This window comes from Ambystoma mexicanum, chromosome 2p (assembly GCF_040938575.1).
Source record: "Ambystoma mexicanum isolate Mex_15411 chromosome 2p, UKY_AmexF1_1, whole genome shotgun sequence".
Lineage (NCBI taxonomy): Eukaryota > Metazoa > Chordata > Amphibia > Caudata > Ambystomatidae > Ambystoma > Ambystoma mexicanum.
Genome location: NC_090923.1, coordinates 1,385,227,268 through 1,385,299,356, shown reverse-complemented (window position 1 = coordinate 1,385,299,356; position 72,089 = coordinate 1,385,227,268).

Genomic DNA, 72,089 nt, shown 5'->3' with positions numbered 1-72,089 from the left:
AATGAATAACGGAATGAATGGTGGTACATGGATGTAGATTTTGTATATAAGAGATACTTTTGTGTATTCAAAAAAGCTGGTATATGAACAAATATCCAAAAGTTGTATATAAATAAATATATTTTTGTGATACTGACATAATTTGTGTTGTCAATATTAAGAAATGTTCTGATCTCACTTGCCAAGGTCCATATTTTTGTGTTTTGATATATTTAGCCTAAAGGAACTGTGGCTTTCTGGGCACCCTTATTTTTGAAACTCTACTTAAATCATACAGGGGCCAGTTCACCCCCCCCTGCTAGTACGCCCAGCATCCCTTGCCAGCACTTGCCCTCGGGCTCCCTTCCCTGGAATAGCCCTAACCTGGTCCACCCTGTCCACCACACTCACCCTCCCTTCCCCCCTCTCTTTCCGCTGGCACTTGCTGTCTTGCCCCCCCAGCACTTGCCCACCCCCTCCCTTTGGGCACCCCACTAGGGCACTTCTCCCTAGAGAAGTGCCCTAGTGCCATGGACAGAGCAACTTACTGACACAGACTATCCTTAGTTTTCTTTAGGTAGGGAAATCCGACCTTAGCATAAGGCAAGTTAGTCATTACTCTTTCATGACATTTAAGTAAACTAAAGCTTTTTACTTAGAAAGTTGAATATGCTGTCTGTGTCTTACTTGATGCCTTCACACCACACATAGCCACTGTCTAAATTATTTTTAAAAAGAGCTTCTCATCACTGGCCCGCCTCACCAAACTGAGCCATGCAAACAAAACGTTCACCACAGACGGACACAACATCCCTGTCGCCACCTCTGTAAAAACTCTGGGCGTGTACCGCAATTCTTCTTTAAGCATGTCCCGACAGGTGACCCACATTGCCTCGCCTTCAACTTACGTTACCAGACTCATTAATGTCAGTAAAGCTTTATTGTCTGCCAAGAACTGACTCGAGGTAGCCCATCCTCTTGTCGACTCAAAACTCGATTACTGTAACTACCTTCTCAGTGGCACGTCTGAAAAGAAATTGAATATGTTAAAGGTAATACAAAACAATGCCCTTCAGGCAGCGCTTTAGTTTGGCAAGCATGGCCACATCTCAGAAGCTAGGAAATCTGCCATTGGATTCCAGTAAAGGAGAGAATCAAGTTCAAGATTCTATCCGTTGCCCACCGTTGCCCGCCCCTGCCTACCTCACTCTGAAAATCAAGAAGCACTCCTCAGCTAGGCCCCTGAGAATGGCCAATAAGCATCGCCTCCTCACATCTAAATTTAATCGCAAAAGGTCTGGGGGTTCCAGCTTTCCAGTCCGGGCAGCCGTCTACTGGAACAGCCGGCTCCCCCCTTGTTGCGCAACAAGCCTTCCTACATTTTCAGAACAAAACTTAAAACACACCTATTCAATTGATGTTCCTCCCTTTTTTTCCTTTCCCCTCCGTTGTCTCTGCGTCTATTGTTGCAATGTAACCAGCGCCTAAATGCCCAGGGGCTTTGCACACTTCAATAAATGTTTAAATAAATAAATAAATATTTGCATTTTAGAATAGTTCATAACAATGAGTACATTGTTGAAAACTTTAAACGGCTACACATGCATTATATCACTACTTATGAAGCTTTCCTCTGTAGTACTTTGGTAAAAGATGATATCTGAATTATAAATAGTTCACTTCTTAGAATGTTCTTGTTTGTGGCAAGTATATGTAAGACATGTTCAGTATAGCATAATCTGCATATACATTTACAATAAAGTTATTAGAAAAAAATAGGAAGAGACACTTGTTGAACCCTAATTATTTACTACGTTTTAAAGTAAACATACGCAAATACTAGTTTTATTGTTAGAAAAATGTGTACACGTAACATTTTCTTTCTTTAAAAATGTTTTTATTTAAGTTTGGCAGGTACAGCAAATTGTAGCATCAGCATAACAGTGAACACAGGTACAGCCATCGTATCAACAACTATGTGGATCATCAACAGTATTATTTATCTCTCTCTGAATCTTTAGCCAAGTATGACCGAAATTCTCCCCATCTTTCTTTTGGTCGCGACAAGAGCGGCTGCATTGTGACATAAGTGTCTTCACAATCACTCATCCATGTTAGCTGCCTTAGACAGTACTTCACAGTGGGTGGCTGTAAGTCTTTCCTCTTGCGTACTATACATCGTTTGGCTATTATGCAAACCGTATTCAAAAGGTTTGCTTCTCTGGAACCCCCTGCCACTTCCCAAACAACATACTCATAGGCAATTTCTCAAGGTGCCTCCCGAGAATAGTAGGCCATACATCATATATCCCTTCCCAAAACCTCTCCAACTCTGGCAGGCCCATAGCATATGCACATATCCTGCGTCCAACCCAACACATCTCAGGCAGCAACCATCATGCTCAGGATATAACTTCCAGAGTTCATTTGTTATCTCCAGCTCCAGTTCCACCGCCCACCTTCCTTGGGCCTTATCTTCTTCCAGTGGGGTCCCATCTAAAATACCCTTGTACAAGGCAGCGAGCAGCCCACGGGCTATGTAGGCAAGCAGCTAATTTTCCGGGGGTTCAACAGAGCAACAGGCCCATGTTTTTTGCACAGCTACCCTCAATCTGTAAAACTGGAGTAACTCTGTGGGCGTACCCCTATGCTCCTCCTGTCAGGTCTGGGACATCAAGAACTGTCTCCCTGGAAACAGATACCTGATACCCCAGCTTGGACCAATGCGACCACAAAGAAGAGTCCCACGTAGGGGAGAGGGGCGGGAATTGCCATAAGAACAACCAGCGGTATGGTCGGCACACCGTCCTGGTAAAGATGGCCCTCCAAGCAAATAACATTGCCTGCACCGGATTAAATGGGCAATCATCCATGTAGCTGGTATCCAGTACCAAGGGTTTCATGTCCCCTTTCCCCACTGCTGGCCTCTCCAGCTTAAAATGTGGTGGGAGTCCATTAGTCACAAACAAGTAGCTCGCAAGTTGCCACCCATTTTTTCCTAAAAACCCCATAGTGCCCCAGAGAGCGAGACATGTCACCATGCAAGTCTTTGAAGTACTGTTTTCCCAGCCACATTGGTACGTTAACACACAAGTGCAAGAACTTGGGTACTAGGATCATCTTAATCAGCGTCATTTGGCCGGACAGGGACATCAGCACTTTTTTACCATTGGTGGCAAAGTTGTCAGCCAGTAGTATATTGCAGTATCTGGAAATGGTAATGCCCGAGTAATTTAATCTGTCTGGTGCCAAATTCAGGGGAAATGCCCCATTAGTTTGTGTTGTCAATCAGTGGAATGCCTCAGATTTACCAGAGTTCACACTGAACCCCGAATAACTGCCTATCCGTGTTATGTTTTCCATAATGGGGTCTAAATTATTTTGTGGATCCCTGATGTACAATAACACATCATCTGCATATAGCAAGATGATCTCTGGCCGTCCCGCAATCCGAATACTGTGCCGTCTATGGCGATGCCGAATCAAGTCAGTCAAAGGATCAGTAGCCAACGCACAGAGTAGGAGCGATTGCAGGCATCCTTGCCAGAAGGCCCCTACCTAGAGCAAATTGTTTAGACTGTATCATATTGACCCTTACAGTGGCAGATGGAGATGAGTAGAGGAGCCGGATGTATTGGATACGTTTTTTTTGTATTTATTTTAGCATTTGTTAGGTGCCTATACAACAGAATTGTGTTTCAAAGTTCCACAAGGCTAAACGGGAAGGGAACAGGGGAAAGAATAACAATGTCAAAACAGTAAATATACAGTTATGGTCCTACAAGGCCTTGCGGCATTCGGCCGTGCAAGTGCAGTGAGGAGAAGTGCAGAAGGGGATGGAAGGGGCTGGGGGCATAGGAGTGGAAAAGTGCTGGTGGAGGACCCGGGAGGGAAGTGTGAAGGGAAGGCAAGTAGGAGACCTCTGGCTAAGTGCTAGTGTAGGCGACTTCCAGGGTGGGATACAGAGCTGTCAAGCAGGCATCCACAGGGGCAGTGGGGAGGGAGGGTGCTGGTATCGACTGAGAAAAAGGGCCTTGTATCCTGTGAGATTCTTGAGGATCAGACCACCAGTCTCAGTGGCAGTGGGGTGATTGACAGGGAAGGGAAAGAGGGAAAGAGGTAGAGAAAAGCCGAGTTTTAGCAGTTTCCGGAACTTAAGGAGGTCCGGCTCAAGTCTGAGAAGAGCAGGGAGGCTGTTCCAAAGGGAGGCACCAGCCGATGAGAGAGACCTCGCCCCCACTCTCTGCTTGGAGAAGCATTTGACAGTCAAAGAGTTGGAGTAAGAGGAGCGTAGGGCTCTAGCAGGGCAGTATTTAGGGAGGGAACGTTGGAGATAGCATGGTCCCAGGCCCCGGGAAGCCTTGTTGATGATGTAGAGGGTCTTGAATTTGATCCCTGCCACCACCAGGAGCCAGTGGAGAGATTTTAGGGCTGAAGAGATACAGCCCCTGGGCTTGAGGCCAAAGATAAGTCTTGCGCCCCTATTCTGGATTAGCTAAAGGGGCAGAGGGAGGAAACAGGGAGATTGTGAAAGAGGCTATTGCAGTAGCCACGCCTAGAGAGGACCAGAGCTCTAGAGACATTGAGCTTTGGGGGGAAGGTGAGGAAAGGGAGAATGCCTCTGAGGAGGTGTTGCTTCTTAGTGGGACTTCTTAGTAAGGTCCATGATGTGAGAAGTGAAGGAGAGAGTGGAGTCTAAGATGACCCCAAAGTTTTTGGCCTCATAGGTTAGTAGAGGGCCCCGAGAGGGTGGTGTGAGAAACCAGAAGGTGTCTCACCTGCTAGTCCCTGGGGATCTCTCAGGTGGCCAGGGCACGGCCATCGCCTTTGGAGCCAGATCCTGGGGGTGGACCAGTGTGAAAGGATCACCTGGGTGAGGGGTCTTCGGGGAGTCGGAGTGGGGCACCTGATAAAAAAATATATTGGGCCTCATTATAAGTTTGCCGGTCCGGGAACTACGGTACCTGTAAGCTTGCCAGTACTATAGTTCCCGGACCAGCAAACTATGAGTTGTGCTTGCGAGTGCCTTTCTGCCCGCCAGTTTGGACCTGGCGTGCTGAGTGGCACCCACGAGCACAGCATGTCTTATGCACCGGCACCATTTATATCGACCTCCCCAGTCCCATTCAGCCCTATGCGGCTGAATGGGAATGGGGAACATCTTTTTTCCGGCGCCCACAAAATGGCCAATTACCGTGTCCGGCAGGGGCATAATGACCCAGTAATTGAGCATTCACGGGCGCCGGGAAAAAAATGACACCGGCGACAGTTACCGCCAATGTCATAATGAGGCCCATTATCCACTTCCCTGTAACACCTTTACCCCATCCTAGCCGATAGGATATTTAGAAACTCAACCCCACCCTCACCTTTCCCTTCACAAACATTTTCTCACGGACAGCCCACTCTAGGAGAAGACAGACTCACACCTGAGCAATGTACATGACATGTCCCATTACTCTGGTCAGGCAAGGTCAGGCAATTACTGGTGATGACTCACACCTGGCTTCCATTAAAATTCCCACAAGGATGAAAGGCGGAGCACGAGAGCACACTCTGAGCAAGGCAAGGCACATGAAGGAACAGCAGTTTCGAGAAGGCAGCTGAACGAGGGGAGAAAGACGGCAAACCAAGAAGGGTTCGCAAGGAAGGAAATACCCTGGACCGTTACTTTCAAGAACCCTGCAGATCAGAAAGCGTAAGGCCCGAAAACCAGGCTAAAGAATCCTGCATTGTGTGTCGGAGATACCGGAGGCCCTCCTGTGTAGCTGACACAGTCTGGGAGGAGTAGCAGCCGCTGTGGTACCGTCCTTGGTTCCAAGAACAAAGTAACGCCAGAGAGATTAACACAGCCGGTGAGTTGCGGAGGCCGATGCAAGACTGGTCTGTGTTGAAGTCAAGGTTGCAAGCAGCAACATTGTATAACAAGCGCGGGAATGAACATTGTTAAACGCGTGTGATAAAAGACACGAGTAAAGCTAAATTGCTGATGAATGTTTTAACTTTGAGAAGGAAAGATACAATACCAGTGACAGAGTGGTCCAAAGGTCTTTGTAAAGGTATCCAGCCAAGAACTGGCAGAAATGAATGTAAGAACATTGTATGAAGTGAATCGAAGTGGTCCTGCAACGGTTAAGCAAAACCCATTGCACATTCAAAAGTCTTCAATTTTTGATATCTAGAGGAAAAAGTGTAAAGTGAGACTGCATGGTCCGAGCCCGAATGAGGGAGACCAAGTGTGAATATTGTGCTAAAGGGAGGAACTGGCCAAAATGACCGAGCTTAAAAGCCTGAATGCGTTATTTGGCCGAATTTCGGCCGTTCGAAAATTCTGAGTGGTTGAAAAGTTTGACCAAATCACACATTCGGTTCTGGGGGCAGCGGGGGTGTTGCCCGCACCCTTGCTCACTATATTGTGAGTGGGGGTTGTGGAAGTGCCCCCAAAGCCATCCCAACATAAAAAAAGAAAAGGACCCTGCGGCGCCGGTTCCCGATCACAGGAGTGAAAGGGAACAGGCGTTGCAGGGACACAAGGTAAGTAAGGATGTGGGGTTGTGGGGAGGGTGTGGGTCTGGTGGGGGTGTGGGTGGGGGCTGGAGCCAAGTTGTAAATGTTCAGGGGAGAAAAGACCAAAGATTATTTCGGAAAAATAATCTTCAGTCTTTTCTCCCTCGAACATTTGGATCACTGGCTTTCAACCCCTATCCCTAAAGGGATCCAAGCCCGAATGAGGGAGATCCATGTTCTGACCCCAAGCGAGGGAGACCAGTTGTGAACGTTGCTGTAAAAAGGGGATCTAAGCCTGCAGGAGGGAGACCCTTGATAAATATTGGAAACAAGAACTTGTACATGTAAAAACCCTGATAAGGAAGGAACCTTGGTGCTTATTTGTTACGAGAGGCCCTCTGCACTAAGAGACTATTATTGAAAAGGAGGCTTTGAACTGTATCCTTGTGACAGAGAAGCCAGCGTGTGCGCGAAGCTCGAACGTGCGCCTTGCCCCATGCTGAAAATGTGGGGAAGAGAAGCCAACTGCTCAACTATCCTGACATATTATTTCTTGAACACTTTTTCTTTTGCATACACCATTGTCCCTCATCATTTTGTATTTAGAAGTAAGGATTGGCAATATGTTTATTAGTATAGGCCATTTTATTTTGGCATGCTCAACTAGGACGGCATTATTATTATTTGATGGTCGTAGCTTGCGCCCATCCTTAGATTCTGGTTTAGATAAGCATTCAACCAACCCATTGAAGTTCTATAAACACCCTTGAACTGTGATCACTTGTGTCTGTCTTCACTGTTTAATGCCATTCCTTCCTTACAGTGTTCTGAGGGTAGGAGGATAAGAGGCTGCAGGTGTACCATTGAGAAGGATCTCCGTCCTACTGGCATTAAGACAGAGATCACTGCACACCATGCTTGAATGGCAAGCAGACATCCAGGGATGAGGGAGGAGGAAGAGAAGGTAGTAGAAGGAAGTTTTAAGGAAAGCTGTGTGTTGTCAGCATAACACTGGAAATGAGGAGAGAAGGAGGAGATCAGGTGAGCAAGAGGGGTGATACAGATGTTAAAGGGCCACTGTGAAAGGCTAGAGCCCTGAGGGATGCCAGAGGTAGAGAGTGTGGTGGTGGAGGAACAAGGGCCCAGTTGCAGCTGAGATGGGCGGTTAGTGAGGAAGGAGGTCAGCCAATCCAGTGCCTGGTCGGTGATGCTGAGGGTGTCACTGAGTCGTTTTATGAGGATAGAATGGTTGACCATGTCAAAGGCAGAGGAGAGATCAAGGAGAATGAGAACAGTGGGAAGGTTAGAGTCAAGATTTGCGAGCATGGTTTCACAGTTGTTGAGGAGAGCAGTTTCCGTGCCTGTGGATGCCCGGAATCCAGATTGTTGGTCATGAAGGCAACCAACAATTTCAGTGTGGAGGGTCAGTTGGAGGAGGACCTTCTCCAAGGGGGTAGTGGAGATAGGTTGATAGTTAGTCGGGCAGGAGGGGTCATCAGACGGCTTTTTTAGAAGAGAGGGTGCACAATGGAGTGCTTGAGGGATAGAGGGAAAGAGCCAGTGGGGAAGGAGTGGTTACAGAAGTCAGCAAGAAAGGAGATGTTGGGCCTCATTCCGAGGTGGGCGGTAAGGGATTCCGGGCACCGGTAAGGAGACCGGTACCGGTAATCGCTTACCGCCCAATTCCAAGGTCCCTTAGCGGAATCATAAAGGACGTGTGGTCTGACCACACGTTCTTTACAGGACCCGTTAAGGGACCCTGGAGCTAATAACGGGCCCACAATTAGCGGGCCCATTATTAGCGCCTTCCTATTGAGCCCTATGGGGGCTCAAATGGGAATGGGGAATGGCATTTGGAATGGGGACTTACCCGTGTCCGCCTAGTGCGGAATGTCCCGATAAGTCCCCTCTCCACCAGACCGGGTCCGGACACGATTTTGGAGCCAGGCATGGCGCTAATAGCGTCATGGCTACCTCCAAAGTCGTAATGAGGCCCATAGTCTTTAATGGTTCTGAAGAGCGGGGGCCACCTGTTTGGAAGAGACCTTCATAGAGCGGATAACTTTAGGGATCTCATTCGGTGCTATGGGCAGGAGAGAGGATAGGGCAGGGGTGGAAGGAGGGTAGTCGAGGGAGGCAGGGGAGCAGTTGTTCACCAAGGGTGCAGTCGCATTGCACCGCGAACAGATATGGCCAGGCCACCATATGAAATGCTTTCTGCACATCTAGGGCAACCGCCACAGCTTGTGCAGTGGGTGAAATGGGTGAACATAACCTTAGAGCCTCCTGATGTTCAAAGCAGGAGACCTACCAGGAATAAACCCAACCTGGTCCTGATGTAACAATGAGGGCATCACGGGCAGCAATCTGTTGGCTAGGACTTTGGTGTATATTTAATTATCTACGTTTAGAGCGGCCTGTAAGACCAACATTCCTCACAGGGCTTACCTGGTTTCAACAACACTATAATGGCAGCTTCCCGAAGTGACCCTGGACGTTGCCCCTCCCGCACAGACTCTTAGCATACTTTCAGCAAATAGGGGCCTAGCATAGCCCCATTCTCAATATAAAACTTTGCATTCAGCCCGGATTTATTCCTAGACAAGTCTCTAATCACCTGTGATATTTCATGTACAGTAAAAAGGGTGTTTACCTACTCCTTGACGCTTTCTGCGAGGATCGACATCGGGATGGTCTCTAAGAGAGCTTGTAGAGACTCTACAAGAGTTTGTACATGGACTCTAAGAGAGCTTACCTCATCTTGCTCTCCTTGTGCCTGATATAGGGGGTCATTACGAGGTTGGAGGTAAGTACCGGTCATTACCGGCATGGAGCAAATACCGTGTCCGTGCTGGTAATACACCTTAAAAGCGAACTATTACGACTTGGCGGGCACAAGTTTTGCGCCATGCCGGTAACGACCTTACTGCCATGCTGGTAAACGGTGAAAAATCGCCCTTACCGGCATTGCACGAAGCGTAGATAGCTCCACCGCCATCCAAGCCATCTGTATTAGCGGTCACCGCTATTAGCGGTGACCGTTAATAAGCAGAACCGGAACTAGCGTCATCGCACAGGAACGGGAAAGAGCACGGCGGCCATCTTTAAAAACACAATCCATTGCCATCCTCTGTAACCAGGAACCCAATCCGACCACACCTCTTCCTCACCTGTACTATAACCTGCAGCATATAAGAATGCCAAAATCTCTCAAAAAAAGCACAGACCGCCTGCGCAAAGAGCGCTTCTCACAGGAGGAGCTAAACATGCTCGCCGAGACGCTGCAGGAACATGCAGAGGTGGTTTTCTTACCAACATGTCCTGACCCGCATTGCTGCACAAGAAGGCCATATGGGCGGAGGTGGCGCAGAAAGTGAGTGCCGTTGGCACCACCCCGCGCACACCAAAAGAGGTCCGGAAGCGCTGGGACGACCTGCGCTTACGCGTGCGCCACATCCTCGCGGTCAACCGGAAACAGGGGATGGCCACAGGTGGTGGTGCGGACTCCCCCATCAAGTTGCAACCGTGGGAGGAGATCTGCGCGAGCACAATAGGGATGGAGGCCATAGAAGGAGTGGGGGACATGGAGCGAGGAGCCCCGTCTTCGGCAGATGCAGGTAGGTGTCACAAAATAAACACTCTAAAGTACTAAACGATGATTTCCTCCTGAACTGACAGTGCAATGATGGAAGGCAGGGTCCACCAGACACATTTTTGCAAGACTGCCTACAGGCAGTGCACAACACCAACTCGTCCACATGCATGATGCACCCCATATATGTCTCTTCCCAGACGCATCCCTTCATTACCCACCCAAAAGCCAAGCAACCCGTATGTCACTACCCCAATGGCAATCTCCTGCCATTCCATAGAGAAACAGCAAACCCAATGCATGCCTGATGCACGTTGACCCATCACTAATGTTCTCCCTCTCTTGCTCCCACACAGGCACGCAATCAGACACTGATGAGCTGGACACCAGGGAGGATGCCGCAACCCCCCACAAGAAGGCCAGGGGCATGGAGGGACCAAACTGCCCCTCTACATCAAGGGGAAGAGGGCAAGCCGCAGTATTGCGCAAGGGCAAGACAACCCCAGTACCTCCACCACCAATTTCCATTACGGCCAACACCACAGCACCCACAAAAGCCACCAACACCCAGGAGCCAGTGGCTGAAGGCACTCTTTCAGGTGCCAGCAGTATTGTTGGGGAGACAGCTGCCACAGCAGCCGTGTCCGACGATGAGGCTAAAAGTCTCACACAAGGTACAACTGCCGCTACAGGACCACTGCATTCGCCACAACTCTCGCCAACCAGCAGTGACAACATCAGCAGGCAAGAGCTGTCTCCTGGGGAGTCATGGGCCGCCAGTTTCAGCCCCCCACAATGCCTGCCTGAGGAACCAACGATGGCAGTGGCACATCACAGCTCCACCAGTGTCCCAATCAGCCAAGAGGGGATGAAGGCTATTTAACAGGGGCAGGATGAGCTGGCAGGGCTGTTAACCCAGCATATCACAGAATGTGGACATGCAAGGGATGAGATGAGGGAATGTGCCTCTTCCATCAGATCTTCTATTGAGACAAGCTCCAAGGAAATCTGTAGCAAATTGGCAGCAATGAGGGAGGTACTCTCACAAATGGTGGCAGCAATGCAAGCCATGGCTCCGGCACAGGTGGCCGAACAACCTGCCAGATCGTTGAATGCCAGCTCCACGAGGTCCAGCCCCCTGTGTAGGTCTGGGCGGAACCTGTGCAGGTCGGCCAAGGGTCCACCTAATGCCAGAAGGGGAGAAGGGGTGTAGGCTCTGGCAGGCATCCCGAACTCATGTTGACTTACGGTGCATGCAAGTGCACACCATGTGTGCGGAAGTTGAGGGGGGAGGGGGGAGAGGGTGTGTGGGGGAGTTGAGTGGGGAGGGGGGAGAGGGTGTGTGGGGGAGTTGAGGGGGGTGGGGGGTGGGGGGAGAGGGTGTGTGGGGGAGTTGAGGGGGAGGGGGGAGAGGGTGTGTGGGGTGGAGGGCTTGTGCACTTTGTTATGTTTCTTTAATACACCTGTTTGAAAATCATAAGCCACATGTGCGGACATTGCTTATTGTGTATGTGTGCTTTATTGGTGAACAGTCTACAGTGTCCGTGTCCCTGACACACCCAGTGCCCTGAGTGCCACCTCCATGTCACACCCCCCATCCATGTGTGCTAGAAACATTGGTTAATCAGAGTCAGGCGCATGTCACGTCCCTCCTGTGCAGCGCTGCCTCCCTGAACTGCAGCCCCATCTCCACCCTCCTCATCCTCATCGTCAGGTGGTTGCAGTTCAGCGTCAGGGGGCAGAGGCACATTCCGTCTGATGCACATATTGTGTAGCATGACACATGCCATGACGATCTTGCCCACCTACTCATGGCCGTACAGGAGTGCCCCACCAGACCTGCTGAGGCAGCGAAACCGTGCCTTCAAGAGGCCAAATGTCTGCTCAATCACCACACGGGTACGTGTATGCGCACGATTGTAGTCCTCCTCGTGCCTGTTCTGCGGGTTCCGGACTGGGGTAAGGAGCCAACTCTTCAAGGGATAGCCTGCATCACCTGCATGTGGGCAACAATGTATATGTGTAAGTCATCACATCATATGGGACCTGTATCAATGACACCATAGCATGCATTTATTTGCTGTTTGCTACCACATATCCATGCATGAATAGAGACACACAGTGTGACTGCTATGTGTGTATTCCTCCTATGGACAGGTGTGCGTCTAGTGGGCGCAGGGGGGTCCTATTCCTTGTGAGTGATCATGCACTGTGTTAGTCCACGCTGGTGCTGGTTGTTCACATGATCTGGCTGATGTGCACACATTTCTATGCTTTCATCCTGTCACCGTTGATGGTAGCCTCATGATGCTCTCACTATGCACGACAAATGGTGACATGCAGTTTTGGTGGACCTCTGTGTTAGTGTAGTGGTGTTTTTATGTATTTGGCCTTCATGTGACTCCTTTGTACGCAGTAATGGAGGACTGTCCTTTCTGTTGATGGTATTTGGTGCTGTGCATTGGCCATACTAATTGCTTGTAGCTGCATTGTGTTGCGGGGGATATGATCTGATTATGTACAGTGCACATGTTGATGGCTATGGGATGGTTGTAACACTGCATCATTTTCATGGTAGGGCATCTTACGTCTTGCATTTTGGGGTCAGGTGTCAGGTCCAGTCTGGCCTGCTTTGGGGTATGAGCATGGTCCATTCTCTCAGGCACTCTCAGCCAGGTGAAGTATGCTTCTCTCCCCCCCCCCCAACTCCTCCCCATCTCAGCCAGGTGAAGTATGCTTCGCCCCCCCCCATCTCAGCCAGGCGAAGTATGCATCTCTCCCCCACCCCATCTTAGCCAGGTGAAGTATGGATCTCTCCCCCATCTCAGCCAGGTGAAGTATGCATCTTCCCCCCCCCCCATCTCAGCCAGGTGAACTATGCATCTCTCCCCCCACATCTCAGCCAGGTGAAGTATGCATCTCTCCCCCCAATCACCTACCCACATCGCATTTCCATGAGCCTGACATGCAACTCACTGAGAAGCCAGGATCTCTGCCCTGCAAGTCGCTCCATGTAGCGTGGTATCGTGGAGTTCCGCATGACCATTGAATCATGGGTTGATCCGGGGAATCGGGCACAACAATGTGTGATGATCTTGTTTGAGTCTCATACCATTTGCACGTTGATGGAGTTGTATAACTTACGTTTGCGGTACACTACCTCCATGGCATGTGGGACCACCAATTCCACATGGGTGCAGTCAATGGCGCCAATGCAACCAAGGATGCCGGCCAGTGAATGGAAACCAACTTTGGTGTTGGAGATCTCCTGGGCTGTCCGTGGTAGGTAAATGTGGTCGCCTGTGTGCTTCAGGAGGGCATCAAGCACTTGGTTCAGCGTACGTGAGAATAATGGTTGTGATATGCCATGCATGTGCCCCACTGTGTGCTGGTAGGTGCCTGTGGCCAGGAAGTGGAGCACAGACACTACCTTCAGTAGGGGTGGGATGGCGGTGCGTATTTCAATCAGGCTGACAATGTCGTCATGTATCATGTCCACAATGGTGGTGATGGTGTCCCGGTCCAGACGGAACAGGGTGTGGATCTGCTCGGGGGTTAGGTTGAATGGACTGGCTCTGATGCGAGGGATTGGGGGCTGCCTGCGTGGTACCACTGGCTGCACTGGTGGGGCATGCTGGGCCTGCCTCACCCTCCTTCTCCTCCTGCGTCTCCTCTGTGCTGCCTGTTGTTGTTGTTGTTGTTGCAGCAGTTCCACTGCAATCATGTCCTCCAGCCCCAGCATTGCTAGTAATATTGGAATCATTTTGGTGTGTGACTGGGTTTTTCGAAGGGGTGGGGTGTGCTCCTTTTGTGCTGGCCCAGTCTATGTTGCCTCCACCTGTGCTGATTGTGTGCACCTGTGGCAGTTGGGAACACTGCACATAGACGTTTACGGGTGGTCCGCGATGCCGGTATTGGCACCATGCCGGTAAGGTACTTTTCGGGCTTTAGTAGGCCGCTATTTGCATGTCCGCCGGACTTGTGATGTTCTCCTGTTTACGCCATGCCGGTATTGCCGGCATGAAGGGTCGCGTGCCCGCGCCCCTGCTGCTATTAGCGGCACCGTTAATTACAGTGCCGCTAATAGCGGGTTGGCGTGTCATAATTGTGCAGAGCGGTAAGCTATGCCGGTAATACATTACCGGCATCATTTTCCCCTTACCTCCAACCTCGTAATGACCCCCATAGTGTTTTACAGAATTCAGCAAAAACCTAATTAACACCCTGGTCAGAGTGTTGCATCACATGGGATTCATCTCACACACCAGTCACATAATTCAAATCACTTTCCAATGTGGCAGCGATAAGAGAGCTACACACCGAGACCGCGATCAGAATTCGTCTGGACCAGTCCGGTACCTTGTCTGCAGAGATCACAACCTTCAAGGGAGTGAAGCAAGGCTGCCCCTTGGCTGCGGCAATATTCAGCCTATTTATATCAGACATTGGAGCCGCTATAGACGATGTGAGATCGTTTCCTCCAAGGTTAAACAGGTCACATATTAGTTGGCTCCTATACGCTGACAACCTGATCCTGTTGGATGTAACACCCATCAGTCTGCAGAGAAAGCTTGACGCTGTCCAAGAGTATGTTAACTCGAATCATTTGAAGATCAACACAATGAAATGTGAGATCCTGCTGCTGAAAAATCTTAGAACAGCAAGAAGTAGATCAGACAAAAATGTACCCTGAAAGTTGGGGCAAGAATCACTGCGTATATCAAGCAATGTAAAATAATTGGGTATGCTGATAAGCGAAAGTATATACGATGGCCCATGGATCTTGGAGACCAAGAGAAAGTGTAGACAACTTGCCAGCCAAGCGTTTGTTTTGAATTAGAAATTCGGAAAGTTCTCCTTAAAGCCGGTGATGAATTTCTATCAACAAAAAGTGACCACGGTCTTAACATACGGTGCTGAAAATGCATTGGGTTGTCCACATGCTCTTTGGCCAACCTTAGAAAACATTTATTGGTCAAAAGTATTGGGCCTACCGAAAGGCGTGTCAACGGCCTGCATAAGATACGAGTTAGCGTTGATACCTTTACATGCCAGAATTTGTTGGAATTTGCTGTCCTTATTTCGTAAAACAAGACCTTCTGAGCAAATTCCGCCATTCGAAATTCTCCATGGTGCAATTTCGGACAGAAACAACAACACTTCGATGTGGGTTAATCGTTGTGAAAGATTGCTAGCGGTGTTCGACATCAAGTTGGAAATGCTACATGAAAACCCAAATGCTGCTAAGTTAAAAATCTGGCGGGCTGATTGGGAAGTGACTTGCTCACAGAGAGCTGCAACCAAGATGATGGTCGACACACCGGTTGAAGCCAGGGGCTTTAACAATCTCCAAAGATAATACACCTGTATCCGGACTCGAATGCAAGGAGACTGTTCATGCTCTTTCGTCTGAACGTCTTCAAGACTAAACAGCGCCTTCGTGCATGGTCAAGTAATGCAAATTTAAATACATTTTGTAGATTTTGCACACAGGAAAAGGAGACCCTTAAACATCTGGTGTTGTTTTGCTGTGAACTGCGGTCCGTGAGATCAATTCATCTGGGACCTTGGATCGAAAAAACATCCCTCTCTGTGTGCAGATGGATGGTGACAGAAAATGTTTAATGGCACGAACATGAAACTGCTAATTCCCTTACCGTTTCTGTTAGCAGAGATTGAAAGTCTGCTGAAACTGGACTCAATACAGAGCAAAGGAATTATTAATCACATGGCCGGGGCGGAGGCGGAATGAGTGAGAAGGGTCGGGATGGATTGCCTTAAGGACTGTTTTGTTATGTGTTCTGTCATATTTTAAAGGTTTGTTTTTAAACCATAAACAAATTAATAATAAAAAAAATCACTTTCCAACCGAACCAGGTGGGCCAAGGTTCTGCCCGGCCTATCCACCTCCCCATATCTCCTGGATTCTGTGGGTTTCGCATAGTACTTCACCTGTCAGTCAGGATGGCGTTTAAATACCTCTAATTGGGCCTTAATTTCCACCAGTATATTGCAGATGGGTGTACTCGCGTATTGGCTTCCCTTGGCTTTGAGCTTGTCCACACTACAAGTTTTATCCCTTCGAATGGCCCTAAGCACCCCAAACTCCTGAGACATGGCAATCCCTCTTATAAATACTTTGAACGGCTGCCATAGCGTTCCTTGTGTTACATAATTATTATCATTGGTTTTAAAGAAGGTATAAATGTCCTCCTCTATGCAAGTTCGGAACACAAGATCTTGCAAAGGTAAGGACTTGAATCGCCCACTGCGCCATCCCTGCATGTCAAACCCCATTGTAGGGAGAGGGATATCGGTCAGTGGTCGAATACATGCAGGGTAGGATGTCTGCCAGCACTGTCTGGCCAATCAGACAGTCCGATATCAAAAAGAGCTCTATCCAGGATGGCATATTGTGTACCAATGAGTAATAGGAAAAACTTCAACCAGACAGATGCAGTGTCCGCCATGCATCACACATTCTAAGATCTTTCATGCAACGCAGGATGCAGCCTCCCACTTTAGACAAATGTTGGGGAGCTCTACCCGTGTGATCGTTGTCCAGGTCCAAGATGGTATTCATGTCCCCCCGCCCCATATAATCAGCGTCAGTGGGTAAGACATGAGACTATTGGCAAGCCCCTCATAAAACATTGGGTCATCAAGGTTGGGCCCATGCAAGTTTACCAACAATACCACTTTCCCCAACATCTTACATTGTATTGTATTATCACATAGCGTCCATCTGTGTCAACATGTGAATGCAACAACTTGAACTTAACCCTCTTGTGGATTAGAGTCAGGACCCCTCTGGATTGCGTAGAGAAGTTGGTATAAAACCTATTGGTCCCCCACCCCATGGCAAAAATAACCTTCCCACAATTCCGAGCATGGGTCTCTTGCAAAAACAAAACATGAACATTATGCCAATTTACATGCAACACTATCCTCCTGGCCTTGGAGTAGTTCCCTAGCCCACACTCATTCCAGCTCATGAAGTTAATAGCGGTCATGGCGAACTAAGGTAAAGAGCCTGTTATTGCATTGCCACATAAGCCGTATCTTCCTATAAACAAAAATGTACACATCAATGATCTGCATTGTGCACCTTCCAAAACATATTTTCAAAAATGTTCCCCCAACATCCAACCTGCCTCCCCCAACACTCATCGCCCTACGAACCAGGGCCATGTAGTCCTCCCCACCTGCCCCCTCCCCAACCCCAACCATCCCCACAACAAACCCAGCAACCTTGCATAGGGGCACACTACTTCTGCTTCCGTCAGCCTCTGATGCTACCCCGGGAGATAGGAACTAATAGTTTAACTCACTCGCTCAATATGACCGAACAACATATCTGACATTTTAAGCACCCCTGCTTAGGAGTAAGCTGCTACTGAAATCGGGGGTCGGACGCAATCACCCTCAGCCTATGACGCAGCCTTGGTTACATGCACTGCATCCCTGCAATTAACCACAAGTAGAAAAATCCTTGTTGGTGCCTGGAGGGGCAGGAATAGGTATGCTGGCCTCAATTTGTACCACTGCCTTCTCAGGAATCATGAACAACAGGACTTTGCCCCTTTGTTGTATATGTAGTCATGCTGGGAAAAGCATGGCATACGGATACCGATGACACTCGCAACAGTTTCTTAGCTCCCAAAAAAGACCTGCATTCCAGTTGCACAGCAGTGGGAAAGTCCAGGAAGATATAATTGTGGTGTCCTCTTATCGCAGGGGGCCTTTTCCCCCAGCCAGTCGCAGTACAGTGTCCTGATCTCTCTAGTTCAGGAGCCTCACAATGATGGGCCAAGGAGGGGACCCGGGATTTGGTCTTGTCAGTGGCATTCTATGTGCTCTTTGGTGTGTAAGCAACTCTTTGAGGAGAGCCTCCATCTCCTCCTCATTGGGGCCACGGCCAAAGCCCTCTGGAAGTCCCACTATGCAGACGTTATTCCTCCTGGCCCTGGATTCCAGGTCATCAAATTTCATATGGGTTCTATTCAGTGCTCTTGTCCATTCCTGTCACTAGAGATTTTAGAGTTGCAATATCATCTTCCGCCACCCCAATGTGTGACTCTGCTTCCGTCACTATGGAGCACACCTTTTCCGTCTTGCCATTTAGGGTGCTGATGTTAGTAGTTATGCCATCTAATTTGTCAGTCATAGTGGCAAACCAGGCTTGCATGCTCTCCATGATCTGCATAAGATTTGTGGGGTGTCTCGGTCTTGCTGCCCTGCTTGCTCATTCACTTAAGGAGACGTTGAGCTCTGTGCCGATTATACTGGTGTGCACATTGGATTGCTTCTTCTGAGGGCCCCCGTCCTTTGTCATAGCAGAAGTCGCATGAGAGCAGACAGTGACAGACAACAGGGGAGTGGGCAGGCCAGCCATTAATCCCTCCACAATCCCCACTACCCTTGGTGGAGGAACAGCCAGAACCACCACTGCACTGCAAATGGGCACAACTGAAAGGATTTCGGCTTCTGTTGTGCTAGGTCTTTAGTGCATCACGCGCTGGATCCGCTGACCTACACCCCCAGGGAATCAAGAACAGCAGCGCACAGTATTCTCTCAAACTGAGCTTGGAGCGCGGCGGGGCTAAGAATAATTAAAAAAGGAAAATATACAGACTTAAAGTGTCAAATAGCACCACCAGCAGCTCGACGTCTGGCCGCGCATTGAGCCCCCCCACTGTGTAGGTATATTGTATCCGGGGTGGGCACATCCACAATCTTTCAAGAGCCCCCTGACTCCCAACAGCCTTCAGACTGGGCGTGCAGCTGCTGGAAGGCACCAACCCTAGGGCCAAAGTAGCAGCAGCGTGGCAGCAGTGTCACTGCACACAATGACACAGGCAGCAACAACTCACAGTCTGTTCTGGCACTGGGTAAGGCTACCCTGCCTCTCAAGCAGCATCAGTCTGAGGATCCTGCACAAGGCCGGCCGCTCAGTTGATACATGTGGCATGAGCCAACGCACCTTTCAGGGAGTCTGCCCCTTGGGCGCTAGGTTGTTCTGCCCTTTCAAGCCTGCCGCTCAGCTCACACATGCAATGGTCAGCGGAAGTACTTGTCTGGGAATCCTCCCGCAACAGCTGACGCTGCGCCGCACACAGAGATGGTCCACTCTCTCACCGTCTCCCAATGCAGGTGCCTCCTGTAGCTATGATGTGGCGCGGCCTCGCTTATGTTTCAGGCTGCCGCTGCACCCTCTTTTTCGGTCCACATGGCAGTGCAGTCTCCGATGGCGATTTCTGCAGTGTGCAGCCACACAGACTTCACACACTCCCCCAGTGGGTGCTGCAAGGTTTCCAGCATTGAAAATGTATTTTAGGCTCGGCGGGTGCTCCTTTTGGATTGCGGGCAAGCCAAATGAGCATAGACGGTCACGGAGGCTCAACGAAATGCGGTCATGTTGTAGGCTGCTCTGCAGTGCACCATACACATATAATTTTCTAAAGGACATGAGATTTGCATACATGGGTATTGAAAAAAAGTAATTATTCCTCTAAATATATATATTTTAGAAAAGAAATTAAGTTTCAAATTTCAACATTTGTTTGAAAACATGCACATAGATGTATATTTCTTTCTGTGTGTCTTTTGTCAGTGATTAATATGTTAAAATAGAAATAAAATACATAATGTACAAAGTAAAAGTAATCTTTAAATAGTATCCAATTGTGTAATACCTTGGCTCTTGTGTATGTAATATATGATGTAATTATTGATGTCACCAGTGATGTCATCAGTGATGCCGTCTGTTATGCCATCAATGTGGTCATAAGCTGTGCAACAGGGGGTGCAAAGTTAAGGTGGCTTTAGCTGAATTTGAGGGGTTTTGTTGCATTAAGTTCTCACCTTAACGTCCCTCCAATTAAAGTTTTTTCCTTGAATTTCAAAGGTTTTGTTACAATGTATTGCTCACCTTCCCTGCAACAGAGGGTTTTTCCTTGAAAATATATATAAGTAGGAAGGCTTTTATGGGGATATAAGGCCCAGCTGCAGCTATTTCTGTGTTTCGATCTTCATGCACAGCCACTCCAAGCAGGCATTGATTTCCCACAGGAGTTTTCAAACCGAGCTTAGAATTCGGCTGTTTAAATAATGACTGGGAAATAGACAACAGATAATGCCTTTCTATTGTCATTGTATGGGCAATGCAGTCACTGTACTCCGTCACCCACAATGTATAATGAGTAGAGACACAATGTTCCTACCGAGGGCCAACCTTAGTGGAGGCAGTGCCCCGGGCAGTGAAACAAAAAGGTGGCACCCCACCCTGCACATTTTTTAACTAACCGCTCCCACACTAGAGCAGGGAGTTGATCACTGGAATAGGGCGCCAATGCTTATCCACCAGCGCCCTATTCTAATGAAAACCACTGCGCTCATGCGCTGGGGCAGGGAGGTTATCAATTCAGTAGGGTGCCAATGCGAAAGCACCAGTGCTGTATTGTTATTAAATGCACCCCACTCCTGTGCTGGAAAGCCTGGTACCAGCACAAGAGCAGGGCGCATTTAATTTCACCTTTTAGTTTTTCCTATATAAATCAAATTAAATGGGCACTTAATTCCTCTCCTCGATTTACTAATCCGGAAATCCGACAGTGGTCAGCTGTCCACCACTCTGTTTCGAAAATCTACAGATAAGAACACTCTACTCCAATTTAACAGCTTCCATCCTTTGGCTCTGTGAGAAATACTCCCAATTGGGCAATTCTTGCGTATTAGGAGAAACTGTTCGGATATGACGGATTATGTAAAAGAAGGCAAAGATCTGAAAGCGAGGTTAAAAACAAGAGGCTACCCTAAAGAAATAGTGCATGCTGCCTTCAAGCGAGCGAAACACTCGAATAGAGATAGATGTCTACATCCAGAACCCAAGGTGCAACAAGAAAAAATGACATCCGTGACAATGTTTAGCCCCATTAGTAACAAACTCAGAAGGAGTATAAAAAAGAACTGGCATATCTTACAAACCCCAGACTTAGAACCCATTACACCACGTTTTGCATTTAAGAGACAAAAGAACGTTAGAGATTTGGTAGTCCACACCTACCCTAAAAAAGAGGTGAGACCTAATCAAACCACCCTGTGGCACTTTCCACCGGTCATTGGCCACTTTAAATGTGGCAGATGTGTAGCTTGTCCATTTACAAGTAATTCAAAATCGATCGACCTTAATGGAAAAGATTGGTGTGTTCCGCACTTTTTTCAACTGCGGATCATAATGGGTAATTTATGGAATTAAGTGCCCATGTAATTTGATTTATATAGGAAAAACTAAAAGGTGCATAAAACAACGCATTTGTGAACACAAATCCTGTTTGAAGAATAAGGTAGCCAATAAACCCTTAGTGGCACATTATGAACTGAAAAAACATAAATACACCGATATTTTTTGGTTCGTGTTACAAACCATCTCTGCAACTGAAAGAGGCGGGAAAAGAGAAATGCTCTTGAGTTTAAGCGAACAACGATGGATCTATTCTCTTAACACAGTCACCACAGGTCTAAATACAGCCATTGATTGGAATTCCCTCATTATCTTCTCATGAGGAGTGGGCACCACCCAACCACATGTTTAATGAAATGAGGTCGGGTAACATCCTGAAGAGATTTAGGAGTTTCTCTCTTTTTCCTCTCGCTCACCAGGGTTTTTTTAGTTACAAAGGTGCCTCACACCAATTTATGACACGGCACTAAGCGAGGGCATTAAAAAACACCAATTACATCATCTGGTGATGGTTTTGTGGCATTCCCATGACATAAAAGAATGATATTTCGGGATGCAAAAGCACAAATTTCTTTGTGCATGGTTCTTTGCATCATTGTTTATATTTGTACACGGTGTACGATATGTAAATCGCTGCCCCTTTAAAAATTGGGAAAACCCTTACCGCTCATGTGATTGATCACATGACCACTGAAATTAGGTTTAAAAAGATCAGCCGGCACTCGAACGCGAGAATGCGACCGATCGGGCGTTTCTTCTATGACGCCACCGAAGGGACTGTAAAATAAGGTAAGCCGCCCTAACATTGCGAGCTCATGTTGTATTATGCTAGTTCATCCTCATTAGTTAAAAATATGTTGTGAAGAGCCACCCCTGCACCGCGAGCTCGAGCTGTGTTGTGCTAGTTTGTTTTTATAAGCGAAATACGCGCAATGGAAAGCCGCCCTTAAATTTCAAGCTCGTGTTGTGTTGTGCAAGCCCGCTCTCAGAAGTTAAATATGTGTAGTGGGGAGTCAACCCACGAGTATGCATACGCACGAACTACAGACACGTTTTCCTTTTGTGAGGGAAAGTGGGAAAAGAAGGAAGTTCCCTGAGCTAGTGATGCTCCCTGATTTAAGAGGATCATTTAGCCAGCGTTTTCATAAACGTTTGTCATAAATGTATTTTCATGAATATGTTCTGTGAAAGAGCTCATGTTTATGATGCAAAACGGAATATACAAAGGCCTTGTTTTCCTACAATTTGGTAGGTTATCTTCTTGAGGCGGACCCTGATACGTGATTACCTGGCGTTTGAAAAGGAAAAAACCTGCGATCGATCGTAGCACCTTTCCCATAAAATACTGCTGGGCAACAGATCTAAAACACCATAGCAGACTCAAGTGAGTGATCTAATGTGGGTGCCAGTGCCAGCAATATGTCTGTTTCTGAATGTTGATTCTAACAATCATGATAGATGGCATAAGATTAAAATGGAGTATAGTTATGAATAAGTATGAGTGCCGTAATTTGATGTGTCGCAGTAACTATTAAATAATTATGAAATAACTGAGACTGAGTGGCCATTCTAAGTGAAATTATTAATTTTGTCTAAAACAAGTGATTTATGGCAAAGTAAATAAGGAGATGTATTTCCCTTGTGTGTGATAAAATTCAGGTTCCCAATACAGGCTGGGATTCGTGAATAAACCAGGGTTGATCTGTGAATACCCGGCGAAAAGAAATAAGAAAAAATGACCTGTCACGGCTACGAGTGAGACGGTTTTTGAGCTCATGTCCATCCAGGATGTAAGTAAAGGCTTGGTGATATATTTTGACTGATGTGCCCCATTTGGGCAGAAGTGTAAGTGTGTGATCATTAGTAGAAGTATAATGTATGCTACATAACATGTATATATATTTTTTTGAATGAATGAACCATTGTCGTTTACAACTTTGTATGTTTATTTTTAGATTGTGCTAAACCTGTTATGGGGTATATGAAAGAGGTTTTCCATCTCACCTAAAAGAAATTTTCTGTCCTGAAGAAGGCCATGAAAAACCATTCGGTGTATAGACAATAGAGATAGTGTTTTTATCTCCAGAAGGGCCGAAACATGTCGACACCTGACAACAGACTCTTGAATTACTAAAGTCTTGTACCTTTATACTGCTTAAGTGAAGTAGTGAGTTAGTTTTTCATTAATTCAACTAACCCCTCACAGATGTTACTGTTTTTAAGAAGAGATTGAGTAGATCATGTAGTGTTGATTTGTCATATACATGTGCTTTTTTGCTCTCTCCCCCCTTTTTAACTTTTCTAAATTGGTCTTAAAAATAAATTAATATGGACTCATTTATGAATGATGATTTCTATTGTATTTTTGAGTATGTAAAAGCAAAATGGTTCAGTTTCGTTCAATAGGTTGTGGCAGTTGTCACACATGGTAGTATTTAATATTTAAACCAACTTTGGATTGTTTCACCGATTTGTAAGGTGAAACTTAACAATTAAGATAACATCATATATCACCACACCTAGCCTGCTTTGACATTGAGCGGGGTAGTCAGTAGTCTCACTTTTGTATAGTGTATCTAGTTTTGTTCTCCCGTTCCGAGATACCGACCCCCCTTCAACAAAAATTGAGGGAGATTACCTTTCTTAGAGGTAACGATGGACATCATGACATAGATGCATTAGACATGAAGTACACAGTCATCTCTGCACAAAGCTACACAAACACTTTAGTTTATTTATCATAGACATTAAGCAAATGCTTATGACTCACATAGTTAGAGGGCTGACACACGTAAACCTTTTCCTACGTGGAACCTGCAAGATGTCTAAGAACACATATGAGCGGCTTGGCCATGCAAATAAAGATTGAAGCTTTAGGTACATTGGAGTGAATGGGAAAAGCAAGACAAACTTCAGAATACAGGGAAAGGCTCACAGGCTGATTCTGCTGAAGCATGCAGACAATACTCACAGTGCAGACGCAGTGCACAGCCTCGTCAAGGACAAGTAGGGAAGGAAAGTTTCCAGTTAACAGAGGAGATAGGACACCTGCGAAGGACACAGTCAAAACTCCTCTTAATTTCAAGCAGGAGAGCTCCATGTTGTGGTGCCTACACACGTGTACTGAATCTATGAGACAGAGCCCATTCATTCAAGGCAGATGGAGAAGACTGTTCCCACAAACCACAGGCAGGAAGATACATAACTAATAAAGGTTCACAGCTGAATGTTCTGCCTCAGGGCCTAGGAGATCGGAGATGTTAATTTATTGGGAAGATGCAGCACCTTCAGGCTCGTTCACACTACGTTGAATTGTTTCAGTTAGCCTGGTAATTGTCCAAAACTCCAAGGCTGAGAAGACCATTTCTGTCCAATCCCTAAGCACCTTCAACGCTAAGTACACACTATGTTGCACCGGCCAATAATTTTTATACTAACCTGTAACTTTGTATTTGTAACACATGGAGGTGGTCTCAAGAGGAGCCACCATATATGGCTTACCCAATGATCATACTAATCCCTTATGGATTACATATATAGTTCACCTAATTAATCAATCCCTTACCCTGTTAGGTTTTGGGATGTAATTTTGTTTTACTGATGTTACTAGTTGACAAAACGGGATGACATGTGCCTAGAGACTGAGAGCTCATGAAGAATTTTGCCTTGTTCATGTTGCAATCCCTGTCAATTAACTGTTAATAAAGACAGTGAACTTCGTTCTATGGCTTAGTCTCCCATTCTTGGGCCAGGGGATTTCCAGGGCCCAGTTCCTCTTGCAAGTAAACGGGGAGGCTGCACATAGTTCAGCTGGCACTATATTATAATATGGTGTTGGTCGACGTAATCAGTGATGAGTGTTAGTTCCTCATCGGTTAAGCGCCTCCTCCTTGGCTGCCCGTTCTACTTCACCTGTGGATCTTCGTGGGGTTCTGCCTGTGCCTGCTTTGCGGGCTGGGCCCCCTTACCCCTAGTGGGCCTTGGTGGTACTGGGGCACCTGCAGGCTCACCACCATGTTTAGCAGGTTGACCTTTCTTCTGCCCTTTTCCCCGTCCTCTTCGTGAAGCCCCCTCAGTCATGGTGAAAGCTGTGTTCACAGCAAGGCACACGAAAATATTGCTACCTGCAAATCTGTGTGGTACCCCCTAAATTACACAGCCTCTGCGCATGGCAGGAAATCTGCGTGGTACCCCTTAAATATTGCTGCCTCCAAGTCCACGTGGATACTCCTATATATCACTGCCTCCGTGCACACCCAGGAAGGTATATGCAGGTTGGATGCTCGCATGAGCATGTTATTTACAGAGTTATGTGCATATGTGCGCTGCCTGCGGTGCGGAATTTACACGCATAGGCCCTTCATCTGATTTTGTCACTGCTGCCTCGTGCATGAAGTGGAGACACCTGTTTGTTGCTGTCTTGTGTCATGACCCACAGAACGCGCCCCTTCTGGACTTCCTGGTCCTTGTCATGGCGGGGCTTGCATTCATTGTTTCTCCCAACATGGCCGTATCACGTGACACGCCTCGCACCAGCCTTCACGGCGGACGTAGTACGTTCCCAAAAATGCCACGCCCTTTCGGGCCCGCGCGTCTCAATGCTATTGTGAAGTAGCGACCAGACGTGTGCTCCGTAGCTCGCGGTATTGTTTCCCTTGCTTCTTCCACTCTAACCCAAATCTAGTCCCTTTCCTTCCTTTCTTGATTCCTGGACTCGTGTGCTAGTTGTGCACCCTGTTATTTCCTGGATTCCTGGACCCCTGCTTCCCGGTACTTGAATGCACGCTGGAGTCGGAAGAGACTTGTGCAGCCTTATTCAAGACTCGAGCAGTACGCAAGAAGGCATCGATCAAGAAATCCAGCAAAGATCGAACTCAGGTGAGAAGGGGGGATCTCCTTGACAGTTTGAGACACCACCCGACCGAACTCGATATGGACATGGAAGCGGCCGTCCAGGACCTGATGCGTGGCATGCAAGAACTATCAACCGAGGTGCAGAATCTAAAGGCAGAAAACGCCGCTCTCAAACAACTAGTTCTATCCCGCGATTCTGCCACAAAAGAAAGTGTATTGCTGGGCGGTATAGTGGACAAATATGATAGCTCACCAAAACCCTTCGAGGATTCCTGGATTCATGTTTGGTTCACTTTACTTTTAAGCCCTACTACTTTTCAACTGCCAGGGCTAAAGTGGGCTTCATAATTTCCCACCTTTCAGGAAACGCCTTAACCTGGGCTACGCCCCTCGTTAATTCTGGCAACGTTCTTCTAGATGACTATGGTGGCTTCATACAGGCCCTTAAGAACATGTTTGACCGCCCAGAACAGGTCTATAGTGCCCAGGAACGCCTGTTAGACTTTCAGCAAGGATCCCAGGATGTGCTCACCTATGGTACCCGATTCAAGCAGTTAGTCAAGGAAGCTGATTGGTCCCCGGAGGCGAGTTTTACCCTTTTCAGTAGAGGACTGAATGAGGAGATTAAGGATGAGTTGGCCAGAGTGGCTCGCCCAAACTCATTCCAGGCACTAATGGACCTTGCCATGCAAATAGATTTTCGTACCCAGGAAAGAAAGGCAGAGAAGAAGAAATCCAAAGCTAATCCTCCGAATCCGTCCTTTGAGAGTACCACCAAGGCGGACACTAACCCAGGCTCAATCTCTGAACCAGAACCCATGCAGATAGGAGCCTTCCGTGGACCTATATCCCCGCAAGAAAGAATGAGAAGGATTCATACGGGGTTGTGCATGTATTGTGCCTCAGACAAACACCTGGTTAGGGAGTGTCCTCTGGCCCCTCCTCGGCGTTCGGGAAACGCCAGCTCCCGATCCTAGATGGAGCAGAGCTTTGGGAGAGAGATGTTTGCTCCACATCAATTCCATCCTTGAACTCTCCTGGACAAAACAATTTGGTGATTCTACAAGCCTTCCTGTCACCCTTCAAGAATAAGACCTATCCCATTCTGGCCTTGGTGGACTGCGGAGCTATGGGAATTTTCATTGATCAAGACTGGGTTGTTAGTCATCATATTCCGTACGAGACACGAAGCACCATGCAGCCGGTGGAAGCAATCGCCGGAAGACCCCTCTCTTCAGGACCCATAAGCCTGCAGACAAAAGAGATCCAACTTTCCATAAACCATCACCAAGAGCGGATTACATTCGACATCATTAAGTCAGCCCATTACCCCATGGTATTGGGTATGCCCTGGTTACAGAAGCACAATCCGTATATCAATTGGAAAGCAGGATCACTATTCCCAGGCTCAGAGTTTTGTATGTCCCATTGTCTAATCCTGGATCCCTCCTCGACACCCCTTAAAGAACCACCAAGAGACCTGCAAACACCACTCATGGTTTCAAATATCATACAAGTCCCAGAGGCCTATCAGGGATATGCTGATGTATTTTCAACTGCCATAGTCCAGGCCTTACCCCCTCACAGACCTGAAGACTGGGCCATAGATACAGATCACTCAGCAGTGATTCCTTTTGGCAGAATGTTCATTCTTTCCGAACCTGAGAAAAAGGTCCTCAGAGAATACCTGGATACCAACCTTGAAAACGGCACCATAAGACCTTCAAAATCTCCAACGGGTGCTTCATTGTTCTTTGTTCCCAAGCAGGACACTAAGGAACTCAGACCTTGCCTCGACTATCGTGGCTTAAATCAATCCACCCTCAAAGATCGGTACCCACTACCCCTGATCTCGGATGTGCCTGTGTCCCTTTTGGAGGTGGAAGTCTGCACCACGGCAGATGAGGTGGTCACTGAGCCTGCCCAGGAACATACAGGGGAACAGGCTGTGGCGAACACCAGGCATTTGATGGCAGTGCAGGTGCTGTACTACCCCAACGCAGACTGTCATCCAGTTGGAAGGAGTAGCTGCGCTGCAGACACATTGCCAGGCAGCAGGAAATGCGGTGACAAGGCAAATCATGTATGGCATTGCAAGTAGGAGGAGGCAAGGAGTTGCATATGTGGTGCAGGTGAGGCAGGAGGCACAACAGCGCCTGCAGGCACTGGTGTGGGCACAGGTGGAATTTGTGAGTCAGCAGGACGAAAAGAGGCAGCGGGCACATGAGGCGGTAATTGACAGGGCAAAGGTTGAGGAGAAGGTGGCACGGACACGGGTTGCCATCCTGGAGGATTGTTGCAGGGCAGCGGAACAACAACAGAGGCCTGCCTGCAAGCGGCAAATGTGGACTGGGAATCGCCATTGGCTGAGGCATTCTCTGAGATGGGCATGACTAGCCTGCTGACTCTTTTATATAGTTCACTAGTTGTAGGTTTCATTTTGGTTTATTTATTTGTTCAAGGATCATTATTCTGTTTCCATCATTGTACATAGTTTCACATCAATACATGTATATGTTCTATTGAACACCACAATTTGCTGTCTCTTTGTGCCATGTGCAGCATGTCTTGCCATGCTGGTGTATGCATGCTTGTGTGCTTTTTTGTCCATGTGCACCTTTTGTTTGAACATGAACTCCAACTAAGTATGTCCTATAGCTGTCATGTGGGTTTGTGGCACACTCTGTGGGTCATATTGGTACTGTCCTATTTGCTGTGGGACATATGCGCATGCTTCATGTGAGTGTGATGTTTAGTTTGATGCCTTTATGGCCGCTGTACTTCTGTGGACAGTGGTAGATGTGGGGAGGGGACATGTTTGGAGTTGCACGTGTTTCACCTCTTTGTCATATACATCTGTAGCTTGGCTACTTCTGTGTTTGCGCTACAAGCATGTTGGTCATTAATGCAGATGTTCTGCTTGGGTGTGTCAACCATCTATGTTGTGGTTGGCATGGCACTTCCTTTGTACATGTGTTCATGGGTGTTGAGTCATATTGGGGGTTGTTTGTGGTAGGCATGGTGGCATTACTTTGATTGACTTGCCCATATAACCACGTGAACATGTGTTTCACAAGTAGGGAAGGGACCATTGGAAGTGTGGGAGAAGCAAGGGGTGGCTGCCTGATGCCATTCCTTGAGCAGGGGCATTGTATATTTGCTGTTGGTGTATCAGTGTTGGTTATGTTTTGGTTTGTGTGTCTAATGGTGGCGATGGGGGAAACATTTGGAGATGAGAGGTATATTTCATAATGATGTATTAGGTCTCTTGTTGAGGATGGGTACTCATTTGTTAAGGTGTCTGGACAGATGTTTCACAGAGCAGGGATGTTTGGGGTATCTGTTGACAGCTCATTCACCTTTGCTCATTCACTTCTCAAGATTCCATCTTCTTGTACGTTGTGTTCCTTTATGCTACCACAGCTGGTTCGGTGTTACTTTTGGCTTGTCCATTTGGATGTGCTCACACTTCCAAAACAGGTATAGCTTTGTGGATGACGAGATGGAAGGTGGTCTCACTCTGATTCACTGGGCTACACACCTCACATATGGACTATGCCACCGGAACATCAAGGGACCAAGGTGTAGCTGCAGTAACAATATGGTTGGTTGTTGTTGTGCAACTGAGTGTGATCCAAGGGGAAGCCATGCATGAGGTGACTTCCTGGATTCACCAGCACTGCTTCCTAGTGATCATGTTACAGGAGGCAATCTGCCAGGTGTAGTTCATGGAAGACACAGGCCAGAGGAGTTGAGGAAGGTAAGTGCTCCACAGTGAACTGGCCATTGGGTGTTCATGATGCATAGCTGGTAAGAGTTGTTGGTATCACAAGGATGATAAGGCTGATGCCACCATCGTACTGAACAGGACCTTGAAGCCTTTTCGTCCTCTTGTAAGGACAGTGAATGGATGTGGGTATCCATTACTATTGGATATGTGGCTGGACCCTTTTCCCAACAGATCAACAGTGTGTGTCAGCATCCAGCTGTGTCTGTTCCGTATCGCGTTGATTCTTCCCCAACAGTTTTTTCAAAGTCATCAAATATTTGTGGGATTTAAACAGTAAAAAAAATGTAAACATTAAAAATGTAAACAGTCAAATATTTGCAGGCTGAGGTAAGGAGTTATAAGGGGTCGGGAGGGGCTTGGGGTAGGGTTTTTAATATGGGGAAGGAGGGGATTTGGGGAAACACACCAAATAAAAAATATAAAATGTGATTCGTTTTTTTTCGAAAACATTTTGGTAAAACAAATTCTTTCAAAAAAACTCACGACAGTAAAACAACATAGAACCGTCTGTTCAGCAGGCAACAAGATTTGTACATCTGTGTGAGTTTGATTTTGTGTATGTGCAAGGAGTATATGGGGGACATCCAGTGATCTGTTGTCAGGCAAGCGTTGCAGCAAATTACGTGGGAGTGTGTGTGGTCTCCTTAGGTGGACTGGGTGATTCATCATGGACCTCTGCAAGCAAGATGGTTTATTAGATATTCTGTCATTTATTTCACATTTGATCCATCTGTTGTCAGTACTGTGCACTGAATGTGTAAGAGTGGGTGTTGGGGTGATGTGTATTTGGGTGCATTATTTTGAAGTGGCACCTTGTTGGGTCAAGTACAGTGGCACTTTGGTGAGGAAGGCTAGCCCAGGGGCAATGTGTTTGGTCTTGGAAGCAAGACTGTGCTTAGAAACCATAACGCTGGTATTAAACGAGTCATAAATGAACAATTAAATAAATAAGTACTGTGTGGAAGAGGAGTGGTCATAGAGTGATGTAGATTTTGGGGTGCAGATTAATATAGAACTGGGCAGACTTTTTGGTGCTGACTTAATATAAAGGGTTTGGGTGCTGGGATGAGGGAGGACTTGTCGGTCGCAGGAGAGGAGTGGAAGTAATAGTGATGGCTGGTAAGTAATCCTTGATTACTTTGTTTCCATGGTTCCAGCGCAAAGCTTGTTCGACTTCGCTGTGTTCTGTTAGCCATGGGGGCGTGTTGTGAGTCTGCAGGACGCAACTCATTTTTCTTTGCACTACAATTTCCTTGGTGCTTTTGATTCCATGAATCGGCTTCAAGCGCTGGAGATTTGTTCAGCGCAATGTTTTGCTTGTGCAGACTTAGCGCTTTTAGTGTAAATCAGCCCCTCGGAATGCTAAGATTAATGTACTCAGTCCAACTGCAGTATCTCCCCAATAGAAAGTCATCACGCTAAAAAAAAACTTCACTCAGGCTACACGAATTCACAACCCTCGCTTTAAATATTAGGTTCCTTCGGTCTATAACTTTCCATGGTGCCCTCCGGCGTCAAAGACTGACGTAACTCGATGCGACTTCCTCAAATTCTAGAATAAGCGCTGTCTGCGTGGACTGGGAGGTCTTACCTTTGTGTGTGTCCCATTAAAACCATTGGAAAGAGTTACAGAATTCATCCACTTTGCTTTTCAATAGAAGCCATCCAAATTCCAGGCAAATCACATTAATAAGCCTAGTTTCATTTTAAGACGGCCGGGATCTGCGCTTCCCCGTTGGAGGCAGAAACAGTTGCTGCCTCGCGCCGGGGCTTAGATGAGCCGAAGATGTGAAGCGTTAATCCCGTTCCCGCGGCGTGTCGTGACTCGAGCCGGCGAGGGCCCCCACCTTGAAATACCTGTGGTATCCTGCCCGGAGGACGTATGAAACCCACCACCTGCGCGGGAGGGCCGCAGACACAGCAGCATTTCCTGTACACCGTGCCCTGGGTGGAATCGTCTTGGGAGACAAGCGAGTACTAACTGCGTCACAGAAACCTGGTGAGGGCAGGGGCTCATGGGTGGTCACACTTCTCAAACACGTGTTTCTCCTAAGCGAACGAGTTTGACAAATACAAAAGTCCAACAAACATTACGACTTGGGTGCTGGTGGTATTACGCAATACCGCTAAACATCATACTCAATGTGTTACCTTATAACAGTGGTATTCACACTTTTTTATGCCGAGCCCCTCCTCCTTAAGTAAAAATGTTGTGAAGCGCCCCTTGAGTAAATAGTATGCTGTTGGGCCCCTCGGATGCCATTTCTACTTATATTTTCTATTAAAAATCAATCAACATACTCCCTTTTGGAAGAGCTCGTGCCCCCGCCCCCCAACCCGCCCTGGATACCGTTCGGGAATCCCTTGGGGGGCCAGCCCCACAGTTTGAAGACCACTGCTTTATAAGCTCGTGGCAATTAACCAGATCACTTAAAACCCCGTGTACTCTAATAAAAAAAAATAGTCCTATTTTTTGGGTGACATCTGTCCCCATTGGGGACAACACAGTATTACACTATTTAGTCAGGGGAAGTCAAGCTTACAAACAGGCAGTGATTAGCTCTCAGTTCCCAAACCCACATAAGCACAGAGAAGTAAAACAGGCAGTGTACACCTCCAGTTTTACATTTACAGCACTATTTGCAACAAGGCCCCATGCATTCCTTTTTGAGTTACGGCAGCATGATATATTTTTACTTTATCAAGAAAGCTGCACAATAACATCACCTAAATTATGGTTGTATACGGATATAACCACTTGTACAGTTCAGTGGGTTGAGCAGCAAGAGCAAAGCTGTGTATGTCTATACTCTGGAAGTCACCGGCTGCAATTCTGCAAATGCTTACTCAACCGTTTACCATGTTCTGAAGTTGACAAAATATGGTCCATTAAGATGGACACTAAAATCACTTTTATTTTAGCACAAAGATAACATATTATATGTGGTCTGTGCTATACAAACGGTCCAACAGTACGCCACCGGGTGTGTGGGGATCAGTGGGGGGGGGGGGAATTCCATGAAATTGACTTCCTGGTCCCTGCAGGCCGCCTCTACCCCACACTCCCGCGCACATATCCTTATTTACAAAGTCCTTGTAAGCACTAAATGGTTCTTTCTTTTTAATGGTTCTTTTTTTCAAATGATTTTAAATGTAGAATGTGCCTTTGAGTTGAAAATGATCGATGCTTTATTGAGGCCTTTTTGTTACATCCGTAATTATGATTGCGAAGGAGATTTAATAAACAAAAAAATATTCTACTGCAGAACAAAAAGGTGGAGTACAAAGCTGCCTGGGGTGGATAGTTGCCTAAGGTTTCTTCACCACACCTCCACTGTAGTATCGATTTCACCCTTGCCACTCTGGCCATATTCCACAACTGCCCACCATGAACCCTTACTGCACCTCCCAGAACCTGTGTCACCTGAACGGGTTCTCTATATAACATGTCTCCTTTCTTTTTAATTACATCCTTCTTGATGCAGACCCAGTCTCCCACTTCAATATTGAGCTTCTTCCTTCCCCACCTCTCATTCACCTTCCTCACCCACTCATTTTTCTTTCTAACCATCCTTCCCCTCACCTCTTCCACCACACAAGCTGAGTCTCGCGCCCTACCCAACCATGGGGACGAAACCCTAATGTTGGGAGTCCTTCCCCTCATCAACTCAAAGGGACTCACCCCTGTCTCCACATGAGGGAATAGCCGCAATGCATCCAACCTTTCTCTCACAGCCATCTTTCTACCCTTTCCCCATGCTCCCGCCATCCGTACTGCTTCCATTACACAGCAATTGACTCTTTCTACCATCCCATTGGTCTGGCGTTGGTAAAATGCCATCCTCTTGTATCTCACACCACACAATCTTAAGTACTTTTGGAAATGTCCCCTAACAAATTGCCTCCCATTGTCAGTCAAGATCGATACAGGGAAACCTTCCCTCTCAAAAGATACACTGTACAAACTCAACCATGCTCTGCGCGGAATTGGTCCACCAAGACAATAATAAATCTTCAGCGGCCACTCCCCATATCCATTGGCCCTACAATGTCCATTGCCAAATCCCTCCATACCTTACCAGGAGCATCAACGTTTATCACAGGCTGCTGCTTCACCACTAAGTTCTTACCGGATACCTTGCATTCAACACATTTTCCTACCATCCTTTCCACATCACGATCGAATCCAGGCCACCAATACTCTCTTCTCAAGACTCCCTTGGTCTTGTATACACCAATATGTCCTTCATGCACAACCTCCACCAATCTCCTCCTTAGGATTTAGGGCATCACCACACAATCCCACTGATACAAAATCCCATCTCTTATACTTAACTCAGATCTCACTTCCCACAGCGACCTCTCCTCCCCATCCAATAACCTCTTTCCCGGCCACCCTTCTTGAACAAAACGCATGACATGCACCCAACTGTCAACCGCCCTCAACGCATCCACCCATTCTTCTCGGGTGATCACTCCATGTGACACAAAAACCATATTTACCCTATCCTGGATTTCACACTCATCTTCACACAATCCCGACACATGATCTGCCCTCACATTCTGCTTTCCTGATATAACCTCCACATCGAATCTGTGACCCTGTAGCCTAGCCACCCAACATACCACTCTTCTTGATATTTTCTCCAGCTCCTTCTTCTCTAAGATGGACTTGAGTGGTCTGTGATCAGTCCTTATAGTGAACTCCATTCCCCACACAAAATTGGGAAATTTCTCAACTCCCCAGTGACAGGCTAATGCCTCTTTCTCCAAAGCGGAGTAATTTCTCTCCACTCCTCTGAGCATCCTCAATGCCTGTGTAATAACCACGTCCTGCCCATCCTTCCCAACTTGGGTCAATATCGCACCAATACCAGCCTCGCTGGCATCTACTGAAATGGTAACCTCTTCCTAGTATCAAACATCGCCAAAGCATCAGCCATGTCAATTTCTCGTTTTATACTCGTTTTATACCTTGAAATTCCTCCTCACACCTGGCATCCCACTCGAATCGCTTCTTGAGCAAACTCCTCATTTTGATGACTTTATCAGCAAAGTTGTTCACAAATTTATGATAGAACTCTATGATACTGAAGAAAGAGCGCAGCTTCCCCTTCCCTTTGAGCGACCTCACTTTCTTTATGCCATTCACCATTCACAAACTTCTTCCTCAGTTGCAGCCCTTCCACGGATATCTTGTGTCCCAAATACTCCACAACATCCTTCCCAAATGTACACTTCTCTGCCCTTAATGTTATCCCTCTTTGTTCCAAACCTCTCACCACCTTTCCTACGTTCTCTTCATGCCCAGGTATCACCACACACCAAGAGGTCATCTTGAAGGCACCATACCCCTTCCATGCCCCTCAACAATATGTCCATCACCTTTTGAAAGACATAGGATGCAGATACCAAACCAATCGGCATCCTACAAAATTGAAAAACACCTTCATGGTTAATGAATGCTGTAAGTTCCTTTGATGCTTGATCAAGTTGTATCTGGTGGTAGGCGGATGCCATGTCCAATTTGGTAAAGAACCTGGCACTACCAATCAATGCTAACATTTCCGGCATGTTGGGCAAGGGCTGTCTTTCCGCTACTGCACACTTGTCAACTTGTCCCTCAGGTCAACACATAACCTTAATTCTCCACTGGACTTCTTTACAACAACCAAAAGTGATACCCACTCAACACTCTTCGCAGGCTCAATTATGCTTGCCTCCCTCAACCTCTTGAGTTCATCTCGCACACCATTTCCGAGGGCCATCGGAATAGGGCAAAGTTTTGCTGCTACTGCTTTACTCCCCTCCTTTAGGACAATTTTGTGAACCATTCCTTTCACACACCCAATCTTCTTCAAAAATACACTGCGGAAACGGTCAAACACCCCCATGCCTTCCGTCACATTCAACACCTGTTGTGCGTATTAGGGTCAAGTCTTATCTTGAGACCTTTCTGCTCCTTCCATCCAAGTAGTGTCTCACCACTCCTCATAACATATATTTTCTCTTGTGTTTCCCTCCCTTTGAACTACAAGCATGCCAGGAAGAACCCTATGACGTCAATCTTCCCACAATTATAACCGCCAGGTATCTTATCTGATGGCGTCAAATCCTCCACCCTGCCACCAACGGCACCCTCATACACTTCAGCCATCATACGTACTACCTTCCCATTCACAGAAATATTAGCAAATTGACTATCACAACTATCTTCACCACTTCACATTACCATTTTCACTGTAACAACCTCTACTCGCTCCTCCTCTTCTTCACCAGATGACTGGCGCATTCCCTCACCCACAAAGAGTACCTTCTTCCCACCTCCCAACGCATAGTTCTTGCAGCAATTTGCGTAATGGCCCCATCTCTTACATTTATTACACATCACTCTCCTACCCGGACATACTGCTGAGTTTGCAAAATGACTTGCACTGGCACATCGAAAGCATAGCCTCTCATCCCTCTTGGTACCCTTTGATTTGTTATTTCGCTCATCAGCTGTTTCAAAATCTTTTAGAGCCCTTTCCTTCCCCTTTTTCCTCACATTCCTATATTCCTTGGCAGGTTCATCCACTCTCAATACTTCACTAGGTAAGGCTCTATTCTCCTTCTTTGCTAATTTAGCCACACATTGCATAGTGTGCTTGACCCTTTTTGCTAGCGCCACCACCTTATTCCTCCCTTATTTTGTCATTAGAGTAGTAGAGCATGAACTGATCACGTATGTGCTTGTCTAGCCTCTCTCCAAATGTACAACTTAAAGCAAGATGGCGCATTGCTGTAATGTACTCTTCCACGTTCTCTCCCTCTCGCTTCTCCCTTACTCCAAAGTTGTATCTCTCCAATACAGTGCTAGTCTTGACATCAAAATGGTAGTCTAGTTTCACTAGTGCATTGTCAAATTCACTGATGCCACTTTCCTGATCCAGGTCTGAGATTTCTGGTAATGTTTTGTAAATCCTCTGGCCCTCATATCCAAGAAAATGCATTAAGAGAGAGACCTTTTGTTCAGCAGAGATATTGTTCCGACAAACTGCCTTAACGTACTGTATAAATCCTTTCTTCCAAGCAGCCCATTTTATCTTTACAGGGCCCGAATGGGCCATGAATACAGATGGACCCGGAACCCCTGCCACAGCCATAGTCACTACCCCTCTCTCTTAGCTCACACCTTTTCTTGGAATAATACGGGGCCTGTCCCTTCTCCACCAAGTCCTGTATATTGGGCCCACTTACTAAGCACTAATATGACTAAGGCATGCTTTATTGTGCATAAATGGCTTATTTAATCAGTTAACACCACCACTGCCCTCAACACAAACACAACGTGCGGCCGTCAGCAATGTTAGGTGCTCTTACCTTTGGCCTGCCTTCTCACAGTTCCTCTGTCAAAAATAATTGCAGCCTTGCGTGTGCGCCTTTCCCCTAGGGGCCCTGGGTGCACACGTTTGTTCCTTTCCCTCCTGTAACGGCACAAGCTCCTTTTCGTTCACCGCAAAGTTGCAGCACATCATCAATCAGTTGACCTTCGCCCGTTGCTATGGGCGTAAGCGTCATAGATGCCAATGTGTTAGCGTCCTGCTGCATGCTCGATCGTGCGCCTGGGATCAGCTGATGGCAATGAAAACGCCCATGTTTTCAAACATCAATTTCGCTAGCAGGAGAGCTTTTCCTCCACTTGCTGCAGTGAATGTACTCACGAACAGCACAAATGTCAATTTCCTTTACAAATTACAAGCGCCGGAGGGAACCTCTTACCGGGGATTAACAGTGTAGAGATTGCTGCCTCACTCTCCTCTACCGACGGAAACGTTACCGTTCCGTCTCCACCTCGTTACACAGCTAACATAGCACCAGTTTGTAACGGCTTCCCTCACTCTCCAGGTGTTGCACCTGTTGCCGCCTCAACAATCTGAGCAGCTGTACAAGTCTTCCTTCTTTTATTTTTGTTACATTTTCTAAGACTGTTTTTTATTAATATTTTCAAATGCATGCTATACAGCAGATCAAAAGCAAACAAATAGACCAAGAAAAAAGAAGAAAAACACTCAACAGTGACCCTCCTTGGGGTAACCCCTCTCCCATCTGCCCCCCCCCGCCCAACCCGTTCCAGGTTATGTATTCATGCAGCTGTGACGCTTCTGCGTATCCCTGATACATCATACTGCACTTAACTTACACAGTCCAAATACCATAATAAAGTAAACAAACCCCAACCAGAGCCCACACCATAGCACAGAGACTGGTCAAGCTATAAGATTGTTGACTCTTATCATGCCGTAGACATGACCTCCCCGTTATCTGGGGATGATGAAGCCTTCTCACAGTCCAGTTCTCGAGACATGAAACTTCTAAAGGCTTGCCAATAGTCTTTGGGTCTACTGTGGAAAGGGAGCGTTTGAATGTACTGCGTCTCCCTCCGCTCGCATGTCACCATGAGGTTCACCCATTGATATACAGCAGGAGCGGAAGCCGCCCCCCAGCTGCATGCCACCAGTGATCTTACGACTGCAGAGGCCATACCAACCAGGCACCTATCACTATGCGCCTGCAGTTCCACCCAGGCCAACACCCAGGTCTCCGGAGTAAAGGGGATTGGGGCCTCCACCACCTGTTCCATAACCTCTGCCACAGCCCCCCAAAAAGTTTGAATATAAGAACATGACCAAGCCACATGGAAAAAATCAGCTGAAGTCTGCTGGCATCTCTTACAGTTCGAAGGTCTGAGTGGGAACAGTTTATGCAGAGTGAGAGGAGAGTGGTACAATTGGTGGAGAAATTTAAAATGAATCAAACGAAATCTATTGCTCTGCTGCAGCGTTTATGGGTTTTCAGTAAATGAGGTTCATGTTGTTTCTTTTGTATTTACTGCATGGCGAGGGTCTGCCAGGGCCTTAATCCTCGTCGCCAATGTAATGATGGCCTCCACACATTGCTTGATTGACATCAAAGAAGTTTATTCACAAGATACAAGAATAATAAATACCCCCAACCTGTGCCCAGCAGAGCAGCAATTTAACTGCCTCTAGCCATAATTACATTCTGAGCAGGAGATGGACACTCCATATTCTACTGCAAAATTCCATGGCCCTCCCAAGTACATACATCACAACAAATATACACAATATGGAACTATCATCACCAGAGCTCTATATTCTAGTGAGGGGTATTGAGTGGCAGCTGATTGATGCGAGCCAAGCTCAATGTCACTCGGAATCCAACGTGAAATGCAATCTGTTTAAAAAATATATATTTTTATTGTACAAAATGGTTTAATTCAAACCTTATACATTTTACTCAAAAGAGACAATTCATGGAATCATCTAACTTACAATCATTAAGAATTACACATTCATAAAATTGCTTGTAAAATTATTAATGATTACATCCTACTGCCACTTCATATCAGACATGAAAATTAATTTAGATTAGTCTGTTCATTAAAGGTCACGTCTCCATAAGATCATTACTTGCAATCTCATAGATATGTTATGTTATGTTACTTGGCATTTATATAGCACTCTTTATATCATTGGTATGATCGCAAAGCGCTGGTAGGTTGAACGCCCTTAGGAACCACAGTTCCGGTCAGTAGAGAGAGAGGTGTCATAGGGTGCGTGGGTGCACCAGTTATGTGTGCAGCTGATGTAATTGTTTGTTTGTTTGTTTATTTGTATTGCGCGCCAGACTCCAGGGTAACCGGGCGCAGTGAAAATAATATACGACGCTTACAATGTTACATAGAATTACAGTGTTACAGCGAATTACAATGTTACATAAGATTACAGTGTTACATAATTTACAGTGAGGGTATATACAGATTTTGTCGCACGTCTGAAGGACGGTTGAGGAAATGCTAAGGAACAAGTCGGTCGGTTATGTACAGTGTTACTGTGAAAATTTACAGTAGTGATATATCTTTGATGGTACATATATACATTCAGATAAATAACATAACACAAATTAAAGTCTTTCAAAACCTTACATGTTGTTGTCATTGAGGTGTTTGATAAGATTCGTTCTAAAGTGTGGGAAAGGTTGGTCTGATCTCAGGTTATGTGGCAGGGCATTCCACCATTTAGCGGCTAGCAAAGGGAAGCTTGTGCCGCCAATTTTAGCAAGTTTAAATCTTGGAATTACCAGACAGTTGGAATTGGGAGTTCTTGTAGGCCTGCTAGAGATTTTACTTTTTCTTTTGTCCATCAGATAACTGGGAGCAGCGTTATTGAGGGCTTTGTGCGTCAAGGAGAGCATTTTTAGGTGGATTCTATTGGCAGTGGAGAGCCATTTGTATTGTTGTCTAGTGGAGGAGATATGTTCCCTTTTGTTTATGCCTAAGGCGGCTCTGAGGGCATTGTTTTGTAGGATTTGTAGCCTTTTGGTGATAGTTTTGTTAGCACCACTGTAAAGGGCATTGCAATAATCAAGTCGTGATAGTATTAAGGCTCTCGCTAGGATCATGCAACTATTATTAGATAAGAAAGGTTTACCTGCTCTTATTAATTTACAGGTATAAGCTGTAGTGGAAGCTAAGGAGTTAACTTGTTTGGTGAAAGACATGGTGGAGGCGAGATAGAAGCCTAGTGTTTTTACTTCACTCGAAACCTTGATGCTATTGCCATCTATGTTAAACAGGGAATAGTCCTTGCCTAACTTGTTGATATTGGCCTGCGTGCCCAGAATGATGAGCTCAGTCTTATCATCATTCAGGCAGAGGCCATGTGATGCCATCCATGCCTGAATAATGAGGTACACCCTATTCACCAACTCCCTGTCCTTGCTGTGATCCCCAGAAAGCGGGAGGAGAATCTGTGTATCATCTGCATAGTTAGTGTAGGTGATACCTAGAAGGTCCAGATCCTCGAAGAGGGGTTTAGTGAATATGTTGTGTAGGGTTGGTGAAACACAGGAGCCTTGAGGGACGCCGCACGTGATTGGCAGAGGGTCGGCTGCTGCCGAGGGGGAGAAGACTCTCATTGTTCTCTCACTCAAAAAGGATTCAATCCATTTGGTGGCATGCGTGGAGAAGTGTGCAGCGGTGTCCAAGTGTTTGCAGAGGACCTTTTGGTCCACTAGATCGAAAGCAGCTGAGAGATCAAGTAGAAGGAGGTGTGCCGTCTTACCTTGATCTCTCAGTTCGTCTATTTGGGTCTTTATATCAATGAGTGCAGTTTCAGTACCATGGAGTGGAGGGAAACCAGATTGTCTGGCTCCCAGTAGGTTGTTTAATTCAAGGTGTCTTTGAATTTGTGTATAGGCAACCTTGTCTAGTATCTTCAATAGGAAAGGTACGGTAGTGATGGGCTGATAATTGGTAGGGATGAGGGGGTCAAGAGTCTTCTTCTTGAGAAGTGGGAGCACCCACGATTGTTTTAGGTTCGCCGGGATATTACCTGTGGCGAAGGAGGTGTTGATCAGTTTTGAAATGAACGGTGAAAGGTCTCTGGCAGCGTCTTTTATTAGTTGTGCTGGTCAGATGTCACCTTTGCAGTTCGACGGTTTGAGGGAAAGGATGATTTTCTCTACCCCTAAGATGGTGGTTTTAGTGAAGGAGAATTTGTTGGTAGGGTTGTTGATGGTGTTGTTAAGTGGCAGCTTGTTTGTGAGGTTTAGGGAATCTTTTTTTAGTTGGATTTTGTTTTGCAGTGTGGTCATTTTATTTGCTAGGGCTGTTTGGATATCTGTGCACCAAGTCTGGTCTTTGATGCAGGTATCTGGTGTGGCAATGGGGGACTCAAGTTCTTTCAAGATAGAGAAGAGTTCCTTCATACTTGAGTTGGCATTGGCAATGCGAACATTGTAGGAATTACGTTTCGCTAGACAGATTTCATTTTTGTAATGCCGAGAGATATTAGTTAAGTTAGCTTTATTCTCTTCGGTTGGACATAGTTTCCAGTAGGATTCGCATTTTCTTTTGTTTAGGCGCAAGGCCTTAAGTTCTGGCGTGAACCACTTGTTTAAATGTGCCTTGGGTTTTCTTGTTTGCATGTTGAGAGGGGAGACTTTGTCCATAGTGGTACGCATGATGTTGTTGAATTCGTTGACCAATGCACTAGGGTCGAGGTTGTCTGGCAGTGCATTTAAGGTAGGAAGGATCAGGGGAATAATATTATCCGCTGTAATATTCTTTTTGTTTCTTGTAGGGCATGGTGGAGCTGCCTGTGGGACCGGACTGGGTGGTTTGATGGTTAGTAGATTAAAGGACACCAGGGAGTGGTCTGTCCAGGAAAGGGGCGTAATAGAGGATACTGTGGCTGAGCAGTTGGAATCAGCGATCCAGTCAAGTATTCTACCCTTCGCATGGGTGGGGGTGCTAACTTTTTGGGTAAGTCCTAAGGTGTTAAGGGAATTGGCAATAATAGATGTATGGGCGTCTGCTTGGTCATTGAAGCCAAGGTTAAAGTCCCCTAATACCAGCATTGGGAAGTATTTTTGGTATTGTTGGACAGAAGGCTGTGCAAGTCCTCCTCGAAAGTTCCAAGTGGACCAACAGTCCCGGATGGTAGCTGATCGTAGCGTTAGGTGTGGTGTTGAGGATATCAGTTGGATGTGTGCAGTCTGGTGGGTGGACATCCAGACTGGGTTTGGCTGCGTTAGGCCTGAAGGACGCTTATGTGAGCAGCTAGGCTGGAATCACATGGGATAGCTGCGTTTTATTAGGGTGATGATGTGTTCGTATACAGCTAGGCCAAATTTATCAAGGGTAGAGCTGTGTTCTAGTTGTGTGAGGGTGTATAGCAGAGAGTAGGCGTAGTGATGTGATATGATATGATGGTTCATCTATAAGGTGGGATATGATATGATGGTTCATCTATATACTTATAACCTCTACCACTATAACAGTTTCATTGAAGTCCTGCTAAAAATCTTCTAAAATTCTACACTCTTGTATTCATTCACTCATCACATCAATCATTCATTCTATCAATCAACAATATTAATCGATTTCAGAAAGTTGACTACTCCAATCACCAAGGAAGAAGTAGAGCCTTGTAAAATGTATCTCCAGAGTTCACTGAATTCAGTGAGTATATAGAATAGACACATTTGGGAGAAATGCTCTTCTCTCAGCTTCTGGAGGGCCTCACAGTCGATCATTAAATGCTTAAGGGTTTCTCCCGCTATTCCACTATGTCAACAGTGCACAGTTTTCTGGATTTCACGTATAGAATGAATCCCTCCAGTTGGGAGGATATTAAGTCAAAACGTTAGGAAGGTGTCTCTATGTCGACTATCCAGAGACTGTTCCAAATATTTCTGCAGTGTTCCTTTCTTTTTACATTCAGTGGTTATTTCTCTACTCAGGCTGTATTGAGCCCTTTTGTTGCAGGTCACAATCCAGTCATTTTCCATCATTTTCTGTTTAACCTGAGCTGGATTTCCACACAGTAGTTCTAAGGACACCTCATACTGCTTCAATATACGTTTGCACTGTCTCTTAAATCCCACTCCCACAATTCATTTTGCTCGAAAGTGTGTTTTAGATCGAGTTTTCTCTACACACTTGCGAAATTGCTTAATGATACGCAACTGAGCTATGGACAGGAAGGAATTCAACCCCAACTCAAAACGAATGAGTCTAATAGGGACACAGTTCGGTAGTCTTAGGGCTTTTCTCCATATCAAGCCTTCGAGTTTTTCCAGTTTAAGACTCTGCATCCAGGAATAGAGGTCTAGGCCATATATCAGGGCATGGATACCTTTAGAGCAGTTAAACTGCACGAACGGCCTGATTGAGAAGCAACAATCTTTTTTTGCAATGTATGACATTTGTGCCACTAATTGTCGATCGTACGACCATAGAGCCTCTCTGTATAGCTTAATTCCTGTTGGTCTCACCAACAGAAAACCTAAATATTTAGTTATTTCTCACGATTGGAATTTGTTTTCCATTCATTACCCATCGGAAAGTATTCAATTTGTATCTGTCTCCTTTATAGTTCATGATGCAGGATTTCATTGGGTTAATTGTCAGCCTGTTTAATTTGGCATATTCTTCAAATCTCACTAACATCCTCTGTAGCCCCACCTGAGTTCTGTCTAAGAGTAATATATTGTCAGTGTAGGTGACACAGAAGCATCTCTCACCTTTTAGTTTGGGTGAGATAAAAGTGGCTCCTCCTAAGAATTCCCACAAGTCGACCAGATACAAATTGAAGAGGCAAGCCGCCAGCACACATCCCTGTCTTAGCCCGCAATAAGTATTTATTGGAACTGGCACATCACCCCGGCGATTCAGTCTTCCTTTAATCATTGTGTCTTTGTGTAGATGAATAAGCATATCCAGGATATGTGTTGGGATGCATGGGCGAATTATAGGGGGGGTCTATGTGTTTTTGTTCCCCCAACATTTTTGGCATGGCTTTTTGTCCCCCCCATCTTTTGGCGAGAGGGCCAGGGTGCTGCATTGCAGCCGCCTCAATAATCAATTAAGTAATTTGACAGCGCAATACTTGCTGGGGTGCCCAGCCAGGCTCGCGTTGTCTCTCACATAATTGATGATTGCAGGCGGCCGTGGTGAAACATGTTTGGGGCCGGATGACCCGCGTGACTCAGCCCTTCACTCTGGCTGGCCCAGGGTGCTGGAGTCGGTGGTGCGGGGCCTGGTGCCTGCGCTGTCATCATGCTGGGAGCACCGCAGCACTTCCGCAGGGTAGAGAGTCTGAGCGTCGCTTTTTGGTTTGCACTCGCACAGACAGGAACTAGGAAGCTCATTCAGCTTCCTGGTTTCTGTCTGTTGGCTCGTGAGTGCACAGCTAGCTAGATAGGAATTAACTTGAGACGCAGCCCGGCATTCAAAAGCAGAGCAGAGGCAAGTATTTTTTTTTCTTTTTAAATTGTTTGTTTGTATGTGTGCTGGGGAGATGCGGGCCCCGTAGGGCGCCGGCTAACCCTAGTGAGGTGTCACATTTGGATAATGTGTGACCAGAGTTCGCACTTGGGGTCATTTGAACACAGGTCAGGTGCCAGTGCACATTGCATAGCAGGTTTGTCGATAGCCAACATTTGGAGTGATTAGTACACTGCACTCATCTGGATAAACACTGTACACTAGCTAACGCCTGTTTTTTTTTATATAGTGCTCGAACATGACAGTTTGTCCTGAGCTCACAGATGGAATCATCTGTGCATATAGTTCACACTTAGGGTATATTGCACATAGTTCCCGCTTGGAATAGTGCAGAGTGTGTAACCCGGCATAGTGTGTAAACCACTTGCACCTAGGATAGTCTGTACAGAGCTTGCAAGCAGGATAGCGTCAAGATTGTTCACAGCCAGGACCATATCCTTTTCCAGAGTATGTACATCACACGTCAGTGCTTTAAATGAGGGGAAAACAAGAATGCAGGCAGGGGCGGAGACAGCCACAAATGTTTGAGGTGGCTGGATGGCAGTTTTGAAAGCTGGTAATGAGTGAACCTATTGCACTGTTGATCCCCACCCTGAGCCCAGGGGGCTGAATAGATATTACGCCTTCCTTTGACCCATTAAATGCATCTTCCACCCACACTCACCAGGGGCATAGCCAGGATTGTGTAACAAGTGGGGTCTGGAGCTAATGTAGTAGGGCTCACTCTAAGGTGAGCCCGAAGAAGGAAATGGGTGTGTTCTTCCCCCAGCGTAGCGAGAGAGAGAGAGCGAACCAACTAAGGTGGGTTCGGAGGGGTTCTCTCCTGAGTAAAATGTTTAAATAAGGGAGTAAAAAGGTGAATTGTACAGTACACTTTCTGTGATGCATTAGGTAAAAAGCCACACAGTTTACAATCGGTTTCGTAGGGTGAGCCATGAAAAAAGTCCATTAGATGCAAAGTCATCAACAATGCACACAAGCATTTTCAAACACATTTTCATAATGCCTTTTCCCACTGTATACCAGTATTCTGCACGTCTAAGAAACATTTTCATAATGATTGTGCCCAAACATGTCCCTTCTGGTGCACCTATACATCTATACATGGCAGTATTCCCACATTAGAAAATTCTCATGTTTGCTTTGCCCATGATGCCCGTAATGATACTATGACAAAACATTTTCATGCTGGCCTGGCTCTGCCAATATATACCGCATCCCCACATAAGAACATGCACCTGTTGGCTTTGCCTTAATGCCAGTTAAAAATAACCATGCGACAGTAAGAAAACATGTCCCTGCTGGCTAGCTGGTACAAGAGCTCAGCGGGTTGGGCACTTGCTGCTATAATCTGAGTGTGATCTGCAGTTCACAAATTCAAATCCTAATTCCAATGTAGCCTTTCATCCTTCTGAGGTTGATAAATGAGTACCAACTTTGGTTGGGTGATACTTTAATATAAATATATTCACTGTACAATGCTTTGGCGAAAGCGATATAAAAAAAACAAATCATTATTATTAGTTGCATCTGCCCCATAAAGTCTGTTAAAAACGTGTTATGACTTTTAGAGACTGCAGGAGTCACCAGGAGAGGGGTTAACTTTGTCCGTGCATGCATCTAACTGTTAGCATATTCTAATGAGACTATTCTAGTCATCTTAAATGAAATGTTAAAAGCTGTTGACTCTCTGTGTCCGAAACACACACTTAAGAACTGCTGTGAGATTGAGCTGGCTTCTGTTTCTCATTCCCTGCTCACGCCATTGACGTGCAAGTACCAAGTCACCCATCATGATTTCCATTGCCTAAAAATGTATGCATATAAATTCAGGTGCTAGCAATGCAATCCGTTAAATTATTACTAATTGCCAGGTCTTTGTTAAAGGTTCAACCTCCCCACCCCATCCCTGCAAGCACTGTTTATTGTCAGATCCTGTCCTGCCATGGATTTATAGTTCAACCAGATAAAGTCAACATAACCCAACATTTTAGGGATCGGGGGCGCTAGGGGGAGCCTGGTCTGCTCAATGGCCATTGCACCACTGTTTGCATGTGGTATTGTGTATGTACATATAAATGTTGCGTGCACACAGTGCATGTCAATGGAGGTGCTGTGTGCATGTATGTGTGAGTGTGCAAGCATATGTGTGTTGACGTTTGTGTCTGAATGGTAAATAATGTATTGTTGGTATGTTCTGAGTCGAATTAAGTTTGTGAATGTAATGTTGTGTCACTGGGTGAATGGCAGGCACGGTTGAAGATGTGTGGGGGCCCATTTTCAACATGATGGTTGGTGGCCCCCTCCTTAGAGTGAAAACAGTCTGAGGCACCCATGGGCTGCCTACATTACAATGGTGCTAAAGATAAGGTTAATAGCCGCCATTTATCACATGGTGGCCAGCCAGCAGGGAGCATAAATAATAAATAGTCACCGAAGAGCTCTAAACTCTTCGTTGTCAACAAGTGGCTGATGTGGAGGAACCAGTGGTAGAAGGCAATGAGGTGATAACACTTCTGTGTATCCCGTGTTGAGAGAAAACACAGCTTGTAATGCGAGCGCTCAAAGTGCAAATTTTAAGCCCCAGAACGAAAATAGAGAGAAATTAATATATTGCTGTGTTACAAGACTGCCGACTGGCAACATAGGGGCAGGTGCCGGGGGCGCCTCTGAGGCCCAATGCCTCTTTCATATGAAAAGGTTGAATGACGCCAATGCCGTCCATGGTGAATGAATATGAATTTTGTGTGTGTATGTATGTACAGTTTTGCGCGAGAGGCGCTTGGCAGGCACAGTATTTGTTTATGGGCATTGAAAAGGCAAATATTAAATATTATGTGGCTAGACTTCTCATTTATGGGGCAGTCAGACCAGTCTAGCCCTTAATGTGAGATTACTTTATTCTGGACATCTTGCTAAGCAAGCATGGTATGTGTTATTAGGTTGCTAGACTGGGAATTTTGGGGCAGCCATTCTAGCCCTTTCTAACTGTGTCACTGGCTGTCATGAGGATTTGTACCAGCATCATTATCAGTCAGCAACTCTTGTGGGATTCATGCTGTTCTTGGCCTTGAAGGTCTGAGTTGGAGGTATATCAATGCAGTGAATTCTAAAAATCCACTGTGGTGTTATATGTTTCAGAAGATTGGCATGTCTTTAGAATTGAATTGTAATGATACGCCACCAGTCTTATGACAGTTATAATAGAGTGTCGGCAAGGGACTCTTGTGGTGTAGTAGTTTAGTGTTATTTCTCGGAGCCACCATCCGCCCTTCCTCCACCCCGCCCCTTCAGTTGTCATGCACCCCCAACATTTTCAGCAAAGTTACTCCACTATTGAGATGCCCCAGTCTGCAAGCTTTTCCCACAACCTTATTCCATTAATAGAGTCAAACGCCAAGCTCAGATCTATGCTAGCCACGTACAGCGGGTCCCCTCGGACCTTGTATTCCTAGTTGATTAAAGATTGGATAAGTAGACCGTTCGCATCTGTCCCTGTATCATGCCTAAAGCCCCATGAAATTTTGATAGAATTCCTTTGTCTCTAGACCATTCTTCTATTTCTTTCAACAGACGTCTAGAGAAGATCTTACTCTCGATTTCCATCAAGGCTATTGGTCGGTAATTGGATGGATCACTTCGATTTCCCTTTTTGTATATGGGGACTATTATTGGCAAAGACCACGCTATGGGGATGGTTTTACTTTGCAGGATATTACGAAACAGGATACGGAGTACCTTTGCCCATGCTGTCACTTCTTATTTCAGAATAATGTTCCATAGGCCATTTGGACCAGGTCCCGCGGAATTAGACCCAGCTTTTATAATGGCTTCCAAGGACTCTACTGAGATATCTAAGTCCCATTCTATATCACATTGCTCATTCTGTTTTAAAAGAAGTCCTCTGTACAACTTGGAAAAGTGTCTAACCCAACTTTCTTCTGTGATCTTGTTCTGCATTGCTTGGTCACGTTTCTCTTTATTTTGATTTATGAAAGTCCAGAAGTTTTTGCTATTTTTAGGGAGCACTTCTTGATGTCAATTCAAGACACCACAAACCTCAGCCTCTCACGTTCAGAAATAACTAGTTTTAATTCTAAGTTCGAGTTGAAATGCACGACCGAACAGTTAAAATCCTTTCTGTCTGGAAACTGAACTCTCACTATTTGTCTCTTGTGCAAATCGTTCTTAGCACTTTTTCTGATGACTCTCATTTGTTCCATTCTACATTTGGTTCAGTACTTGTGTGCAGTTACTTTTTTCCATCACCCTTCTCCCCTGACCCCGCTCTTCCTTCCTATGCACCCGTTGTTGTGTTACTTGAACACCTGTGTTGTGATTGTTACTATAGCCCGCCTCAAATGCTTTATACATTCGATTTAGCAAATTGCCTACATTTGTTGTTAGGCTTGTACTTAAGGTTTTATGGATTTGGGGATTTCTTTCTGGTCTTTCTACACTTTTTTGCCCTCTTAACAGGTCATCTTTATTTCTTTCATCGATTGCCTTCTGGTTCGCCCCAACCACTTGCCTTCATTTCTTTCTGGCTGACCTTCCCAAGTCATGTGCCGTCTATCTCTTTCCTTGAATTCCACTCTCATGTTTCTTTCATCCCATACTCAATGGTTTAACCCTGTCAACATATTCTTCTCTTCTTATCTCATACTGAGGCAACTGCCTTTGATCATCCCACTCTTTCCTTCTCACACTCTTTTTCTCCATTCCAGCACCATACCCTTCCGTCCATCATCCATCCAACTCTTTGTTCTGCGCGCCTACATTATTTAAAATGTCAAGATTTTTCTCCCACTAGCATTTTCTACCCTCTGTCCCATGCCATTCTGTCCTTGGAAGAACTCAACCATGGCAGGTATTTTAGGTATAAGAAGAGAGCGACCTCTTGGATCATTCAGGCCCCAAAGATCTAAACCCGTTTGGGTCGACATAGACATCGTCATGCTTGTTTGGGTACTACTGATCAAGTCTTAATCATGTCTCTTCCACATGTTTTGAATGTGTGCACTCTTCATGCATTGCTTCGGCATGGGGTCAGCCCGTGCAGAATCTTCCTTCTCCTGTTTCCTTCCATTGGGGACTGAGTTTTGTGCCATAATGTGCTCTGTCAGAGATAAATCTCTAATAAATGGCTGATCTGATCTGGCTGCCGGCTGTGCGTCTTCACGTCCTCCTGATCGTTGGTCCTTTGCAGTCCTATTAAAGGCCACTAATGACAGTCTCTGGAAAAAAGTTTTGTGTCAATCCATTCTTTGTTTTACAGCTTTTTAGGTTTTTAGATTTCCTTGTTCCTCCCCCACCATTTATTGGACCTTTTATTCTTTTTGTGTAATTCATTTGGGAGGTTGATTTCCACCAATTGTGGTACAGCGTTAGACACCAAAGTCTTGTCTTAGTTCAAAGTTTTGGTGATGGGTCCTTCCAGTCTAGTACTTGCTACTGCTTCATCGACCTCCTTCGTACTACTAGGAATCAGTGGGTGGGCTGTTTGTCTTGTACACACCCAAACACAGGATTCTTCACCTGTTTCATGAGTGGTCCCCTGTAGGGGGTACTGCAGCATAGTTAATTCATCCACCCTTGTACTAATATTCACCAGCATAATGGAGAGTACCCGCACCTCATTCCAGATGTTATCGTACAGTGTCACAAAGGAACTCAATACCATATTTAAAGCTGACAAAGTTGGTGATGTCAGTTGGATTTGTTTGTCCACTTCTCTGAGGGTATGATGTATATTGCTGGAGTCTTCTGTTGCCGAGTTGAGTTGTTCTTGCCTGTTCTCTGCCACCCCACCTCTGTTTTCTATGAAATCAATAAGGTATGATGGAGAGCCTTGAATTGACGGGTCAGAGGTTTGATTTACTACAGATATTCCAAAGCTTTTGGGGAGTTCACATGGTAAGGGTTCCATATGTTCAAATAAGCTCAAATCATGAACTTCATTCATGTGGGTTCTACCTATGCAAGTCATAGTTTTGACCCCACCACCTTTTTTATAACGGTGGCTGCATTGAAGAATTCCCGGATGGTCTTGCCCGCAATTGGGCCAGATGAGCAGTGCGGGGAAGAGCTATGTGCATGGAACTTTCCTGCAGATATCAATGACCCTTTTCTAAGTTTGGGATGAGCTCCAAGCCTTTTGCTTTCTGCTTGAACTGCTGCCATTATTCCCACTGAGTTAGATGGAGCCTCTCGGGGCAAAGACTGTGTGGCCATTGCTTGCGAGGTTCGATATGTCTGCTGGCAGATCTTAGGTTTATTAATCGACTCTCTGTTGGCTTAGGAGTCTAATTCAGCCTGGCTTTCTTGTATGTGTGAGATTGACTCCCCAGGCCCTCCTGTTTGGCTACGCAATCCTGTGCGTACTGCCATTCTACTTGGCAAACAATGTCAATGTCAGTATCGAGCGAAGTTAATAAAGTCTGCTATACGTGTGGCGCTGATGCAGTCACACACAGTTTTCCTGCAGAGAACTAAACTGCGCTTTTCCTGGTTGTAATTCAAAGTGTCAGTTTATACAAGTGGAGAGTGTGGGTGTGTAGCTGTGTCAAAATGATCTTACACTTGCGTATTTTACATAAGAACAGTATCAAAGGCTCCAAGGGCACAGCCCCTCAGTTGCCTTAGCGCTTTTGCAATGCACCGCTGCTCGCTGCTTCATCAGGTTAGCTCTGTCTCTCTCAAGGGGGTCAGGGTCACTCCACCCACGACTCCCACGGACCACCATAGACCACTTCACCAACCACTTCACCACAGCCACTCTTCCAACAATAGAACTCGAAGAAACACTCCACCATAGACCACTTCGTCAACCACTTAGCCGCTGTTGTTGATAGTCAGAAGCGTCACCAAGGGGTGGCCAAGGGGAGTCACGGCCACCCTTATAAAACACTGCCCCCCCCACCGGCCTGTCTGCCTCTTATGAATGCAACTTTGTGTGCCACCGCAAGATTTCCAGTGACCTCATCAGGCCAACCTCATGAAAAATGTCTGGGGGCACCACTGTCCATAGTTGCCTGTCAGAACCTTTATGTTGTGTATGTGTGTCCTCCTGCATTGATTTTATCCGCCCTGTACACGGTCTTGATGACCCATCGTTGCTGGAAGTGGAGGGGGAGTATGTGGGAACATGCATCGGCACCTCCTTCACTCCCTCTCACTTCCCTACACAAAAATGACTTGCCCGTGTTCCACTCTCACCAACCTCACTTTTGTTTTAACTTCCTCTTCCCTCCAAACCAAAACAATCCCTGTAATGAAGCCTTCCACCGGCACCTCCCCTAGCTTCCCCTTCCCCCTCAATCCTAGCACAACAACCCGGTAGTGTAAAAGCTATATCCATGTTAGGTTTACAGAGCTACAGCTACTTCTCTGTCACAGCCTAATGTCCAGAGCAGCACATGCAAGTGCTTTACAGTGTGGGATTAATGACTAAGTGATGCTGACAGTCCAGGGAATGCTCGCCCACAATGGGCGACGGGGCACCGACCCTTCACCCACCATGGACAAGCCAAAGCCAGCCCATTGAAAACAGTGAGAGTTCCCTAATTTGTAGCAAGCAGCTGACGGGGCATCCATGGGCTAGCTTTAACTGTCAAAGAGAAACATTGTTTCCCTTTGACAGTTTCATTTCTTCAGTGTGCATGCCCAATGGGCCAGGCAAGGCTCGGGGCATTTTGCTTTCCCAGCCTTTCACAGCCGATTGGGTGAAGAGGGAGACCTAAACGTGGTCCTTGGGGCACCTATCCCATTCTCTTCTCGGTGGCAGAGAAATCAGAGGTGCACATCGTTCCTGGTCCCCTCAACTCCATTGTCGATGTTCTGCTATGATTCGGTTTCTGTGGAATAACCATTCTGGTTGGAGGGAGGATGTCTGTAGAACTGTCTTGTGAGACAGGGCATCTTCCACATTGTTTTGAGTGCCTGGAATGTATGTGATGCTGAAATCGTATTGCGCGAAGAAGTGGGCCCACTGGGCCTGCCGGGAATTCACGCAGTCCATTGATTGTAGCACCTAAAGGTTTTTGTGGTCGGTCCTTATGGTGAAAGGATAAGTACCACCTTGTAAAAGATGGCACCACTCCTCGCAGGCAAGTTTCATCACAAGGAGTTCCCTCTCCAAGACGGAGTAGTTCAGTTGGATTTTGGTGAGCATGCGAGAAAGATAGGAGATGGGGTTTTCTTGTTCGCCTTGTTTTTGTAACAATACGGCTCCTATGGCCGCTACAGATGCATCAGTTTCTATAATGAAGGGCTTCCTTTGACCAGGGTGAAGCAAGATGGGAGCTCTGCAGAACAAGGCCTTCAATCTTAGAAAACTTGCATCCATCTGGGGATTCCAGAAGAAAGGAGTCGCTGATTTCTTTAAAAGTTACATTATGGGCAGAACCACTTCTGAGAAATTGGGGATAAATTGCTGATAGAAATTAGCTAGCCCCAAGAATCTTTGTACTTCCTTGACCAAGGTGGGGGTGGCCGAGTCAAGTATTGCCTCGACCTTCTTCTTTTCCATCTGTATGCCGCTCTGTGACAAGATGAACCCGAAAAACAAATTTTTCTTTTTTGGCCAGAAGATGGTGGTTCTTCAGTCGGTTCAGGACCTCCGCAAGATGGATCTTGTGTTCCTGGTAGTACCGGGAGAAGATCAGAATGTCATCCAGGTACATTACAACTGATATGAACAAAATTATTTAAAAATCCGGTCTATGAACCGTTGGAAAACGGCTGGGGCGTTTACCAGGCCGAATGGCGTTACACAGTACTCATATAACCTGAAAGGCATGCAAAAAGCCGTTTTCCACTCATCTCCCGCACAAATCCTCAACAGATGGTAGTCGCTGCGAAGGTCCAGCTTGGTAAAGATTTTAGCCCACTGTACCGCCTCCAGAATATCGGTGATTAGCGGCATGATATAGAGATCCCCGGCTGTAACTTTGTTGAGACCTCTAAAGTCGATACAACGCCAAAGGTAATGTGAATCCCTTTTTGGGATAAAGAACAAGGGAGCACCGGCTGGGGACTTAGAGTGTCTTATGACTCTGTTGCACATATTATCGTCTAGATAGGACCGGAGAGCTTTCTTCTCATTCTGGGACAATGAAAACAACCTTCCAAAGGGGACCAAAGCGTCTGGTATCAAGTCAATAGAGCATTCTTCGGGTCTATGAGGAGGCAACTCCAATGGTGCTTTGTCTGAAAACACTGCGTCGTAGCACGACAGATCGAATGGAATCGTGTGTACTCCTATGGTCGTTCTGGTGATGGAAGGTAAAGCCTGTGCTTCTTGATAAGTTGCCTCTGGGAGGCAATTCTTCTTACAAACGGAAGAGTCAAACCCCAATTGGTTAGTGGACCAATTGACTTGGGGGTTGTGCTTTCGCAACCAGGTGATTCCTTGAATCATGGGAAAGTGAGCCGCACAGATTATGTCAAAACAAATAACTTACGCGTGTTGGTGAATGGTGATCTCCAAGTCTTCTCTGGTCTGCGTAATGGGTCCGGAACTTAGGAGGCTACCATCGACTCCCTCGACATTCTGATCTTCCTTGCGATCCATTCTATGCAGGCCCACCTTGTTTGCCCATATTGTGTCCATAAAATTGCCTGCTGACCTGCAGTCTAACAGGGCCAAGACCTCTATCTTACGATGTTCCAGGGTGAGTTGTACCCCAATCACCATCAATATGGAATCCTCTGGGCAAGCCGTTGGACTAATAGAGAGAGAGACATAAGGCCATGAAGCGACCCCTCGGTGACCCGTCGCTCCTAGGACAGAAGGTGCTAGTTTCCCGAGCGTCATGGTGGGAGCTCTGTACAGTTCCGGATCAAATGAGTGTCAGATCCACAATAAGCACATAGGCCCTTCTCTCCTCCTCTCTCCTGCATTTCTGCTCTTCTGGCGTTAAGGGGGGGCGAGCTGTGCCTATCTGCAAAGGTTTGTCTGTCCGTGAAGAGGTAGAGGTGGGAGGAGAGAGGTGCTTCTGCTCCTATGGAATGGTTCTGAAGTTGGTGCCTTTCCTGCCTTCTTTCTTGAAGTCGGTATTCTATCTGCAGTGCTGCCGATAGGAGTTCGGTTAAAGAAGCAGGGCGTTTCCCGTCATGTTCGAGATGACAAACCCAACTCTGGCAAGGTCATTAGTATAGGTATTCGCCTGGAAAGCAAAATGTATGTGGCAGGCTTCCAAGAATTCCTTTAGATTCTTAGGTGTTCCATCAAATTTGCCGGTCGACAATGCCATGGGGGGTAAGTCGGCGTGTCTGGGGTCTCTTGTGGCCACCATCTGTTGCAACATGTTATTTTCTGTCTTTAGGTTCTGTACTTCTACTGACAGGTTCTGGACAGCCGCAACCAGTTCTTGAATTTGCTCTGCGGTAGCCATTTCTGAACGTTGGCATTGCAAACTGTCAGCTCCCGCTGACTTGTCTTCCCTGGAACCCCAACTCTCCTTCTCCTCCTCACCTGAGAGACTGGACCCCGAGCTGGTAGGTATCCGTGGTCTTCGGGCTCGATAATCCTTTTCCTTTTTTGGAAGTGAGTGTCGATCTCAAAAGGACGCCATGGTGAAGCTTCAGACTCAGCTCCCCTGGCACTCCCTCTCTGGAAGGGACGTGAGGGGAAAAAGCCTTGCTGGGCACAAAAAACCCCAGTATGCAGCAGTAGATATGCAGTAAGTCCCAAAGCTTGACACTCTGAAAGGGTCCATGGTAGATGGGCTCCTATGACTTGGGTCTTTGAGACAGAATGAGAACTGAGGAATGTCTGAGTGGCTGAAGAATGGAATGAGGAAAAAGAGTACCGGGAGCAGCGTGCGAGGAGAAAGAGACCAACACTTGCCGACTACAAACAGAGGACTGAAGAAGAAAAGGAAGAGGGGCCGGTAAGCCAGCAAGTAGGAGAGATAGCGAGAGAGAAAGAGAGAGCACCACAACAGGGGAGCCGAGATATTGAGCCGAAGGTAGAACAGGCGCGGCCGCACAGAAGGTGACTGAGCACCGAGCAGAGAGACACAGAGTGAGAGAGGTGCGCGCCACTCCGGGAAAGACCGGGCGCAGAGCGGAGAGAGAATAACACAGATAAGGGTTCCCAGCGGGGAACAAGGAGAAAAACGAGCATCCGTAGCCAAAGGCAGTGGGTAAACAAACAGCAACGGTTGCAACGCGTCACCTACGGAAACGGGTGTGGCTTACGTGCACAGCCACAGCATAGGAAAACACTAGACCGCAGCTCGCGCAGTGAGCCGAAAGTGGTGGGGTAAACTAATGGCCTCCTAGTCATATTCTGGGCCACAAGCGCCATGGAGAAAGGCACATGACAAACTGTTGCCGACAATAAATTTGACAGTCAAGGGGTTCAACGCTATCAAAGAGTAACTGAGAGCTGTCAGGCTGATGACCGTACAGGACAGATACGTATTGGATCTCCTTCCAGCCACGGAACGAGGCATGTGCGCAAAGACTTTCTGTCTTGCTGCACATACAAACCCTCCCACAATGGAGAGAATGGGACACTTACAGAAGCAATAATGCACTTATCAGACTTACATGCCAAGATGGAAGAGGTAAGTATTTTACCTGTTGGAGAAGATGAAGATTGGCTGACATATATCTTTGCCTGGATACCATCATGGATGGCTAACAGACTGAAGATACTCTTAGCTGCCTTAGTGCTACTATTACCAGCATTCTGTGTCATTAGAGTAGCTATAGCACAGTGCAAGATGACCACCGAGAAGACTATAGGGATGAATATATTGTTGGACATAGAAACAAAAGCAGACGGAGCGACACAGACTTTTGACATGTTACAGTCGCACCTGAAGCAATGTTCTCTCTTTCCTCCAGGCACACGGTTCACATTTCCCCCAGATCCATGCAACTATTTGGGAAAATGTGTATGGTGCAAGCCCGACAGAGACAGCTTTTATATGACCTGGAGTTTAGATGAACAAGTGAAGTATCACAGTTACTTGGGAGGAGTGGTGAAAGTATGGATTCTAAAGCTGCACATGAGCAGGGAGAATGGTCAAGACAGTGTGGTCGATCTATCAACCAGAGGGGTGGGTTGAAGAGGGCGACCTAAACTTGGCCTTTATGGCACCTGTCCCACTCTCGTCTCGTCAGCAGAAAAATTAAAGGTGCACATCATTCCTGGTCACCTCACCTCCATTGTCGTCGATGTACCACAGGGGAGAGAAACACTATTCCCTCAGACAGCCCTTCCGACCTAATCCCAATTACGTTACTAAAGAGATAGGTTTGCAGTCAATGGAGCAGGTAGATTGACTGTGACCATGCAGAAGTTGGCGACATCACGACGGAGAGTATGATGTAGATGCATTAGACATGAAACACACATGCATCCCTGCATGAACCTATGCTGAAACAGATTAAATTGCTTACAGACTCGAAGAACATGAGTATAACCCACTTAGATAAAGGATGGACATACTCTTGCTATGCAGTATCCGCAAGTTGCACAAACATACATATGAACTGCTTGCAGATGCTAAATGCAACTGATATAGATGGCCATGTAAATCAAGATGGAAGCCACAATTACATTGAAGTGAATGAAAGGTGCCAAAGGGACTTGAGAATACTGTGAGAGGCTGACATGCTGCTTTCGCAGAGACGCACAGATCAGGCTTCCAGTGCAGCCAGTGTACATAATCGTGCCAAGGACACAGAATGGGAAAAGTTTCATATTAGCAGACGAGATAGGACACCTGCATGAGTAAAAGCTGAAAATCCTCATAAATGCAAGCAGGAGTAATTGTGGTCCCTACACACGTGATCTGAACCTGGGAGACAAAGCCTATTCATTCGAGCCAGGCTAAGGCAGTTGTTCCCATTCAACCGAAGGCACGATTATACAACAGTAATACCAGGTTCAAAGCTTAATGTTCTGTCTCAAAGCAGAGGCATAGCCAGGACTGTCCAGCAAGTGAGGCCTGAAGCTAATGTAGTTAGGCCCACCACAGTGACATTCACATCTGTAAATGCCCAGACAATGCTGCTGAGTGGGCATTTACAGATTTTGGGTGAGCCTTGGCCGCTCATGCCCTACCCTGTCTGCGCCTCTATCTTAAGGCCTAGAGGATCGAAGAAGGTAACTTGCTGGGAACATGAAGCACCTTTGGGGCCGTTCTCACCACCTTGAATAGTTGCACTTGGGGTGGTAACTTTCCAAAGCACCAAAACTGAGAAGACTATCTCTAACCAATCCCTGTTCACCTTTCACGCTAAATTCACAGTTAGTTGCACCACCCATTCGCAATGCACTAACCTGAAATATTTGTAGTTGCAACATTTAGGAGGTGGTCGCAGGAGGAGCCACCAGATATGGTTTAACCAATCTATGTACTAATACCCTATATTTTATATGTAGTCTACATCACTAACCAATCCTAGTCCATATTAGGTTTTGTAGACTCTATAATTATTTAGTGTCATCACTGTGCCTTAGAACAACTGGACACACCTGTAATCAAAGAGAAAGTTTTGGAGAGTGCAGTGTTGTTCATTGCTTGATCCCTGTGTGGAAGCTCTCAAATAAAGCAGTAAACCTTTCATACATTGTTGAACTCTTACATTTTTTGAGTGCCGTGGTTTTTCTCGCCCCAGTTCCTCTTGCTTGTAATCAAGGAGATTAAGAAATTCCTTGCCTTAAATCCGGTGGTAATCGAGGACAGTCGCTAAGACCCCCGGCAAATAATACCTTTTTTTCCCAGAGCATTCATGAAAGGATGCTTTGCGACCCGCGAGGACTGTACTAAAGACCACGTGTGGAAACTGACAAGGTTGTCAGGAGCCGCCTTGGAGAAATTCCTTCCCACTCCCCGTGGGACGCCCAGCAGACCAGAAGGCACAGTGGCAGATTGTGGGAGTGACGGTACCCGAGGGCTTCAGCGGATCTATGCAATGGAAGTATAGGTCCAACAATTTAGCAAATATTGGGAAGGGAAGTTGTTGTTTCGTGATTTTTGTGTTATTTATAAAGTATACTTGTTTCCAGGCATTAGCTAGGTTACAGAGGAGAAGATGTATACCTGTTTCTAGGCATTAGCTTAGTTTACAGATGACGATAAGTATACCTGTTTCTAGGAGTTAGCTTAGTTTACAGATGAATTATTTATGTATACTTGTTTCCAGGTGGTCAGCTTAGTTTACGGATGGCGAGAGGGATCCCTGTGTCTAGGCACTAGCTCAGGTCGCGGAAGGCGGTATCTTATTGAATCTTTATAGATGTATTCCTATGCTGCGGTGTAGAAGAAAAAACACATTCTTTTAAGAGTTGGTATCCCCTGTGGTTTATAAAGCAAGATGGGATATTTGTGTTGGTGTGTTCTGGTGTATTGTAGGCTTTGAGAGTGCACTTGAAGTATTGTTTTTGCATAAGAGCTGTGATGACACACACAAGGTTGTTAATAGGATGTAACACATTGACGCGTGGGTGAAGGCGCACGTTGGTAAAAGAAGCAACAAACATGGAAAAGATGGTGGTTTATAACTAGATAAGGTGCTGTTGAAACCTTAGAGGATTGTCGCACTATTTGGTTTGGGCTCGAGGAGCATATGAAAGAACTATGGCTTTGCCTTTGAGGGTGGAGAGTAGAGTGAGGGTAGTGTGCTCAACACGCTGCTGCAGGTAGTTGGTGAGCCGGAGAGGCTGGTGGAATAAATTGGAGGTTGTGTTTTGGAGAAGTTGATTAATTGTTGACAATAATTGTGATATTGAATTTGGTATTCTTAATGTCTACAAAATCCCGATTTGAGGTCAATTAAGTACCGGCAATCCAAGAAGGACGTGCCACCATGGGGGACACACTCCTGAGACACCTTCCATGGTATCAGGACAAAATATGCGAGTATAGCGCAGAGTGGACTCACGATACTGAGTGCAAGATGGCAAAGTCATGGTCTAGGGAAGGATCTCTTTCAAAATCTGTGCTGCAACACATGTCCACATATCTACATGCCTCATATAAGGGAAGGAAATTGAGTAGCCAGATAGCAATATTGGAGCTATGGAACATGTTTGAGGACAAGGAAAAGGACCCGCCGAAGAAGGAGTGGATGCTTAGTCAGCATGTTGCGGGGGCAAAGTACCCACGGCTCCTCCTCCTCCTCAAACCGTAGTCCCTACAACAGAAGGCCAGGGATTTTACCCCTTGAGGGAACTAAAATCAACGGCAGGATACACTAACCCAGTTTATGCACCACCTGCGTATAGTACTGAAGACTCAGTGGCGCTAAACTGGTGAATAAGAAAGTAGGGACTATTATTCATGAGCTCGAAGAGCGCAACGATTTGCACGTGAAGTTGACTGGGGTGACGAGGTAACTAAGCGACACAAAGGGGGGCAAAGAAGTGACAGTTCCGCCAAACGAGTGGGTCGGAGGGCAGATACTGCTTAAACTGGATGGAAGTAGTGTAGCAGAGCCCAGGGACGTGGGGGAGGAATGCAAGTAACAAAGAGAAAAAGAGGACAAGGACAGAGAATGGCCAGAGATAATGAAGGAAGTGAGCAGAAGAGAAAGGGAGGAAAGGAAGGAACTGGAATAGTTGAGAAAGGAGGCAAAGAAAGTAGAAGCGAAAGAGAACGAGAAGAGTGAAAAGGAGAGAAGGCAGAAAGAAATAGAGGAGAAGGCAAAGAGAAAGGCATAAGAGGAGAAGGAAAGGCAGAAGCAATTAAGAAGGGAAAATAGGAAAATGGAAATTGAAAGACTTGTTGAAGAATGTTGACGTAGAGAGGAAGAGCAGAGAGACAGAATGCGGGAGAGAGAGAAGTAGAGAGTGATGCCTCAAGGAGGTGGAGGACATCATGACAGGACCCAAAAGTTTAAATGATGGTGAGGAAGAGGGGAAATGGAGGAGAATTGGGATACTGTTTAAGAGTGGAAGAGATAGCGCGTCTGCCCATAAGGCAAGCAGAAGCATAGTGGGATCCCCACAGAGGGGTGGGGGAACTACGCGCTAGACAGAGTAGCGGGGAGAAGACAAGGGCAGAACATGTGTAGGAGGCTTGATTTTTAGGACAATTGGGCAAAGACAGTGATGATATCTTAGGGACAAGGAGATCAGACGTAGAGTTGGAAGAGAGTGATGATGACGAGGAGAGGCGGTCACACCGCTCCTCCGAGGAAATAATCCCATAGCGGGAGACACTGTGGGACAAAGGGTAAGATGCAGAAAAGGGAAAGCTGAAACTTGAAAAGCACCTTGAGAGTGCCAAAGGCAGGTTGCATAGCACAGACGAAGTTACCCCATATGCGGAGAGGTTGAGATGATTACCTGGATGAAGGAGAACTAGCATGATGGGAGCATTTACAGTTACAACAGTCTCAGGGTGACATGACAGAGGTGTGGGGCTGACACAGTTCCTGTTGCTAGAAAAGGGTGGCAGACGACCACAGTACATACCATGGCAACAGATGGACAAGGACAATTTGAGGTGTAAGCTACCCTCGTTGACTGTAGGAGTGGGGAAATGGATTTATGAGATGGAAAGATTGACAGCAGGGACGACATTGGCAGTGGGTGACATGAGGAGCTTACGTCAGCCATTCTTGGGAATGTAGCTGATGATGTTTGGAAATCAGAACATAGCGCATGATGGAGCGCTGTTCAGTAATGGCATAGCAGCTGTATGGCAGTCTGTAAGGGTACAGTACCCAGACACATCTGACATACGCGCAATTATGGCATGTGAAATGTGTGAGGACGAAGACCCACTTCAAAATATTCAGGAGATACAAGAACGTTGGTTGGCGTATTGAGACATATGAACCGTGGTACAAAACAGTGGGTTTATTTTACCACATACTAAGCCAGGTACACAGAAAGAGATGATGCACACTGTTAAGACAGATTTCTGAACTCTGTCCTGGAGGGGCAGAGGTTCAGAAGGCCAGCCTAGTTTCTTGAAACAGGGTAAGCTCTGGACAAGCCAGACCAATCAGGGTAGCGATCGCTGCGGTCAAGACTAGCAGGGTAATTCATAGAATTTCGCAGAAAAGTGTCGCAAGCGGCTGGCGCAGAGTGTCCGCGTGCGATTGTCTGCGCCAGGCACGTGCGCTAAAACCGATTTCCGCGCACAGCATATTCATGGATTTTAGGCTCCCAAACCAGCCGTGGCGCAGAGTATCGCAGCGACCCTGCAGCAGCGCCAGTAACGCCCCCAAGAACGCCCTCGCGCAAGGAAAAGCCATCAAAATCGCTAAATCATCGCAAAGGGCTGCGCTAACCCTGGACTAGTTCACCGGGCTGGCAAACGGCAAACGCCAAGCGGGGAACGTGTATTTCAGTGGTTCGCGGGAAGTTCCACACGCGATTGTCCTGTGTACGTGTGCATCAGGGGTGCGCGGGAAGTTCCACACCAAAATCAGCAGGGTACGTGTATTACAGGGGTGCGCGGGAAGTTCCACACGCGATTTCAACAGGGTACGTGTATTTCAGGGGTGCGCGGGAAGTTCCACACGCGATTGGCCCCGTGCGAGCAGGGTACGTGTATTCCAGGGGTGCGCGGGAAGTTCCACATGCAATTTCAGCAGGGTACGTGTATTTCAGGGGTGCGCGTGAAGTTCCACATGCGATTCCATCAGGGTACGTGTATTTCAGGGGTGCGCGGGAAGTCCCACACGCGATTGACCCCGTGCGAGCAGGGTACGTGTATTTCAGGGGTGCGCGGGAAGTTCCACACGCGATTGGCCCCGTGCAAGCAGGGTACGTGTATTTCAGGGGTGCGCGGGAAGTTCCACACGCGATTTCATCAGGGTACATGTATTTCAGGGGTGCGCGGGAAGTTCCACACGCGATTGGCCCAGTGCGAGCAGGGTACGTGTATTTCAGGGGTGCGCGGGAAGTTCCACACGCGATTGGCCCCGTGCAAGCAGGGTACGTGTATTTCAGGGGTGCGCGGGAAGTTCCACACGCGATTTCATCAGGGTACGTGTATTTCAGGGGTGCGCGGGAAGTTCCACACACGATTGGCCCAGTGCGAGCAGGGTACGTGTATTACATGGGTGCGCGGGAAGTTCCACAGCAATTTCAGCAGGGTACGTGTATTCCAGGGATGCGCGGGAAGTTCCACACGTGATTTCAGCAGGGTACGTGTATTTCAGGGGTGCGCGGGAAGTTCCACACGCGATTCCATCAGGGTACGTGTATTTCAGGGGTGCGCGGGAAGTTCCACACGCAATTGGCCCCGTGCAAGCAGGGTACGTGTATTTCAGGGGTGCGCGGGAAGTTCCACACGCGATTTCATCAGGGTACGTGTATTTCAGGGGTGCGCGGGAAGTTCCACACGCGATTGGCCCAGTGCGAGCAGGGTACGTGTATTTGAGGGGTGCGCGGGAAGTTCCACACGCGATTTCAGCAGGGTATGTGTATTTCAGGGGTTCTGGGGAGTACTACACGTGAATTGGCCGTGTGGGTCCTCCCAGGTGTACGCTCCACAACCTCCACGGCCCCTGCAGGCAGCCCACACCACGGGGGACTACCCTGCACCCCTGCTCATGTCCCGCAGGCAGCCCATCCACCATGGGCATGCCCCCCAGCCAACCCACATGTCACCTTGCACTACTGATCAACAATGCATGTCTCCCACCACCCCACCCCCCAGCAGTGCAGGGGCAGCCTCCACCAGGCCCCCACCCATGTCTACCACCACCCCCACCCCCCAGCCACCAGGGGCAGCCACCACCAGGCCCCCGCTCATGTCCCCCTGCACCCCCACCCCCAGCAGTGCAGGGGCACCCACCACCAGGCCCCCACTCATGTCCAACTCATGTCTCCCACCACCCCCACCCCCCAGCCACCAGGGGCACCAACCACCAGGCCCCCACCCATGTCTCCCACCACCCCCACCCCCCCCAGTCACCAGGGGCACCCTCCACCAGGCCCCCACCCATGTCTCCCACCACCCCACCCCCTCAGTCACCAGGGGCACCAACCAACAGGCCCCCACCCATGTCTCCCACCACCCCACCCCCCAGCCACCAGGGGCACCAACCACCAGGCCCCCACCCATGTCTCCCACCACCCCCACCCCCCCAGTCACCAGGGGCAGCCTCCACCAGGCCCCACCCATGTCTCCCAGCACCCCCACCCCCCAGCACTGTGGGGCACCTGCCAGAAGGCCCCCACCCATGTCCAACTCATGTTCCCCACCACCCCCACCCCCCAGCACTGTGGGGCACCTGCCAGCAGGCCCCCACCCATGTCCAACTCATGTTCCCCACCACCCCCACCCCCCAGCACTGTGGGGCACCTGCCAGCAGGCCCCACCCATGTCTCCCACCACCCCCACCCCCAGCAGTGCAGGGGCAGCCTCCACCAGGCCCCCACCCATGTCTCCCACCACCCCCACCCCCCGGCCACCATGGCCAGCCCCCACCAGGCCCCCACTGATGTCCCCTATCACCCCCACCCCCCAGCCACCATGGGCAGCCTCCACCAGGCCCCCACCCATGTCTCCCACCACCCCCTACCCCCAGCAGTCAGGGGCACCCTCCACCAGGCCCCCACTCATGTCCCCCTGCACCCCCACCCCCCAGCATCCAGGGGCACCCTCCACCAGGCCCCCACTCATGGCCCCTATCACCCCCACCCCCAGCAGTGCAGGGGCAGCACCACCAGGCCCCCACTCATGTCCAACTCATGTCTCCCACCACCCCCATCCCCCAGCAGTGCAGGGGCACCCTCCACCAGGCCCCCACTCATATCTCCCACCACCCCCACCCCCCAGCAGTGCATGGGCACCCTCCACCAGGCCCCCACTCATGTCCAACTCATGTCTCCCACCACCCCCACCCCCCAGCAGTGTGTCATGATCTCTGCTTCCAAAAGGCCAGGACTTACCCAACTTCCTTGGAAGCAGACCCATAACCCAGGTTCCGAGTGCCAGCCAGTCCCAATTGGGACCTTTTGGACCCTGTCCTGGCGCCAGTGGCGCCAGGCTCATAAATATGCCCAGTCCCAGCGCTGCAAGCGCCGGGCTCATAATGCTTGGGTGGACTTACCTGCAGCAGACCATGCTGCTTACTTACCTGCCAGTTGAACCCCTGATCCTCTTCTGTTTGGGACTACTTTTCCTGTTGGGTGGGGCAGGAGCCACTCCCTAGGTTCAGAACACTGGAACTCTTCTGGAAAGCAGGAACTCTTTTCTTACCTAGGCATGGCTGTGGAAGGAGACACCTAAGCACTACAGGAGGCTATTTAAACCACACCCGATGGATGAATCTTGCTTTGCGTTATTCTGCATCCTCTGCAGCAGAACGCTCATCGTGTCTTCTGCATCTGATCCTGGGCCTAAAGGAAAAGGCTTACCATCCTGAATCCAGTCTTCAGCAACATCTATAAAGACAAGAAAGAACAGGTTAGCACTACGGTCTTCAGTGACAGCGCATCTCTTACCTGGTCCATCGGCTGTCATCTACGCCTCGCGCAGCAGTCCTGCATCTGAAAGACAAAGGCTTACCTACTCTTCACGCGCTCCGGAGGTCATCGCACTGCATTCCGGCATCTGAAAGACAAAAGCTTACCAACTCTTCGCACGCTCCGGAGGCCTTCGGCGCTGCATCCCGCATCTGTAAGACAAAAGAAGATGCGTTTAAAGACATTGGGTAACGTTCAATACTCACGTGCCATTACTCCATCCACGCCGAACTCAGTGGGCATTCCGGCATCCTTCAGCAGCTCCGAACTGGTACCTGCAAAATAAAAGGACAGTTAGTGCGCATCGTGAAGCAAGCAACAAGCGCTTACTTACGCGCTTCCAGGCGCTTCTATTCCGCATACGGGTCCATCCTCAACTCACTTCAACCAGTCAACCGCCATCGCCGGAACCCTGCAAAATAAGAGACAGCATTACAAAAGACTTTTAAAGACATTTGAAATATTCGGAACTCACCGTTCGTGAAGTAAACGACGGACAGCAGTCCTCTGAAGTCAAGAGGCCTGCGCTACCTATCCAGTGAAGAAACTGGTTACAGCACCCTGCCCCGAGGCAGATGGAGAGCTCGGCGTTCACTTACCTAAGGTGAGAGCGTTAACCTTTGGGGTTCTACAGGAGAGGAGAGAAGGAAAGAGATAGGGACACCCCAATAACCCCAGTTTATTAATCCCATATTTTCTATCTGCAGACATCTTACTCTTCGAGTCAGGCATACAGTGCACAGAGGTCCAGCCCAAAGACCCAACCGGGTGGTGCACATCACTTTTGAAGATACGGTAGTCGCCCAGTCAAGACCGGCGCCTCTGCGAGAATCAGGTGAGCGTTACAGAACGCAAAGCCTACCGCAAAACTCTCGCCCAGACGCTATGGAAACCTCGTATACCGACCACCTAGCCCGGTTACTTGGGGAACTAAGGGCAGAAGTGCATGCAGCTCGTCAGGAAACGAATGCTCTAAGAAGGGAACTCATTATTTCCAAGGAGCGAACAGACGATCTTGCTAGACAATTGCTACAGTCACAAGCCGGACAGACCCCGTTACCCGCATCAGGGGCAAATCTTCCTTCAACATCCCCTATGAATCCAGTGCAGATCAACCTACCTGGGAATGTACCTCTGGCTCCGCCCGAACGATTTTCTGGTGACCCAAAGAGGTTTGCAGTATTTATCAATCAGTGCCGGTTGCATTTTTTATGCCGGCCAGCAGCCTTTCCAACTGATCAAGCTAAAGTAGCTTTTGTGCTTTCGTACCTTAGTGGCAATGCGGCAGACTGGTCGATCCCTCTAGTTAATCAAGATGATCCGGTTCTCCATGATTTTCAAGCCTTTCAGCTTAGTATGGAAAAACTGTTCGCAAGACATTCACAGGGGCAGGCCTTGGACAATGAGCTTCTTTCGTTGCGACAGGGTAATCAAGACCTTTTGGCTTATATTGCATCTTTCAACAGACTAATAGTGGAAACTCAATGGCCTGAGGACAAAAGGATTACGCTGTTTTATAGAGGTCTACGTGGAGAGCTCAAAGACGTTTTAGCCCAAGTAGTGAATCCCCCACAAGACTGTTCGGATTATATAGACTTAGTCGTTCAAATAGATCACAGACTGCAGAACAGGAAGGCCGATCGTTCCAAGTTTGATGCTCGAGTATTTTCCAAACCACCAACTCCTTCCAAAGGAGTAGACTCCAGGAAACCCATGCAAATAGGGGGCCTGAAAGGACCACTAACACAAAAGGAGCGGGAAAGGAGAAAACAGTTGCAATTATGCCTCTATTGCGGAAACTCAGGGCACTTTCTTCGAGACTGTCCGGTGAAACCAGCCAAGAAGGCGGTAGGAGCTGCAGTTACCAAGGTCACAAACTTGAGCAGGGAAACGACCTCGCCCGACAAGAATAGAGGTCCTCTTGCCGAGCGTTAAAACCAGTTCCGTGACCTCGCATTTCGTGATACCTATGGTCCTCATTAGCCCTGATCATCCAGATCTATCACATGCGATTGAAGCTTACGTCGACAGCGGTGCCATCGGCAATTATGTGGATCAGGAAATGGTTTTGATGATGAATCTAACTCTTTGTCCCAAGGCTGTAAAGGACGTCATTACTACGGTGGATGGTACGGAGATAGCCTCCGGACCAGTAACGCATACCACTCAAGAAGTGACGCTAGTAAGTCAAGATGGACACCATGAGAAGATCGTGTTCGATGTGATCAAGGCCCCTCAGTTCCAGATTATTCTAGGGATACCTTGGTTAGAGAAACACAATCCTCGGATCGATTGGCGAGCAAGAACGGTTCAGTTCCCAGAATGTGTCTCTACTTGTCACCCTCCACCTGGTGTTGCTCTAGCAGCAATTTCTTCGGAGACTCCCCAGTTACCTCCCGAATACCTAGAATTCCAAGATGTTTTCCGGAAGGATCAGGCTAACTCTCTACCTCCTCATAGGTCCTATGACTGCCAGATAGACCTGATACCTGGATCTACTCCTCCGTGTAGCAGAATTTATGCCCTCACCGAGCCTGAGAACCTTCACCTCCGACAATACCTGGATCAATACCTAGCGAATGGGTTTATTCGTCCTTCTAAGTCCCCTGCTTCTTCAGCTTTGTTCTTCGTTCCAAAAAAAGAAGGGGACCTTAGAACTTGTATAGATTACTGCGCCCTGAACCAGATCACCGTTAAGAATAGATATCCGTTACCTTTAATCCCTGAACTCCTGGACCAAGTCAGAAGAGCATGCATATATACAAAGCTGGATCTTAGAGGAGCCTACCACTTGGTACGAGTAAAAGAGGGAGATGAATGGAAGACGGCCTTCCACACCAAGTATGGGCTATTTGAATATCAGGTCATGCCCTTCGGGCTTTGCAATGCCCCGGCCGCCTTTCAATATTTTATGAACAATGTTCTCAGAGAACTCATAGATGTATGTGTTGTCGTTTACATTGACGACATCCTCGTTTATTCTTCATCGGAATCTGAACATCGGAAACACGTGAAAATGGTCCTCGAGAGGTTGCGTCAACACAGACTTTTCGCTAAGTTGGAAAAATGTGTTTTCAACGTGACTGAAGTTGAATTCTTGGGATTCATATTATCACCTAGCGGAGTGCGTATGGATTCAAGGAAGGTCGATGCAATTCTCAAATGGCCATCACCATCCTCCGTAAAAGGGGTTCAAAGCATGTTAGGCTTTGCCAACTTTTACCGCAGGTTTATCCCCGAATTCTCTCGAATAGTCCAGCCCATCACCGCCTTGTTAAAGAAAAACAAACGTTTTGAATGGTCTACCGAGGCGGAACAAGCTTTCCAGAATTTGAAGGCAAAGTTTATCTCTGCACCAATTCTAAAACATCCTCGCCCTGAACTCCCCTACATCGTTGAAACTGATGCTTCGAGCCTTGCCATGGGGGCAGTTCTATCACAGAAGGACCCAGTAACCAATCAGTTACATCCCGTGGCATTCTGGTCTCGCAAATTCTCGCCTCCTGAGATCAATTACACTATTACTGATAAGGAACTTCTGGCTATCAAGTCTGCCTTTAAGGCTTGGCGGCATTATCTTCTGGGGGCCCGACACACCGTTACTGTGATTACGGATCACCGAAACCTGCAATATTTGAAAACCGCAAAAGCCCAATCCTCTAGACAACTCCGTTGGGCACTATTCTTTGCCGAGTTTGACTTCATAATTACCTATCGACCTGGTACAAAAAACGGTAAAGCTGATGCCCTTTCTCGGATGGGAGTGGAGGAACACTTGACCAACCCTAAACCTGTACCTATCATTCCCGAACAAAGAATTCTGGGTGTAATAACCACACAATCCATAGAGGAAATTAAGGATAAAACCAGGCAACTTATAACTCCAGCAGAAATACAGAATTGGCATCTGCAGGGAAAGGACTTTGCAGTAAAGGACAACTTATTGTATTTCCAAGAACGATTATACCTGCCCAGCACAGATTTACAGAAAAAGGTGATCTCTTGTTATCACGAGTCTCTAATGGAAGGACATCCCGGTATGGCCAAAACCTCAGAAAAAATCAAGCGCTACTTCTGGTGGCCGTCTTGGAAAAAAGATATCAGAGACTTTATAATGTCCTGTGGAGTATGCGCCCAAAACAAGAGTCAAAAGGAAAGACCAGCCGGCCTCTTACGCCCTATTGACATCCCACCTCGCCCTTGGCATACGCTTTCTATGGACTTCATCACCGACCTACCTCCATGCTCCGGATACAATACGATCCTGGTAATCGTGGACTTATTCTCCAAGATGGCGCATTTCATTCCACTCAAAGGCTTGCCAACAGCAACAACTCTGGCCCGAGAATTTCTCGAAAACATTGTCCGACTGCACGGTTTTCCTTCAGTGCTAATTTCGGATCGAGGTAGTCAATTTATTTCTCATTTTTGGCGAAGTTGTTGTCGGTCGGCTCAAATTGATGTGAGATTATCGACCAGTCACCACCCTCAAACCGACGGACAAACCGAGAGGACCAATCAAACTCTGGAACAGTATTTACGCTGCATGCTGCAACAAACTGAAAAAACTTGGAAAGATATCATTTGGATAGCCGAATATGCCTACAACAACTCTGTCCACTCAGGAACTGGGAAAACCCCGTTTTTTCTTTTATACGGCTGTCACCCTCGAACCTCAGAGTTGGATCTACCCCAAGATCTTGGAACACCAGCAGTAGACTACCTGCACTCTACAATCACCCAAGCTTTTAAGGAAGCCGTTTCTCACCTTCAAAGGGCTAAGGAACAATACAAGAAAGGAGCAGATCAACATCGGAAGGAAGCCCCCCAATATCAAGTAGGAGATCAAGTCTGGTTATCCACCAAATATCTACCTCTAAAAGGACCACGCACATTCAACCCAAGATACCTGGGTCCCTATTCCATCACTACCATAGTAAACCCAGTAGCGGTCAAGTTGGACTTGCCCCCTCACATGAAGATACATCCGGTCTTCCACGTCTCTCTTTTAAAACCTGTGCAACCTCAAACCCGACTAACTAAATCCCCAAAACCTATCCTAGTTGATGGAGAACTCGAGTTTGAAGTCAAAAGCATCCTGGACTCCAAGATCTCCAAATCTAAGCTATTTTACCTAATTGACTGGAAAGGCTACGGCCCTCAAGAAAGATCCTGGGAACCTGCAGAATATGTCCACGCTCCTCGTCTAATCAAAAGATTTCATCAAACATTTCCTGACAAGCCAAAACCCCCGGGGAAGCCCGGTTTGGGAGGGGCCTTGAGGGGGGGTACTGTCATGATCTCTGCTTCCAAAAGGCCAGGACTTACCCAACTCCCTTGGAAGCAGACCCATAACCCAGGTTCCGAGTCCCAGCCAGTCCCAATTGGGACCTTTTGGACCCTGTCCTGGCGCCAGTGCCGCCAGGCTCATAAATATGCCCAGTCCCAGCGCTGCAAGCGCCGGGCTCATAATGCTTGGGTGGACTTACCTGCAGCAGACCATGCTGCTTACTTACCTGCCAGTTGAACCCCTGATCCTCTTCTGTTTGGGACTACTTTTCCTGTAGGGTGGGGCAGGAGCCACTCCCTAGGTTCAGAACACTGGAACTCTTCTGGAAAGCAGGAACTCTTTTCTTACCTAGGCGTGGCTGTGGAAGGAGACACCTAAGCACTACAGGAGGCTATTTAAACCACACCCGATGGATGAATCTTGCTTTGCGTTATTCTGCATCCTCTGCAGCAGAACGCTCATCGTGTCTTCTGCATCTGATCCTGGGCCTAAAGGAAAAGGCTTACCATCCTGAATCCAGTCTTCAGCAACATCTATAAAGACAAGAAAGAACAGGTTAGCACTACGGTCTTCAGTGACAGCGCATCTCTTACCTGGTCCATCGGCTGTCATCTACGCCTCGCGCAGCATTCCTGCATCTGAAAGACAAAGGCTTACCTACTCTTCACGCGCTCCGGAGGTCATCGCACTGCATTCCGGCATCTGAAAGACAAAAGCTTACCAACTCTTCGCACGCTCCGGAGGCCTTCGGCGCTGCATCCCACATCTGTAAGACAAAAGAAGGTGCGTTTAAAGACATTGGGTAACGTTCAATACTCACGTGCCATTACTCCATCCACGCCGAACTCAGTGGGCATTCCGGCATCCTTCAGCAGCTCCGAACTGGTACCTGCAAAATAAAAGGACAGTTAGTGTGCATCGTGAAGCAAGCAACAAGCGCTTACTTACGCGCTTCCAGGCGCTTCTATTCCGCATACGGGTCCATCCTCAACTCACTTCAACCAGTCAACCGCCATCGCCGGAACCCTGCAAAATAAGAGACAGCATTACAAAAGACTTTTAAAGACATTTGAAATATTCGGAACTCACTGTTCGTGAAGTAAACGACGGACAGCAGTCCTCTGAAGTCAAGAGGCCTGCGCTACCTATCCAGTGAAGAAACTGGTTACAGCACCCTGCCCCGAGGCAGATGGAGAGCTCGGCGTTCACTTACCTAAGGTGAGAGCGTTAACCTTTGGGGTTCTACAGGAGAGGAGAGAAGGAAAGAGATAGGGACACCCCAATAACCCCAGTTCATTAATCCCATATTTTCTATCTGCAGACATCTTACTCTTCGAGTCAGGCATACAGTGCACAGAGGTCCAGCCCAAAGAGCCAACCGGGTGGTGCACATCACTTTTGAAGATACGGTAGTCGCCCAGTCAAGACCGGCGCCTCTGCGAGAATCAGGTGAGCGTTACACAGTGCAGGGGCACCCTCCACCAGGCCCCCACTCATATCTCCCACCACCCCCATCCCACAGCAGT